General features: G+C 37.7%; 1 protein-coding gene across 3 annotated transcripts; it reads right to left on the bottom strand.

The window, feature by feature from the left end:
* Window positions 1-30882: 30882 nt before the first annotated feature.
* Window positions 30883-67653, bottom strand: PARP11 (poly(ADP-ribose) polymerase family member 11). Of its 3 annotated transcripts, XM_043968588.1 has the most exons (9): window positions 65979-66171; window positions 59550-59634; window positions 54465-54596; window positions 53821-53941; window positions 50772-50847; window positions 45648-45720; window positions 45426-45556; window positions 36516-36667; window positions 30883-33717 (listed from the first exon to the last, which is right to left on the bottom strand). In XM_043968588.1, exons 3-9 carry the CDS (start codon window positions 54591-54593, stop codon window positions 33401-33403), a joined length of 999 nt encoding a protein of 332 aa, XP_043824523.1. In that variant the 5' UTR covers window positions 54594-54596; window positions 59550-59634; window positions 65979-66171; the 3' UTR covers window positions 30883-33400. The 3 variants fall into 3 exon arrangements, with proteins under 3 accessions (XP_043824523.1, XP_043824521.1, XP_043824522.1); XM_043968586.1 differs by lacking the exons at window positions 59550-59634; window positions 65979-66171 and adding an exon at window positions 67064-67653; XM_043968587.1 differs by lacking the exon at window positions 59550-59634.
* Between the last annotated feature and the right edge of the window lie 4436 nt (window positions 67654-72089).

The following is a 72089-nucleotide window of genomic DNA, read 5'->3' as shown; positions in this document are numbered from 1 at the left end:
TAGCAAGTTGGCTAGAGAACCAGAGAACAGGCCAGGCAAGAGAAAAACCTGCCCTCCCTCTAACCAAAACACCTGGGACAGTGTAGTTTGGAAGTAGGGCCCCACTGTAAGAGGGAGTTAAAAGTCAAGTAAAAGACAGCAAGAAGGGGCGGCTAGGTGGCACAGTGGATAAAGCACCGGCCCTGGATTCAGGAGTACCTCAGTTCAAATCCGGCCTCAGACACTTGGCACTTACAAGCTGTGTGACCCTGGGCAAGTCACTTAACCCCCATTGCCCCGCAAAAAAAAAAAAAAAGACAGCAAGATGAGCAAGCTACAGGGAAGATCAAGGTGCACCCTTAGAAGAGGATAGCAACCTCAGGGCCCCTACATCCAAAGGTTCCAAGAAAAATATGAATTGGTTTCAGGCCATAGAAGCTCTCAAAAGCAACTTTGAAGAGAAAGTAGGAGAGATAGAAGGAAGATTTAGAGAGACAGAGGAAAGAATGGAAAGAGAAATAAGAGCAATGTAGGAGAGTCATGAGAAAAAAGTCAACAGCTTGAAAAGCCAAATAGAAAAAGAGATAAAAAAGCTCTCTGAAGAAAATTATTGCCTAAGAATTAGGATTGAACAAATGGAAGCTAGTGACTTTATGAGAAATCAAGACACAGTAAAGCAAATCCAAATGAATAGGGAAAAATGAAATATCTCCTTGGAAAAACAGCTGACCTGGAAAATAGATCTAGGAGAGAGAATTTGAAAATCATTGGATTACCTGAAAACCATGAGCAAAATGAGAGTTTAGACAGCATCTTCCAAGAAATTATCTAGGGAAATTGCCCTGATATTCTAGAAGCAGAAGATAAAATTGAAAGAAGACACTGATCACCTCCTGAAAGAGATCCCAAAAGGAAAACCTCCAGGAACATTATAGCCAAATTCCAGAGCTCCCAGGTCAAGGAGAAAATATTGCAAGCAGCTAAAAAAAAGGAATTCAAATACTGTGGAGCGACAATAAGGATAGCACAAGATCTAACAGCATCTACATTAAAGGACTGGAGGGCATGGAATATGATATTCCAGAGGGCAAAAGAACTGGGACTACAGCCAAGAATCATGTACCCAGCAAAACTGTGTATAATCTTTCAGGGGGAAAAATGGGACTTCAATGAAAGAGAGGACTTTCAGACATCTGTGATGAAAAGACCTGAACTGAATAGAAAATTTGACTTTCAAATACAAGGCCCTAGAGAAGTATAAAAAGGTAAACAAGAAGAAGAAATCATTAGGGATATTAAAAGATTAAACTGTTTACATTTCTACATGGGAAGATAATACTTCAACCTCATAAGAACTTTCTCAGTACTAGGGTAGCTGAAAGGAATATACTTAGACAGAGGATACAGGTCTGAACTGAATATAAAGGGATAATATCTATAAAGCATTTATTTTTTGTTTATCCTTATTCTCTGTGGGGTAGGCAGGGTGGGGTGGCTTATGTCTGGGGCCAGATTTGGGCTTGGGGCCTCCTGGGTCCAGGGCTTAGTCCACAGTGCCACCTAGCTAACCCATGATGACATCTTTAAAATAGGGTTGAGGGGTAGGAGGAATGCACTGGGGGAGAGGTGCACTGGGAAGGGGAGAGGTGGACTGGGGAGAGGTGGCTCACATGAAAGAAACAAGAAAAAAGCTTATGGAGGGGAGGTCAAGGGCAGGGGGAAGAGTGGAGGAGTGAGTGAACCTTACTATCATGAGAATTGACTCAAAGAGGGAATAACATACATACTCAAGTAGGTATAGTAATATATTTTTGCCCTTAGGGAGGGGAGGGAGATAAGGGGGTGGGGGGGAGAAGAGGGAAAGGATTGAAGGGCAGATTGGGGGAGGGAGCAGTAAAAAGCAAAACACTTTTGAGGAAGGTGAAGATGTTCTGCATAACTGTACATATATGACTTATATTGAATTGGTTAATTTCATAGGGAGGGTTGAGGAGGGAGAAAGAAAAATTAAGAACACAGAATTAGCTCAAAGACCTTAATCTCATCAGAGTGGGATCAAGGAGGGAATAACATACACACCCAATTTGGAGGAGTAATCTATTTAACCCTACAGGTGTGAGGAATAAAACTAAATGTGTGGAAGCCTATTTCTGTCTCAAGTGTAGGGAAAGCTAGCTAGGCTTTACTTATAAATTAGAAGCTTTAGCACCAGTCTTTAGACATTAAGCATATATTAAAGAGTAAAGAGAGAGCACATGGAGTTCAGAAAGATAGGGAAGCCTATCTACCCTAGAAGAGTTCAGGTTGGCCTCCTTCTTATCCCAAGTGTTCCTCCACCACCAGGTTGTTCAAGCAACATACTGAGAAAGAGAAAACAGCACTTCCTGCATCCCCCAGAAGAGGCAGTCCTTACACACTGCTTCGAGCTGATTGGTTAGCATCGCCCAAATTCACTAGTTCACCAGACTTGAGGGTGGTCTAGTGTTTATGTCATAGTCCACAACTTCTGAGAACACTCCCTCTTGGGAGTCACCCAGGTGTGGCTTTAATTGAATTAATAGTAAATGGGTTAATCAGTGAAGTCAATCACTCTCAGTCAATCTAATCAGTCCAAATCAATCTGGGGGCCTTTGGGCATTTAGCAAATCCCATTATTTTTTTAGACAGGGAAAGTAGAAGGGGAAGAGGATAAGGAAGGAAGAGTGAAAGAAGGGAGGGTAGAGTAGGGGAGAGGGCAGTCAGAAGTAAAACACTTTTGAGGAGGAATAGGATAAATATCATGGGAAGGGAATAGGATGGAGGGAAATAGTTATGATGATTGACTATAATGGCAAAATGTATGGTACTTACTTTGCTGGGCTATTGTGAAGAAAATTCTGCGTCAAGTTTAAGGTACTATATAAAAGTTATGATGAACAGGATACTATCAGAAAAACCTGGAAAGACCTACATGAACTGAAACAGAGTGAAATGTACTGTATACTAAATAACAGCAATAGTGTAAGATGATCTGCTGGGAAGCACATGGTTATTTTCAGCAAGGCAATGATCCAATATAACTCTGAAGGACTTATGAAATTTGCAATCCATCTACAGAAAAAGAACCGATGGTATCTGAAAATAGATTGAAGCATATTTTTTTGACAGTTCCTTAATCTGAAGTTTTTATTTTATCTGTTTTCTCTCACAACCTAGCTAATGTGGAGATGTTTTCCATGACTACTCATGTATAACATATTGAATTGCTTGAGTTCTTGGGGGTGGGCAGGGAGAGAGGAAGAGAAGTTGGAACACAAAGTTTTTAAAAATTGATGTCAAAATTTGTTTTTACATGTAATTTGGAAAATAAAAATTCTAAACAAGAAAAAAAAAAAGAAAAAAGAAAAGAGGCAGCCCTTTCATCCAGATGGATGTTGTGGGTATTGAGTCTAGTGTTTGTATTTATGTATGTGTGACTAGAGGCAGCTAGAAATTCAAACTGAGAATAGAATCCTGTTTGTTGATATGTACTTTCTCAAAAACCTGTTTCAGCAGAGAGGTTAGCATGGTGAAGGCTTAAACTCAAATACCTCATATTCTTTTTGTCATGTCATCCATGTTTAAAATGAAACTGGCCTTTTCCTGAAGTTACTATCACACACCTTTGAATATTTTCTGTTTGCTTGGTCTATTTATGTATTTCTCTGCTCTCAAAACCCTCATTAAAGCAATTGTGTGAACCCTTGTTAACCACTCTGATAAGATCTTTCCCTTCATTTCCCTGAACTGTTCTAGTTTGAGAATATAAGGATGAGATTAACACTCTTAGAATCAAGGGAGATAAGAACAACATCTCCCCAGAAAAATAGATTCCTGGTGTTACAGTGAGAAGAGAAAAGGCTACCAAAAGAAAAATAAGCTTGGAATGTTGGAAATTTTAATTGTATGCTCTGGAGTTTTGCAAATTAAAGTGAAGTGGGAATCAATTTAGTAATAACTTTTGAATTGGTATTTTGAACTTAGAAATTTGCTCTAAATTATGTGACTCCTACTGATTTTTATTTTTATTTATTTTTTTTTTAGTGAGGCAATTGGGGTTAAGTGACTTGCCCAGGGTCACACAGCTAATAAGTGTTAAGTATCTGAGGCCAGATTTGAACTCAGGTACTCCTGAATCCAGGACCGGTGCTCTATCCACTGCGCCACTTAGCTGCCCTTCCTACTGATTTTTATAATAGATTCAGATTTATTATTTCACAGCTAAGGAGCTCTCTACATGTAGCCCCCTTGTTCTTGTCCTATGCCTTTAATTTTTAGTTTTAGTTTAAATTAATTAATAACCTCTCACCTATTCTAAGCTATGTGGCCTCTTGGAAGGGAATTTCAACTAAATTTAAATCAAAATTGAACTAAAAACTTCTTCCTTTTGTCTATCTAGAATTCTGGCTAAATTTAAATTAAAATAAAAGATTTATTAAACTTTTCCCTTTCATCAGGCTAATGTGATTTTATTAGAGATACAAACCTTTCTCACCTTCTGATCTTTCCACCTTGAAAAGTAAGAAAGTTTACAAGAAGAGAGCAAGAATCCCAATCACATTTACAATAGGCCGTCCCAAAGTACTAAATTATATGTAAGGCTAGACCCCATTACTTTACTCATTCGTTAAAAATGTTCCTATAAAGGATAACCTAGTTGGTATAGTAATGAGATCACCTTGATATAGTGGGAAAATGGGGTACAGGTTGGGGTTGGGGATCTCTTCACCAATTTTAAATGTTGAATAACTACTCTTTCTATGAGAAGGTATTCAGTAGAAATTTAATAACTGCTAACTGCTAACAGAAGCAGTGTGGAAAGAAATTTTGTTTTAACTAAGAAGCAGCTAAAAGGCAAGATCTCTTCCTGCTTTTTAGGCTAAAAAACTTATATTGGAAAATAATCTTGAATACTAATAGTTTACAAATTCAAGTTTAATTGGATCCCAAAACTAAAGTTTGTATATTACATTCCATTTAAATCTGGGGAACTGTCTTGGCCCACTTAATAGCTGACATCAGGTAAATGTGTTTAAAACCGCAGAAAATAAGTTTTTGTTTGTTTGTTTGTTTAAATTATCTCTATAGCTTGGGAAAGTAAAGTCGTAAGTACCAGGATATGGTTGAAATGTAAAGGAAAGTTGAGTAGTCTGCGTAATGGTTTGAAATATTTAGAAAGAGGAAATAAAGGCTGGAGGGAAATATGGAAAAAAAGAGAAGTTTATGGTGTGAACCTGAAAATTAATGAAAACAATCAATATAACAAAATAAGCTCTTTAATTAGAGCAGGAGTTATAACTCATGATACCACCATAGCAAGTGCTAGGAGTACCCAAAAAGTGGGGCAGGGAACAGAGTTTATATACAGGACAAAGACATAGAGAGTGAAGGGACTTTCTTTGGGAGGATTAATTACCACATAGGTTTCACCCGCTAAGTTCTTTTACATAACAAGATGAGAGAGTAACAAGATTATCTTTGAGAAGGTTAAGTATCTCATAAATTCTTAAGGTAAGCTGTTTTACATAACAAGCAAAAGTACAAAAAGAAAGCTTGGGAATCTCTAGGAGGGAGAGTTTGGGAGATCTACTAAATAATCAGAGTATGGAATTGACAAAGTCTGGTCAGACCCAGACAATTCATTGGTTTAGGAATGAAACTAGATGAAGTCAGTCAATTCTCAGTCAATTGTGTTTGTCATTTCCTCCTCTTGGTCAAGAGGAATTCTGGAATTGTGTCTATTAGCAAAAAGAAGTGCCAAGAGAGTGATGTTTTGCTGGAACAAGAGTTATGCTGCAAAAGTTGACTTAATTTACAAAGGAGATTGATTTTATACACATTTACCAGTTTTACAAAGGAATTTGCTAATGGGAATAGACAATACTGAAAGAATAACAAGTAGGGAAGCTTTAGTAGCTGGTACAGGCACATGGGTTGCAGAAGTTTAAATGAATGTAAGCTGGGCAAGGAACACAGGATTCTCAGCTCACTTCCAGTGACCACATCCCTGCTGTCATCTGCTTCTTTTTCTGAGTTCCTGGGAGATCCATTTGGGGATTGGAGCCCCTTTTGGGGGGAGAGATGTATCCAGTTGTCAACTTCAAAGCAGAGGATTGATTTGGTCAGCAGGGCTTGGTAGGGCCCTTTCCACATGGGCCCAGTCTCTGAGCTCCAACTGCAAAATAGACTGATTCTGGATCGAGCCCCTAGAAAATGACTGAAAAATAAGAGAAAATCTAAAACAGTTTTGAGTGAATCCCAGCAATAGGATAGAAGGGAAACCTTGATGGTGAGGGGGAGAAAGGGAGAAAGGGAGAAAGGGAGAAAGGGAAAAAGGAAGGGCACAGGATGCCCAGTGATGATTTCAAAGGGTGAAAGAGAATATTTACCCAAAGGGTTGCCCTAAGGTTCAGAAGAACTAGGGGAAGGGCTTTTGGTCATGGCAGATCCAAATCCTCTGAATCTTAATTCTGTTGATACATTCTACCAAACCAGAGGATTGGAAGTACTTGGTTAGATCTGTTGCACTGGCTTCCCTACAAGGAAAAACCTCCACATACCTGGGAAAACATACAGACTAATACAAATGTATAACTTAGAGGAGGTCAGGAGCTGAAGGAAATCAATCTGCCAGACTTGAAAGGAGGAGGTCTTAAGGGCTTGCTGACATTCCATTTGGGACAGATTTCACATTGCAGATAAATGTCATGTGCAGCTTGTCTCTTTTTTCCCCACCAATATTTGCAATCCAAACTAAGCAGCATGTCAGGGCTCCTGTGACTTAAATACTGCAGGTATTCCATCATAGGATGACACAGAGTCAGGGGAGGACTGGGCATCCATGTGACCTATACCAGAGCCCAGAGTTTTTATCCTTTTCGCACCCTTCTAGTCTTAGCTTTTGTTAGATGGGACAGGACATGGTCTCTTGGACAGCAGCAAGCTCTGCTGTGTTTCAATGTTAATTTGAGGGCAGAAGAAAGACCGATACAGATTAGGGGCATCTGAGCATCCTGCTTGGCATGCAAGTCAGCAAGGGCATTACCTTAAGCATGGGGCGAGTCTCCATGGGAATGTCCTGGAACTTTAATAACAGCCACTGCTTCTGGCAACAAAAGGGAATCAAGCAATCCATGTACTTGTGCCCCACTCTCAATAGGAGTGCCAGAGAAAGTCAGGAACCCTTGATATTCCATAACATCCTGAAATCATGTGCTAGCCCAAAAGCATGCCTGCTGTCCATGTAAATGTTCACTAGTTTAGCTTTTGTTCATTCACAAGCTTGAGCCAGGGCTTCAAGTTTGGCCTGTTGTGCCCAAGAGGCCAAAGGAAGGGGTACTACCTCAATCACCTCCTCATTGGTGGTGATAACATACTGGTAGTTAATTTGCCAGAATCATTTTGGAGGCAGAATCCATCAGTGTACCAGGAATAATCTATGTTTTCTATTTCAGTTTCTTGGAGATCTTCTTGAGAGATTAAAGTCAACAATTTTACTACAATCATGATCCTGAGTATAGTGGGGGTTCCCATACTCTTTGTCAGGGAGGAAAGGGACTGGGTTGAGAGCCCTACACCTTATATTAGGTTTGGACAGTAGAGAGATCTCTAATCCTGCAAAGTGACCGGTGGAGACTGTTGGCTGATACTGTATCTCCTAAAAACTTAACCTGAGAACAAGCAAACTATAGCTTTTCTTTAGATACTTTATGTCCTTTATGAGTCAAGAAGGTGAGAAAAATGGAATCAGTTTTTGCAGACTGGAGATTTAGGGAGCAAAGGAGTAAATCGTCTACATACTGAAGGGTGGGGCCTAAAGGAAATTTAAGGTCAGTTAGGTCTACTTTCAAGTAGGAGGGACCTGAGGCAGAACAAGTATACTGCTGTATACCCTCCCAGGTAAAAGGCAAAAGAAACTGCTATTCACATCAAGGGGCACACTGAAAAAGGCTCTACACAAATCAACAGTGAAAAGAGGGAAATCATAGAGAATGGTCTTAGCTTGTGTTGGATGGGACAAGACATGGTCTCTTGGACAGCAGCAAGCTCTGCTATGTGTCAATGTTAATTTGAGGGCAGAAGAAAGACTGATACGGATTAGGGGCATCTGAGCATCCTGCTTGGCATGCAGGTCAGCAAGGGCATTACCTTAAGCATGGGGCGAGTCTCTATGGGAATGTCCTGGAACTTTAATAACAGCCACTGCTACTGTCAACAAAAGGGAATCAAGCAATCCATGTACTTGTGCCCCATTCTCAATAGGAGTGCCAGAGAAAGTCAGGAACCCTTGATATTCCATAACATCCTGAGGATATAAGGATTAGGGACAAGAGGTAATCTAGGAATCACGGAAGTATTTTCTGCTCAGAGGTCTTGGACAAGATTCCACCCATGACAGCAAGGCTTAGAAACAGGAGAGATCAGAGAATTACAAGGACTAGTGCAGGGGCCTAAAAGGCCAGAAGATAGGTAGTCTTTAATGAGAGGTCTGATCCCCTCAATTGCCTTTCTGGATTGGGGATATTGTTGTTTGTCCTTCGTTCTTGAAGAGAACCATGAAATTATGTTTTTAAAAATTATTTCTACTACTGTATTTTATAAATTAATTGCTATTATATATTAATGGCTATTGTACCTGCTTTGGCAGTAAGCATTTATTATTAATTAATATCATATATACCAGTAAAAAGTTGACCAAGGGGCACAAGTAGGAGAAAAGCCCCAGACCCATTTTGTCTCACAGTGAGACAGTGAGTGGTCTCAAGGAGAGTTCAGAAGCCCTACAAAACCTATACTACCCTAAAAGGATGAGCACACACCAAGTGACTGCAGTCTGAGCCAAGGGAGCAGGTCCAAGGAGCCAAAGGAGGGGAAACCTCACGTGGCCAAGGTTTTTATCCTCTATTGATAGAAGTGGGTACATTGATCAAAGCTAATTGGTTAGCATCATTCATTTCCACTGGTTGACATGACTTGAGGGTGGTCCAGATTCAAATGAACTGACCCTCCCTGAAGGGCAAAGGCAAGTCCAGTATTTATATGTGGTTTTATCCTATCAGTTCACTGTGCTAGACAAAAGAATCAATCTCCATTTCTTTTGATCCTTGGGCTTGTCCCAAACAAGATTAGCTGAAGTTCCTAGACTTTCAGGAGGGGGGGGGGGGGTGGGGAGGGAGAAGGACTGAAACTGATCTCTGGGTTCCCCCAAGAAATTAATTATTAATAATTATGTTCTCACAACATCAGGGTGATTTCATAACTTGCACTGAATTGGATTTAAGTGAGGGAGGTCTGTGCAAAGTTACCAGCCTCACTCTCTCCACCGGAGTCATCTAGGTCCAGTGGCAATATATATATATATATATATATATATATATATATATATATGTTTACATCAGGAGGACTGGAGGTGGCCTTGAATGTTTAAGGCAACTTGCCCAGGGTCTGAGGTGAGATTTGAACTCAGGTCCTCCTAACTTCATGGCCAGTATTCTATCCACTTCACCACCTAGCTGCCGTGAAGCTTGAGGAAGAGGTTTAGAGGGATAGGGATCCAACTGAATCTGGATTGGAGAGGCACTAAAAGCCTTTTCAATATCAGAAGACTTAACTGCCAAAAGGGAGGATGGGAATTCTTCAAGAGGTGAAGAGTAAATAAAGACAGGGGCTGTCAGGGTATAGGGGAAAACAAGGTGCATTTCAGGAAGAGAGAGGGAGAGCCGGATGTCATTTTGGAGAGATAACTCTATCGTATTCTGTATAACTGGAGAAAGTCACAGCCTAGAAGGTGGAGAGGTACATCTTTTAATATTTTCATCAGAAATTAATCATAACAGTAATCATACTTTGCAGGGAGGAAAATAAATTAAGATAGAAAATACTGCTCATTAAAAGGTTGTCTCTGATATAAGTCATACTTGGTATGAAAATGCAGTTTGCCTAAAATACCATAATAGTAACATTTAGTTTGAAAAGTAGGTGAATGCTATGGAAGTTTGTAATCCTGGCAATGAAACAATATAATATTAAGGGAAGAAAAAAGGTTAAAACAGCATAAACATGCTTTAACAAAAACACCAGATAATAATAAATTTCAGTTGAAAATCCTATTATGAAATAAAACTATTATGAAACAAAACATACTCAAGCACCTATCATTGAAAAAGTAGCAAATATACAAAGTCATCATAACATTTGAATGCTAGGAGCATGAAAACTTGAAATAACCATGAAGCTTACCAGTATGTAATTGGTCTGACTTTAGATTAATAAACTGCTTAAGAGAGTTATTGAGAAAAACTACCAAACACGACATGAAGGCTAAGAGGAATGGGTTTCCCTGGCCTATTAGGGAAGTCTCCAGTTTTCAGATTATTTAAAAAAATTTTTTTCTTGATATTTACACCAAGAGGCCAAATGATTTTGCCCAGAGTCATACATTCATTATGCTGAGGGAATATCCCAGAGAGGATACTTGAACCCAGGGGTTGCTTGACTTTGAGATCACTTCTTTGTGAATTCAGAGTAAAAAGATTATATCTATTGAATTTCTTAAAAAAGCAGTTTCAAGTACCTGATATCAGTCTTTTACCAGTTGAATCTATAACAATTTATAACCCAAAAGAATACTGGTCTGTAATTATCAAGTATCCACATTACAGATTCGTAAACTAAAGTAACTTGTTTTAAGATCATGCAATTAACAAATTTCCAGATCCATGAAATTTTGTGTGTGTGTGTGTGTGTAGTAATGTATTTTTATTCGTTTTGCTAAACATTATTTTAATTTGGTTCAGCCTCACTCTTTTTTTTTTCTTCTCAGCATTTTCTAATAGAATTTTATTTTTCAAAATATATGTAAAAACAGAATATTCAGGGAAATAATGAAAAAAAATTCACAGGAAGGTGGGTTAGCGGTACCAAACCTGGAGCTTTACTATAAAGCAGCAGTCATCAAAACTATCTGGTATTGGCTAAAAAATAGAGTGGTAGATCAATGGAATAGGCTAGGCTCAGGAAATGCAGTAGTAAATGACACTAGTAATGTAGTGTTTGATAAACCCAAAGACTCCAGCTTCTGGGATAGGAACTCAGTATTTGACAAAAACTGCTGGGAAAACTGGAAGATAGTATGGCAGAAATTAGGCATAGACCAACATCTTACACCTTATACTAAAATAAGGTCAAAATGGATACATGATTTAGACATAAGAGGTGATACCATAGGTAAATTAGGAGAGAAAGGAATAGTGTACCTATCAGATCTTTGGAAAGGAGAACAGTTTTTGACCAAACAAGAGATAGAGTATATTATAAAATGCAAAATGGATGATTTTGATTATATTAAATTAAAAAATTTTTTGTACAAACAGAAGCAATGCATCCAAAATTGGAAGGAAGGCAGAAAACTGGGAAACAATTTTTGAGGCCAGTACTTCTGATAAAGGCCTCATCTCTAAAATATGTAGGGAATTAAATCAAATTTATAAGAATCCAAGTCATTCCCCAATTGAGAAATGGTCAAAGGATATGAACAGGCAGTTTTCTGATGAAGAAACCAAAGCTATCTATTCCCATATGAAAAAATGCTCTAAATCTCTAATGATTAGAGAGATGCAAATTAAAACAACTCTGAGGTACCACCTGACACCTATCAGATTGGCTAAAATGACAAAAAAGGAAGATAATAAATGTTGGAGAGGCTGTGGGAAAATTGGAACACTAATGCATTGTTGGTGGAGCTGTGAGCTGATCCAACCATTCTGGAGAGCAATTTGGAATTATGCCCAAAGGGCGATAAAGCTGTGCATACCCTTTGACCCAGCAATCCCACTTTTAGGTCTTTTGCCCAAAGAAATCATGGAAGGGGGAAAGGGACCCACATGTACAAAAATATTTATAGCTCTTCTTTACGTGGTAGCAAGGAATTGGAAGTTGAGGGGGTGCCCATCAATTGGGGAATGGCTGGACAAGTTGTGGTATATGAATACAATGGAATACTATTGTGCTGTAAGAAATGATGAGCAGGAAGAGTTCAGAGAAACCTGGAGGGTCTTACGTGAGCTGATGATGAGTGAGATGAGCAGAACTAGAAGAACATTGTACACAGTATCATCAACATTGAGTGTTGACCTACTGTGATGGACTATATTCTTCTCACCAATGCAATGGTACAGAAGAGTTCCAGGGAACTCATGATAGAAGAGGATCTCCAAATCCAAGAAAAAAAAAAAAGAAAGAACTGTGGAGTATAGATGCTGATTGAACCATATTATTTCTTTTGTTTTGGGTGCTGTTGTTTTTTTTTTTCTATTTTGAGGTTTTGCATCACTGCTCTGATTTTTTCTCTTATAACAGGATTAATGCAGAAATAGGATTAATGTTATTATGTGTATATATATGTGTGTGTATATATCTATATCTATATGTATATGGATAGAGATATATAGACATAACCTATATCAGATTGCCTGCTGTCTAGGGGAGGGGGGAGGGAGGGAAGGGAGGGAGAAAAATCTGAAATTGTAAAGCATGTATAAACAAAAGTTGAGAGCTATCTTTACATGTAACGGAAAAAATAAAATACCTTATACATTAAAATATATATATATGTAAAAACAAATTTTAACATCAATTTTTTAAAAAAATTGTTCCAACTTCTCTTCCTCCTCCATTCCCACCCCCCACCCACTAGAACTCAAGCATTTCAAAATAAGTTATACATGAGTAGTCATGGAAAACATTCCCACATTAGCTAGGTTGTGAGAGAAAACAGTCAAAAAACTCCCAAAACTTCAGACTGAGGAATTGTCAAAGAGAAAAAAAATTTTTTTTTAAAAATGTGTTTCCAGGGGCAGCTAGGTGGCGCAGTGGACAGAGCACCAGCCCTGGAGCCAGGAGCACCCAAGCCCAAATCCGGCCCCAGACACCCAACACCCACCAGCTGCGTGACCCCGGGCAAGCTACCCAACCCCAATTGCCTCACCAAAAAAAAAAAAAAGAAAAAGAAAAAAAATGTGTTTCCATCTATTTTCAGATACTATCACTTCTTTCTCTGTAGATGGGTTGCCATTTTCATAAGTCCTTCAGGGTTATATTGGACCATTGCCTTGCCGAAAATAACCACATGCTTCCCAGCAGATCATCTTACACTATTGCTGTTATTTTGTATACAGTGCATTTCACTCTGCTTCAGTTCATGTAGGTCTTTCCAGGTTTTTCTAATAGTATCCTGTTCATAACCTAAATAAAGTACCTTAAACTTGACAAAGAATTTTCTTCATATTAGCCCAGCAAAGTCATCATAATAACTATTTCCCTCCATCCTATTCCCTTCCCATGATATTTACTCTATTTTCTATCTTCTTTTAAACTATTCCTCCTCAAAAGTGTTTTACTTCTGACTGTCCCCTCCCCTACTCTGCACTCCCTTTTTTTCCCCACCCTTCCTTCCTTATCCTCTTCCCCTCATACTATCCTATAGGGTTAAATAGATTACTCCTCCCAACTGGGTGTGAATGTTATTCCCTCCATGAGCCAGCTCTGATGAGTTTAAGGTCTTTGAGCTAATTCTATGTTCCAAATTTTCTTCTTCCCTCTCTCCTCAATCCTCCCTATGAAATCAAGCAATTCAATATGTCATACTTATGCTGTTATGCAGAACATCTTTACCTTCCTCGAAAGTATTTTGCTTTTTACTACTCTCTCCCTGAATCTGCCCTTCCCTCCCCCCACCCCCTTATCTCCCTCCCCTCCCTCAGGGCAAAAATATATTACTATACCCACTTGGGTATGTATGTTAGTCCTTCTTTGAGTCAATTCTGATGATATTAAGATTCACTCACTCCCCAATTCCTTCCCCCTCTTCCCCTCCCCTCCATAAGCTTTTTTCTTGTTTCCTTCATGTGAACAACCTCTCCCCAGACCATCTCTCCCCTTCCCCCTCCCCCAGTCTATTTCTCCTACACCTCAACCCTATTTTAAGGATGTCATTATGGGTTAGTTAGGTGGCACAGTGGACAATGCACCAGCCCTGGACCCAGGAGGCCCCAAGCCCAAATCCGGCCCCAGACATAAGACACCCCACAAAGAACAAAACATAACATCCCTTCGTATTCAGTTCAGACCTGTGTCCTCTGTTAAATCCTTACTGAGATAGTTCTTATGAGTTTGAAGTATTATCTTCCCATGTAGGAATATAAATAGTTTGATCTTTTAATATCCCTCATGAAGTCTTTTTCCTGTTTATCTTTTTATGCTTCTCCAGGGTCTTGTATTTGAAAGTCAAATTTTCTATTCAGTTCAGGTCTTTTCATAAAAAATGCCTGAAAGTCTTCTTTCTCCTTGAAATTCCATGTTTGCCTCTGAAAGATGATGCTTAGTTTTGCTGGGTACGTGATTTTTGGCTGTAGTCCCAGTTCCTTTGCCCTCTGGAATATCATATTCCATGCCCTCTGGTCCTTTAATGTAGAAGCTGCTAGATCTTGCTTTATCCTTATTGGAGCTCCACAGTATTTAAATTCCCTTTTTCTAGCTGCTTGCAATATTTTCTCCTTGACCTGGGAGTTCTGGAATTTTGCTATAATATTCCTGGAGGTTTTCCTTTTGGGATCTCTTTCAGGAGGTGAGCGGTGGATTCTTTCAATTTCTATTTTAGCTTCTGCTTCTGGAATATCAGGGCAATTTTCCCTCACAATCTCTTGGAGGATGGTGTCTAAGTTCTTGTTTTGGTCATGGTTTTCAGGTAGTCCAATGATTTTCAAATTCTCTCTCCTAGATTTATTTTCTAGGTCAGCTGTTTTTCCAAGGAGATATTTCACATTGCCCTCTATTTTTTCATTCAATTGGATTTGCTTTACTGTGTCTTGGTTTCTCATAAGGTCACTAGCTTACATTTGTTCAATCCTAATTCTTAGGCAATTATTTTCAGCAGACAGTTTTTTAATCTCCTTTTCCATTTGGCTTTTCAAACTGTTGACTTTTTTCTCATGACTCTCCTGCATTGCTCTCATTTCCCTTTCCATTCCTTCCTCTCTTTCTCTACATCTTTGTTCTATCTCTCCTACTTTCTCTTCAAAGTCCCTTTTGAGAGCTTCCATGGCCTGAGACCAGTTCATATTTTTCTTGGAAGCTTTGGATGTTGGAGCTTTGACCCTATTATTATCTTCTTCTTCTGAGGATGTATTGTGGTCTACCTTTCCCCCAAAGAAGTTTTCGATGGTCTTCTGCTTTCTCTGCCTACTCATCCTGGCTTACTGTTTCTTGGCTTTTTAATCCTTAAAGTGTAGTGCTGCTTCCAGGACACATTGTTCGTGCTACAGCGTGGCCCAGGGCTTCTTCTCAGCCTGCCTGGCTTGTTAGTAATCACAGCCGCTTTCTCTTTGACCCGGAAACAGAAGTCTAATTGAACTCTGATTCTCTATGGTCAGAATCTTGGTGTGTTTTTACCCCTCCCCCACTGGGCCACCACCACTTGATTCAGCCCACTGGTTCAGACCCAGGGCGCTTTGCTCCAACTCCAGTAGATACTGCCTCCACTTCACCCAGGCCTACCGCCGAACCCCCCTCACCAGTCCATGATCGTGATCAGAGCCTCAGAAGCTGCTGGTGCTGAAGACTCTGACATGCGCTGGAAGCAGTGTCCCTGGCTGGGTTCGGACTGCATGCTGAGCTGTTCAGCCTGATCAGTAGGTGATCAGAATTGCCCTCTTTTGTGGAGAAACAGTCTTACTCTGTTCTTACGTGCATTAGGCTGTTCTGGGTTTTGATTTTTACCGCATTATTTGGGCGTGAATGGACGGGTTTATCTGGAGCTTGTGGGAGTCACAGCCTCTCCTCCGCCATCTTGACTCCACCCCCCCCCATGAAATTTTTAAAACACTTTTGTCTTTATGCAATTATCATAATAAATCCTAACTTTAAAAAAACCCACACATTATTTGAAGACATTTTATTCCAAATAAAACTAGAATAAATTGAATTACAACTGCATCTATATTCCCAAATGGTATAATTCTCAATTTATCTAAGGCTCATTTATTAGCATTTCAATATGAGACCATTATTATCAGTAAACTCACTTTTACATGGTGATAAAAACTCTGGTGACTGAGAAGCCAGACAATCCCCCAGATTTAAATTAAACTTGATCTGTAACCCTTAATTTGGGGGCTTATAAAAAAAAACTGGATTTAAATGGAGATCAATTCCCAATTGAAGTTTTAACAAATTTCTTAAAAGTAGGTAAAAAAAGAAAATCAAATGGTAGTCACCCTTTAACTGCCTCTCTGGGTAAATTACCTTTCTGACGATTCTGAGTTGAGTGGCAGAGAAAATTGTATAACAGTGCAAGATAAGGCACTTAGCTTGGACAGCAAGGGCGAAGAAGACAAAACAACTTGTTTTTACTCAGGGACACACACACACAACTCAGAGAATATTTTAACACAAATTGCACTACACAAAGACAGACACAAAAACAGTAAACAGTAGTGGTAAAGATTCTTTTTTTTTTTTTTTTGGCAGGGCAATGGGGGTTGAGTGACTTGCCCAGGGTCACACAGCTAGTAAGTGTCAAGTGTCTGAGGCCGGATTTGAACTCAGGTATTCCTGAATCCAGGACCGGTGCTTTATCCTCTGCGTCATCTAGCTGCCCCCGGTAAAGATTCTTAAAATAATTTAGCTTGCACAAATTGAATTCTCTATATCCTCAAAGCCCAATTAATTTGAGCCAAAATAATTGGCTTTTTAAAAGGAGGAGCAGAGGTCAGAGATGGGGAGATGCCCTTAGGAAATTGTATCCCACTCAGGGCCCTCAATCTTGAGACCAGCAGAATCAAGAGTAAACTCAAAAAGGAGACCCCACTGGGCCATCAGTGTTGAGGGTCAGACTTAAATTCTACCAATTTCCCAAATACTTGCAATCATGGAGTCCACAATTTGAAAACAGAGCCTGGAAGCTGTCCTTTTGGGACCTGTCAGAGTAGCCACATATGGTCCATAAAAACAAACTACAGCCATCCTTTGTTAGGGGGACCTGTCAGAATGGACCCAAGTTATCAAGCCATCTGTGGACAGAACCAGACCACTCCTATCAAAGAACTTCAGGAATTTAATCAGTAAGACACCAGAGTTCTGGATTTGAGAGACCCACTCACCCAGACCGAGCCTCTGAATTTGAGTCAGAACTGGAGCACAAAGGATTCCTCTTGGCACCAAGCATCCAAAAAGTCAAAACAGGGGGACTGGCCAGGCAGGGAGTCTTCAAAGCTCAGTGGCACCAGCAAATGTCAACCTGAAAATTAATAAAAATAATCAATATAATAAAATTAAGGCCTTGGGGCAGAGGAGTTACGACTCCTGATACCACCATAGCAAATGCTAGGAGTACCCAAAGAGTGGGACTGGAAACAGAGTTTGTACAGGGCAAGCTGTTTTACATAACAAGCAAAAGTACAAAAAGAAAGCTTGGGAATCTTTGGAGGGGAGAGTATGAGAGATCTACAAAATAATTGGTGTCTGGAATTGACAAAGTCTGGTCAGCCCCAAGCAATTCATTGGTCTGGGAATGAAATTAGATAAAGTCAGTCAGTTTTCAATCAATTGTGCTCATTAGGGGACAAATGGGGGCCAAGCTCCCTCTTGTCCCTGGACAGTTACTCTGGATGGTCCATGTCCGTTTTAGATGGTCTAAGCACATTGAGAAGGTGTGGACAAGTTTGACTTCTGTGAGGATGAAAATGGTATAGCTTGATTTGGAAGCCAATACAGACTGTTAGGAGGGTTAGGAGAAATTTGATTAAGCAAGATATTCCCAAGTGTGATCATTAAAATCTTATATACTGTCACTTTACAAATCTTTGGCAGTGGTTTAGCTGGAAATAGTAAATCCGATAATATGAAATGCTTGGAATAAATAGCCCTTGTGCAAATAAAATACTAAATAATTTAAGTTATCAATTGAGGTTCCACAAAATACTATTTGGAAAATAGATCCAGCTGTGAATTCAAACTGATAAAGCTTTATGTGTATTTCTTAGTATTGCTAATGTTAAATTAATTACGTGTCTATATTGTGAAACTTAGTACCATCAACATAGTTAGAAAAATAGATTCTCTTTTAATTTGGATATTGTTGCTATACTATTAGTGTAAAGAGTATTTCATTTTATTTGGATTATAATAATGAAAAATATTTTTCTTTTTATCTGATGAAATGTTTGATATGGTTATGTTTGTTTCAACTCTTCTTCTGGTGATATGTTATGAATTCTATAATGATTAAAACTATGAGCTACAGAAGTGAAAATATCTACTACATTTAATTAGAATGAGGAAATCTATAGATCAGTTTTAGGTAAGTTCCACTTAAATTTGTTCAGAATGACTTTCTGTGTAAAGTAATTTAGAGGTTTATTGAGAAACCTTGCCTAGAATGGATTTTATGTTTCAAATCCATGTTTTATATGATATTGTGTAGATATATTCTTAGAATCACAACTTCTTTCTAACCTAGATGTTGCTACATTATGAGCTTAACTGTTAAAAAAAAGAAAAGAAAAAGAAAAGGTTTGCAAATTATTAATATTCTGAAGTACTTGCCTATAGTAAGGAAGAAGTTTTATCTAAAATTATTTTCCTAATCAAAGGAATACCCATCAATTGGGGAATGGCTAAACAAGCTGTGGTATATTATGATGGAATATTATTATGCTATAAGAAATGAAAAACAGGAACTGGAAAGACTTGTGTGAACTGATATATAGTGAAGTGAGCAGAACCAAGAGAACACTGTTTGTTTTTGCTGGGCAATGAGAGTTCAGTGACTTATCCATGGTCACATAGCTAATAAGTGTCAAGTATTTGAGGTCGAATTTGAACTCAGGTCTTCCTGAATGCAGGGCCAGTGTTTTATCCACTGTACCACCTATCCCCTCTCCAAGAGAACATTGTGCACAAGGACAGCAACATTGTTTGATGAAGAATTGTGAGTGACGTCACTATTCTCAGCAATACAATGATCCAAGATAATCCCAAAGGACTAATGATGAAACATACTATCTATCTCCAAAGAAAGAACTAATATTGATTGAACACAGACTGAAGCATGTTATTTTTGACTCTTTCATTTTTTCTTTTATTCAAGTTTTCTTATACAAACTGACTAATATGGTAGTGTTTTACATAATTGCACATGTATAACTCATATCTGATTGTTTACCACCTCAGGAAGGGGTGAGGGGAGGGAGGGAAGGAGGGATAAAATTTGGAACTCAAATCTACAAATAAAAATGTTTATTATTTTTAAAAAGGTAAAAAATAAATAAAAATAAAATTATTTTCCTATCATATCCATGGAAAATTATTAGTTATTAGGTGTTATGATAAAGCTAATCTAATTGGGTATATTTTTGACATTGCTTCACTTAGAAAACCAAATCTTTTCCATTGCAAACATTTCTTGATGAGAATGGGATGGTAATTGGGAATTTATTTATGGTAATTTGGAATTTATAGTCTAAGACTGTTGTGAATTATGAAGTTATATCAGGAACAGTCTATACTACATTTTACACCTACCCTAGTCTTACTAAAGGTTGAATAAGAGATAGAAATCTAGCAGTTTAAAGGTTTCATGAAAGTCTAATAACTGCCCTTTTTACATCAGGATAAAATTTAAGCTGTTTTTGAGAAAGAGAAATAGGCCTGATAGCCAGCCCTACTATGCTTAGTGAGACTTTGCTGTTTGAGGTGAAACCTTTTTGGGACCCTGAATCTTCTTTTTGAGTTTCATTCTTAGGTTTGTTTTGTCCTTGGGCCAACCTTAAATGAGACTTCAAGAAATATGCCAGCATCTCAGTGGGACTGACATCTGAGATCCAAGGCCATTCGATAGCTCTCTGTCCCTGGGAATAGTTAGGAGAATGACTTTAAGAAGACTAAGGTTGGACTCTCTTAATTTTCTCATACAAGACATCTGCCCACTTGGCTGCTTATAGTCACTCTATGCCTTGGGCATAGACCTTCAGGAACAGTATTCACGTATTAAATTCATGTCCCTGCTTCTTCCTATCACAGCAAATTTCTCTAAATAAGACAAGATAGGTTGTGATTTCTTCTATGACACTATTATAAATGGGAACTTATAGTCAATGCTTGTTATCATGGATATGTGACCCTTGAAAACTAAATCACCCAAAGCTATGATTACTGGACTTTGCTATTTAAGACCTTATGGGCCTGTAACTGATGTTTTGAGTCTGCTTCCAGGTGGGGTTGACATCCATGAACTGCAGGTAGAGTTCTCATGGGAAAGACTGGAAGAATGCATCTTGGCATGGGCTGAGGTTGGATTTTTCTGGACTCAATTTCCCCAGTATGAAGATATCCCACCATTTAAACCTGCCTCAATATAATTGGCTATCTATATGACTCAAGCATGGAACTGACATCAAGATAAAGGAAGATTTTCCCTTTACTATACAGCTATGTCCATATTCTTCTTTTATGGTAAATTTCTGTAATCATCAGATAATCAGTATGAATACAATATCAGCTCTTAATCTTATAGGCTAATACTCAACATATTTGAGCTACTATAATAAGATGCAGGTATAAGAGTTGAGCTATTTAGACTAGAATTTTAGTCCTTTCTATATTCTAATCAACTAATTAGGTAAGTGTTTAGCCTTGTCATTTATCTGTTACTAATTACATATTTCTGTATAAGGTCCTTAAATGTTTCAAAATATATAAAAATGATTGGGTATTGATGCACCAATTTATGGACCCAAGCTATATTCTACTAATTTTTAAGACTAGTTCAAAAACATCTTCAGTTTTATTTGAAGGAAAGGATTTTGGTGCAATCAATTTTCTTAAAGGAGAGTAATTTATGGAATGTTTTGTGTTACCTAAACGGGAAAAGTCAATTTTATTTGGGTTTACTATCTAATTTGTAATTATCGCCTGGATATTGAGTATGTCTGGACGTACAAGGACATTTTATTCTAAACAGCTTACTAAAGATACATTATTTTGAAATAGATTATTCAATGCATTTATCCATCCCATCCCAGAAACTTTTGTTAAAATTGAAGTTAGGGGCAGCTAGGTGGTGCAGTGGATAGAGCACCAGCCCTGGATTCAGGAGGACCTGAGTTCAAATCTGATCTCAGACACTTAACACTTACTAGCTGTGTGACCGTGGGCCAGTCACTTAACCCCAATTGCCCCGCAAAACACCCCCCCCCTCAAAATTGAAGTTAATCTGGCAACTTTTAAATGCATTCATTTTTACTTTAGAGATCATCTTCTTATTTTAAAAATGTTCTGTTGTTAGTTCTTTAGGAGAATCCTATCTTCCTGAGAGGGGAGTAAATAAATAACTAGATTTTGTTTTTGGTGAAAACTTAATAATAACAAGATCAGATAATTATATGATGTCAAATATAAGGATTGAGTTCAGAATTTTCTTATGTTTCAGTTTATATTTGAATTTCCCAAATATATCAACATGACAATTTGCTAACCCACATCATAAGGCAAATATAGGTGATAAACTGAAGTTTCTTCCTTTTCTGGAATTTGAATCAAAGTTGAAGAATGAAATAGATGAACACCAGAAGTTAAATGATGGAGAGTCTGTGCCAATTTAAAGGGCACCTTTTAGACTTAGCCTACATAACTATATAGGTAAATATAATAACAATAATAATAATAACATAATACATAACTAAGAAATGCATTCTACAAATCAGATCCCCATAAATTCTTTTTAGATTCTCCTTTCTGCCTGTTGTTGGCAGTGTCCAAATACCTGGCTAGATAAGAATACGAATGGCAAAGAGTATGAAAAATGTAAATTCTCTGGTCTAGTGGTTTTTAATCTGATGTTGCTATTAGGTTTGAGTCCTCACTACCTACCTGACTTGGATATTAACAAAGTAAACTTGAATTGTATTAAGGTCTATTCTGTAAGAAATTTTAATAGAAAAAAAGGAATATCTCCAGATGAACTGAACCAAAGAAGCCATTAGAAGCTTCTCTGAAAACTCACACACCAGAGGCTGGGTTCTCATGACCAGGCTTTGCTACCTCATATGCTAGCTCCTCCTCCTACCCTCGTAAGGGTATAAAAATCACCTCTAGTTTGGGAAATCCACTGGACATCCCCCAGGGTGGCAGGTTGGCTACCCTGTTATCTCAATTAAAGATGCTTTATTCCTCAACTCATGGCTTTGATTTATTTCAGGACTTGACACATGCAAGGAACCTCTGTGGTCTCTTCCAGTCTTAGATCTATATGACCTAGGGTGAAGAACAGAGAGAGGGAGGGGAAATCAGAAAAGGCAAGAATGAGCTAGATAATGCAACAGGAACTTACCAGGATTCTGAAATAATGAGATAGCTTTGTCTGCTGCTGTGCATTCTGAGATGCATTCTGCTTTAAGAAATAAAAAAGGAAAGGCTTGTGACATGGAAGTGGAAAAGTATAGGGACATGTGAAGGTAAATAGAGAGGAAGAGAGAGACAAAAAGAGTCATCTGGAATGAAACCAGCAGACTATAGATCTTTTACCAAGATTTTAATGATGAACATCAGCCAGATCCAATGCAAGAGGTGAATGCAGTAGAACCAAGAAAGAGGGAAGGAGCTCTACATACAGAGACCAGAGAGATTAGGATCAGAGGCTGCTTTGAGCTGAATTTCTCTAAGAAGCTAATGTGATGACAGACCAGATGCTTTGTATTGTAGGGTGTGGAGGCAAGTAGGTCTCGAAAAATCTGTGTGTGTGTGTGTGTGTGTGTGTGTGTGTGTGTGTGTGTGTATGTGTGTGTGTGTGTGATCAACAGTTATGCCCATTCTTGTGGAGTTGAGGGGAGGAGTTGAAGTTGCTTGGGGTTTGGATATTAAAATTTGTGGTGGTCAACAGGTGTACAACCATCACCAAAATGTGTTTCTTTTTATTACTTTAGTTAAACATTTATTCTAAATATGCAAAGAAGCTAAGTAATTTGGAACAGTGGTAAATAAGATGAAGGGGAACATTCTTGGTAGAATGGAGACATGGAATCATACAAATCATACAATTCCACTGAGTACACATAAATAAATATAAAATACACACATAAATAAACATTACATTGAGTATACCAACATGCTTCCAACAAAATTGAAGCACTGAGAGAGACAGCTGGCTCTCAAAGAGTCAGGAGATAACCACAGAATACCCTCTAATTTTGGGTGGTATGCATAGAAATGTAGGGATAAGCACTTGATTAATAGCACCTGATCCCCACTATTGAATAAGGTTATTCAATGGTCAAAGGACACTTTAGTTGTGGCACTGGAATGTGTAGTGTAACGGCTGGAATGACACCACCTGCTGGAGAGCCTCTGTAGGAAAGTTCTGCCCTGAGAAGAAGGAGTCTGAGGGCAAGCCATGTGGCTTTCCTTGGCATTAGGAAGTAACATTTGCTCATGGGTACTGTCAATCAAGGCTACCAGCCAATTAACTTGGAAAAGTGTGTGCATATAGATGGGATGTTGCCAGTTTCACAGGAGGCTTGTGAGATGAAGGAGGTGTGGCTCATGCTCTTTTGTAAGGACTCTTAAGGAGAGTGGAGCTAAAATGTGCTCTCCCTTTGATAGATAGATGAATCTAGGCCTCTTTCTCTCTCTCTTCACCAAATTCTTATTCTCCTTAATAAGTGCTTAAAAGTCTAACTCTTGGTAAAGCTTATAATTTATTGGCGACCACTCATTAGATATTTTAGACAGATTAGCTGGAATTTTACCCCCTTACAGTAGGGAATGATGAGGAAGAACTATCATTTTCTTGGAGTAGGCAGAAGTAGCAGAGGGACAACTTTACTTTCTTTCACTTCTTGAAAGCCTGAAGCAACAAAACTTAATGGGAATAGAGGAGAGAAGGGTCAGGTGCTTGGGTACTAAGGTGGGGGAAGGCACTTCAGTCTGTTAAACGAACATTTGGATACCAATTCCAAGTCATGTCTCTGTTCTGTTCACTGTTTTTAGCAATGACATGGATGACACAAGCTGACTTTTTTAAAAAAATCAGATTTGTGGAATGACAAAAAGCTGGGAGGGACAGCTAACATGTTGGATGATAGAAGTGGGACAGATTAGAAAACTGAGATGAATTGGATAAAATAAACGTTAAAAGGGAAATATGTAAAATCCTATATGTGAGGGGTTTTTAATCAACTAAAAAGCATAGGATAAGAAAAGGATGGGGAACTAGACTAAAACTCATGAAAAATATCTGGGGCTTTCAGTAGTGTAACAATATGTTTCAACAACATGACATAGCAGCATTGTAAATCAATATGATCTAAATTGCAGTAACAGACAGATAATATACAGAGTAAAATAGGTAATCTGGAGTTCTATGTTCAAGTCAGAGTGCCCAGAAGAGAATAATCCTATACTGAGGGAACCAAAGCATTTAATATGAAAATTAGTTGAATGAATTAGAGATGTTCAGTTTGAAAAGAGAAGACTTACATGACAACAACCTTCAAGTATTTGAAAGATTATGACATGGAAGAGGGTTGAAACTTGTTCTGTTTGTACCAACACCCCTTTACCCCCAGCCATGGAGGGCAATAGATATAAGTGGTAAAGGGGCACACCTGAACTCAGGATAAAGAAAGGCAAGAAATAATTATATCAATTATACATGTGTACTCATGTAAGACATATCAATATTAACTGTGTTGCAAAAGAAAACACATACACACAAAAAAAAACTTAAGAAAAACAAAGAAAGTTTTAAAAGTATGCCTCAATCTGCACTCAGAGTTCATCAGTTCTCCTTGGAGGTGGCTAGCATTTTTCATCATGGGTTCTTTGGAAATGTCTTGGATCCTTGTCTTGATCAGAGTTGCTAAGTCTTTCAGAGCTTATCATCTTTACAATATTACTGTTACTACGTACAATGTTCTCCTGCTTCTACTTACTTTACCTTGTATCAGTTCATATGAGACTTCCCAGGGATCTCTGAAGCCACCCTTGTGTTATTTACATCATAATTATATGCCACAATTTGTTCAGCTTGTTCCCCAGTTGATGGGTATCCCCTTGATTTCCAATTCTTTGCTACAACAAAAAGAGCTGTTGTAAATATTTTTGTACAAATAGGTCTTTCGGGGGCAGCTAGGTGGTGCAGTAGATAAAGCACCAGCCCTGGATTCAGGAGGACCTGAGTTCAAATCCAGCCTCAGACACTTGACATGTGTGACCCTGGGCAAGTCACTTAACCCTCATTGCCCCACCAAAAAAAAAATATATCTTTTTCCCATTTCTTTTATGTCTTTGGGATATAGACCCAGTAGTGGTATTGGTGGGTCAAAGAGTATACACAGTTTTATAGCCCTTTGGGCATAGTTCCAAATTGTTCTCTAGAATGGTTACACCAGATAACAACTTTAGCAACAATGCAGTAGTGTCCCTATTTTTCCACATCCCCTCCATCATTTATCATTAATCATTTTCCTTTTCTGTCATGTTAGCCAATCTGATGGATATGAGGTGATATGTCAGAGTTTTAAAATTTGTATTTCTCTAATCAATAGTGATTTAGAGAATTTTAGATGTTTTGATTTTAGAGAATTTAGAGACTCCTCTAATTTACTTATATAAACATTTTGTCTAAATCATTTATCCATTTTGACCTTATCTTTGTATATAGTGTGAAAAGTTAGTCTATACCTGTTGTTGTTGAGTGAAGTTTTAAGTCACTCTTTGTGAACCCATTTGGGGCTATCTTGGCAAACATACTGGATTGATTTTTCATTTCCTTTTCCAGGTCACTGGAAATTGAGCAAACAGGGTTAAGTGACTTGCCCAGGATCACACAGCTAGGAAATGTATGAGGCCAGATTTGAACTCAGGAAGATCAGTCTTCCTGACTCTAGCACTGGCACTCTATCCACTGAGCTACTTTGCTGTTTTATGACTAGTTTCTTCCAAATTTATTTCTCGTTTTCCCAGAATTTTTTGTCAAATGGTGAATTGTTACTCCAAAACTTGGATCTTTGAGTTTGTCAAGTACTACATTACTATTATCATTTACTAATGTATATTGTATACTTAATCTATTCCACTGACCCAAAACTCTATTTCTTAGCCACTACCAGACTGTTTTTATGATAATTAACTGTAATATAGTTTGAAATCTGATACTGCTAGACTTCCTTCACATATTTTTTATTGATTCCCTGGATATTCTAGACCATTTGTTCTTCCAGATGAATTTTGTTATTTTTTTTTAGTTCTAAATTCTCTGGTAGTTTGATTGATATGGCACTGAATAAGTAAATTAACTTAAGTAGAATTGCCATTTTTATTTTATTGGTTCATCTAACCCATGAGCAATTAATATTTCTTCAATTGTTTAAATCTGTCCTTATTTGTGTGAAAAATGTTTTGTAATTGTGTATACATAGTTCCTGGGTTTGTCTTGGCAGATAAATTCTTAAGCATTTTATATTGTCTATAGTTATTTTATTTTATTTTATTTATTCATCTATCTATCATCTATTTTTGGAGGGCAGTGAGGGTTAAGTGACTTTCCCAGGGTCACACAGCTAGTAAGTGTCAAGTGTCTGAGGCCAGATTTGAACTCAGGTCCTCCTGAATCCAGGGCTGGTGCTTTATCTACTGTGCCACCTAGCTGCCCCCATCTACAGTTATTTTAAATGGAATTTTTTTCTATCCCTTCATCTGAATTTTGTTGGTAGTATATTGAAATGCTGATGATTTATGGGGATTTATTTTATATCCTGCAACTTTGCTAAAGTTGATTGTTTCACCTAATTTTTCAGTTGATTCTCTCAGGTTCTTCAAGTATACCATCATATCATTTATGAAGAGTGATAGCTTTGTTTCCCTATTGCCTATTTTCATGCTTCCAACTTCTTTTTCTTATCTTATTGCTATAGCTAGCATTTCTAATAAAATATTGATAGTAGTGGTGATAATGAACATCCTTGCTTCAACCCTGATCTTACTATGAAGGCTTCAAGTTTAACCCTATTACAAATAATGTTCTTGGTCTTAGATAGATACTCCTTATTTTAAGAAAGGTCCATTGATTCCTATGATTTCTATCATTCCATATGTTGTATTTTGTGAAAAGCTTTTTCTTCATCTATTGGTATAATCATATGATTTTTGTTGTTTTTGTTATTGATATGGTTAGTTATGCTCATAGTTTTCCTAATATTGAACCTGCCTTGCATTCCTGGTAAAAATCCCACCTGATCATACTGTATGATTTCTGTGATATATTGCTATTATCTCCTTGCTAGTATTTTTGCATCTGTATTCATTAAGGAAATTAGCTTTCTTTCTCTCTTTTTGCTCCTCCTCATTTAGGCATCAACGACATATGTTTGTGATCAAAAAGAATTTGGTAGGATTCATTCTTTACCTATTTTTTTCCCAAATAGCTTTTATAGTATTGGGATTAACTGTTCCTTAAATATCTGATAGAATTCACTTATAAATCTATCTAGTCCTCAAGACTTTTTCTTAGGGAACTCATTTTTTGCTTGTTCAATTTCTTTATCTAAGATTGGATTATTTAAGTATTCTATTTTTTCTTCTGTTGATCTGAGCAGCTTATATTTTTAAAATATTTATCCATTTCATTATCAGTTGTACTGGCATATAATTGGGCAAAATAACTCCTAAATAATTTCATCTTCATGGTTTGTACATTAACCCTTTTTATACTGGTAAGTTGGTTTCTTTCTTTTAAATCAAATTAATCAATGGTTTATTTATTATTTTTTTTTAGTAAAACCAGCTTAGTTAGAGTTTTGTTTTGTTTTTAGTTTCAATTCTATTAATCTCCCCTTAGATTTTCAGGATTTTTATCTTGGTGTTTAATTTGGGATTTTTAATTTGTTCTTTTTTAGTGTTTTTTTTTAAGTTGCATGCTCAATTCATTAATCTGTTCTTTCTCTCTTTTATTGATGTACATGTTTAGAAATATAAAATTTCCCCTAAGTAGTGCTTTGGCTATATCCCCCAAATTTTGGAATGTTCTTTCATTGTTGTCATTCTTTTTAATTAGTTATTTCCATGATTTGTTCTTTGACCCACTCATTCTTTAGATTACATTTGTTTTACCATTAATTTTTATCCTATGCTTCCATGGCCCTTTACTGAATATAATTTTTATTGCATTGTGATCTGAAAAGGGAGTATTTAATATCTCTGCTTTTCTGCATTTTGTTGTAAGGTTTTTGTGGCATAATACATGGCCACTTTTTGTGAAAGTATCTTCCTCCAGAGGTCTATTATATCTAACATTTCTAAAATTTTATTCATCCCCTTAACTTTTTTATTTTTGGGGAAGATTTAGGTAGTTCTGAGAGAGTAAATTTGAGGTTGCCCACTAGTGTAGTTTTACTATGTATTTCTTCCTATAATTCAGCTAACTTTTCCTTTAAGAATTTGGATGCTGTGCCTTTGGTGAATAAATGTTTAGTACTGATTTTACTTTATTGTTCATGGTGCCCTTTAACAAGATATATGAGAAATGATTTATTTGGACCCCTACTCTATTCCAATTAGTATTAATCAGTTTTATATTTTACATAAATCACATAGTGATAATTAGATAAGATTGGTTGTCATAAGAGAATCTCATGGTAGACCTCAAACTTTAATCCAATGCTTACCACTTTGTTACCAGTTATAAAGCCCATTTGTGCAACCACTCCACCCTATTTTGCTCAGATTTCATGTCCAAGCCTAGAGTGGATAGCATGGTATGTAAAGTCCCCTAGTTTGTTTTTGCTATTTCTGTACTACCTATACCATCTCCTTTTGCCTAACATGAGGAACCTACCCATCTTATAATCATTTAGTCAGCAGAGATATCCCATGTTCTTCCTGACCCTTGATCACCATTTTTTGGCTGATAAATTAGTTTCAGTCCTTAAAACAAAGACTATCAACCAATGGCGTTTTGTATTTTGCTTTACTCCTTTTGATTGTCCTGGTATTGAACCCTATAAAAACAAAATCCTGGGAACTAGAGGCATCTCAGATCATGAGGAAGATCTGAGTCTACTTCATTAGAGGGAGATACGAACCATTTAATAAAGCCCTATTAGCTTGGAATTCTGCCTCAGTGATATTTTTCAGCAGATTGGACAATTTTTGAATCCACAGATGTAGTTTCCCTGTTTATCTCTTATAATTAGATCTATTTTTGCTTTTGCTTTGTCTGAGATCATGATTGCTACCCCTGCCTTTTTTACTTCAGTTGAAGCAAATTGATTCTGCTCCACCTCTTATTTTAATTATCTGTGTATCCTTCTGTTTCCAATGTGTTTCTTATGAATAACATATAGTTAGATTCTTGTTTCTAATATATTCTGCTATCTGATTCCATGTTAGGGGTGAGTATATCCCATTCACATTCATAATTATGATTATTAACTGTGCATTTCCCTCCATTCTATCCTATCATTCCCTCTCACTTTTTATCTTGTCCCTCTAAAATCTGTTTTGTTTCTGACCATTGCCTTCCTTTATCCAGCCTCCCCTTTTTTGCCCCCATTCCCTTTCTCTTATCTCTTTTCCTTCTGTTTGATAAGATATATTTCTATAGTCAACTGAGTGTGTATATTCATTTTCCCCTCTTTGAACCAATTCTGATGAAAGTGAGGATCAAGCATTGCTTGCTTCCCAACCATTTCCCCTTCTACCATAAAAGCTCTTCCTTGTGTGCGTCTTATATGTGAAATAATTTTCTTCTTTCTTCCTCCATTCCCCCTTCACCCAAGGTAGCCTTCTTTCTTGCCCATCCATTTAAAAAAATCATCTCAACATGATCAACTCATTCCCATGCCCCCTGTCTATGGCAAGTCCTTCTAACTTATTGAATCCCTTGTGATTTCTCTTTCATGTTTACCTTTTTATACTTCTCTTGAGTCTTGTATTTGAAATTCAAATTTTCTATTCTGCTCTGTTCTCTTCATCAGGAATGCTAAAAAAAAAAGTCCTCTATTTCATTAAATATCCATTTTTTTCCTTGAAGGATTATAATCAGTTTTACTAAGTAGGTTATTCTTCATTGTAATCTTAGTTCCTTTGCCTTCCAGAACATTACATTCCATGCTCTCTGCTACTTAAATATAAAATCTGCTAAATCTTGTGTGATCCTGACTGTAAATCCATGATACCTGAATGGTTTCTTTCCATCTGCTGCTAAGTACTGTTTGGTAATCACCCTTAGTTCAAATATCAGACAAATTTGAAAATATGCCACATCTAGTAAAAGTCAAGGGAGCATATTATCCCTTAACAGCTAGCTAAACAGGAAAAGGGGCTTAGACATTATTTCAATGAATAAGAAAAAAATGCCCCATACTCCTGGAAATGCCACATCTCTTTGTGTCTTATTTTTCTCAGCTATGAAAAAAGGATTCCCCCACTGCAGTCCAATTTTGATTCCTCATCATGGCATAGAGGTGATAAATGTGAAACAGTCCTGCAAAGATCTCAAAAATAAGTGCTATACACATAGTAGGTATGTACAGAGGGTTATCTGAATATTCCCACCATCTGATCCTATGTTACAACCTCAAGCAGGAAGTAGGATATATATAGTAGGTTGAGAGCTCCCCTGAGACAGTCAATGGTGGCTGGAACTAACCGGCCTGGATCCGCTTGGGGATTTTCAATAAAGAGAAAGGTTTTCTGCATAAGTTATTAGAGATTAGCTCAACCAAATGAACCAAATGGACAACATATTGCATGGTGAAGAGAGGGACAATACATCCATAGTCACAAATTCAGGACACACACATAACAAGAACAACTAAAGAATGCTTCAATAAATGCGTGTAAAACCACTTTATTTAGTCTATCAAAAATGTCTCCAAATTCCTTACTAGCAACATCTACATTCTGAACATGAAATGTGCTCATTTTTTGAAATCTGCTCATTTCATTACCGAAAGCTTCATCAAATGATGTTTTCCTACACACTCTTTTGCTTTCTATCTCATCACATTCCAAGAAGGAAAAATTACAAAAAACAGGAATTCACACCATTCAACTAATTACATTTAAAATATTCTGTTAACTTAGGACAATCTTTTCTTCACTAAAAGGACAGTAAATGAATGAGTCCAGGCATCACATTACTTATCAAATGTGGATGATAATTCCCAATTCAACTTTCTGAAGAATAAAACCAAGAACTAACATTTGTAAAAGCCTCTAATTCTGTCCTCAGGTTTAATTGGGTCTGTTCACAACTACAAACATGAAAACTATCATGTGCTATGACATAATCTTGCTATTAAGCTTATCCTGTTATGGATAGCATGCTTTGAGGAATGTAGTTTGTTTGTAGTGAGGGTTGAGTATTTATTGGGAAATATTTATCATGTCAAAACAAAATGTATCAATGAAAAAGTTAATAGCAGTGCATTCTCAGCAAATTTAGGCAAGATACAGCATATCTTTTCTTACCTTCTTTTGAAAAGGCTACTGTATGTCAGTCAACTGGTTAAGCTCAGAGTTACTATACACTGCTTTGTTGGGACCCCACTTTGGGCTCACAGCCTGGATTTGAACACAGTTTTGGAAAAGGAGACCTCAACCTTCCACCTTATTTATTCCATTATGATGGTCATGGAAACAATGGAAAAAACATTCATCCTGAGGTTGAAAGACATATCTTGCTGGAGAGAGGAAAATGAGAAAAGTTTTCAAGGACAAATAACTGCTCATTTCGCAAAACAATCTTACCCTGAATTCCTAATGTCAGTAATATTGTTTCTCCCTTTCTTCAACTAGCCATCACCTTGTCACCTCAGAATGACTGCCCAGTGATCTCTGGATTCATTTGTAGTTCATTTCCTCAATGTTTCCCCCTATCACAATTAACTTTACTCACTAATTACCTTAGCTCACTTCATCTATACAGGCTGATTGGTGTAGACGTTTGAGGCAAGGCTTTGCTGCACTGAGCAAGCATTTCAAAGTAGGTACTATACATAGTATTTCTTTTAGGGGTGCTTACACATGCAGTCAGTTATTAGAAAAACTTAGGAAAAATATGACTCCTGAAGATCAGTCAACAAGAATAACCTTGTTCTTCACACATTTCATTTCTAACTACTTTACCAGCCTATACTATGATATAGAGAGAGACCATAGGATATTAGACCAGATCTTGCTGGGAAGTTAGTTTTAACCTCAGGCTGAAAATGTCTAATGATGCTAATGTAGAAACAACAACCCCTCAAAGTGTACATATAAGCTGAGAAAAGTTTCCAAGGAAAAGTTTGGCACCAGCTCTTCCTTATAATAAAATATCAAAATAGATGGAATGTAGAAAAGGCCTCCATAAAATGGATTTGTGAATTGTACCTAAGTTTTCAAAAGATTGTCCACTGCTACTTACAAGTACATAGCAAACCTTCCAAAGTGCTACAAACTTTGTATTAATACAACATGGAGACACACAGAATCGAAATGTAACTAAGTTACGTAAATCACAAGGGAATAGTAGGAAAGAGATATAAATCTCAAGTTCACAGAAGACACTCCAAGAAACAAACAGGGAAAAGGGGGTTCAGAGCAATAAATTAAAAAGTCACACTTTTCAGAACAGGATATACACCTTGTGCAGCAGGATTTGGTGCAGACAGCCCCTGAGGAGCTGTGAATGGACTGTAGGCTCAGTGGCCTACAGCCTTTGTCAATTCAGCTGGAGAAGAGAACACTGAATGATGGAAGCAAGTCTGGGCCTTGCAGCATGCTTTCCCAAGGAAATTTGAAACAGTAGTGCACTGTACCTGGGCTTTGTCTTATCACCTCTTGAGATAGCACTGCAGCTATTTCTCATCCGTTTAATCTACAAGAGTTTGAAATTTCACTCTCCAGAAAGCACACAAAGCAGCACAACATGAGAGTTACATCAAAAAGGGTAAATTCTTACAAAAGTTTGGAAATTACAGCACAGTACATTTATGCCAAGATCTGTATTTCTCCCAAAGACTTAAGGTAGGAATTCTTTAGCCTTTAAATTGGAAAAACCACATTCTGTTAACAGACAAGTAAACTTTCAAAACTTTTGAATGCTTATATTAAGTGAGGCTGTTATTTCAGCTCTGAATAAGCTTCTTTGCTACCTTATTTCTTAAAAGGCAATGGTATCATTTATTTCCTAACTAATCCTTTGAAAGAAATACATAAGGCCCAGTGCGTTTTTAAGGTAGAAGCCACTCATCACATCTGTTTCAAAAGTTGGTCAGAATACTAAACACTTAGGGACTGTAACAGATATATCTATTCCTTTTACAAAGAGGCAGAAACCATCCATAATTACCACTCAGACAACAGATCAGTGGAATTCTATTAAATACTCAGGATAGATCTGATTGGCATCAAAAACGACAAAGATCTTTGGGTTCCAGGTATTATCTACACAGCTGTCATATAAATTCACAAAGCTCCCATCTTTGGAAGGAGGGCGCATGTATTTGGAGTCTCCATTTATGTAATCTCCAATTAACACTCGCGCAAGAAACATGGATTTGTATGTTCTGAATAAGTGTCGCTGCTGCAAGTTGACCCCATGGATCTGGAAAGTAGACCCGTGCTTCATGTCGTCTTTGCAAAAGCGACTGGAGTATGCAGCATCTCTGGCAAAATAGGTCCCTTGAGGGAAAAGGACAAAAAAGTCATCATTATTCCAGAGACTGATTGAACATAAGGGAAAAACATTCTGATTTTCAAGGGAGTAAAATGAACAGTGAAACAGACTGAGGTTAGGTGTTGAATCTCATTATTTACAGATCTTTCAGAAAAGGACATGTAGCCATGTGCCACAGATGAAAATAATACCTCATATTTATCTAAGCACTCTAAGGTTTGCAAAGCTCTACACTAGCATTAGCTCATGGATCCCCACAGCAGCCACATTAGGGAGCTTGTGCAATTGTTATTATTACCATTTCATAAATGAGGCAACTATGGCTTGAGGGGCCGGGGGTGGAATCATTCTCTTGGAGTCATGATGCTGTGAAGTGTTGGAATCAAAATCCAAAGCTGCGTCTCTACTGACCCTAAGTTTCTCACTTCTCCTGTTCTCCCCAGGCTATACCTTTTAGCAACTGCTGGGGATCCTTCAACCCGAGGCACTCCACTGCTGGGCTATGCACAGAGTGGACCAATATAAAGGGTTTGGAGCCAGAGGACTCCCAAGCCACTACTAGCTATGTAGCAGGAGCTATTGTAGAGACTTGTTCGCTCGTGTTCATGCAGGCAACCCTCCTCTACAGCTACACTGACAAGTGGTTATCCATCTACTGTTTAAAGGGGAAGCATTCACTTTCTCAACTATGCTTCTGGACATCCTGGATTATTAGGGATATTTCTCCTTATATTCAATTTAAATCAGTGTCTTTCAATAAGCCTACCATGTACAAGGCACAGTCCTAGACACTGGGGATAAAAAAACCAGAAACAACAAAAAGTCCTTTGCCCCCAAGAATCTTACATTCCACTAGAGCAACACATAAAAACAAGGAAAAGGTACTTTGAGAAGAGAGAAAGCACTACAAACTAGGGGGATCAAAAAGAGTTTCCCATAAGAGGTAGCCCTTGAACTGATTCATAAAAGCTTGTTGATGTTGTTGTTCAGTCATGACCAATTCTTTGGGGTGCCATTTGGCTTTTTTTTTTTGCAAGGCAATGAGGGTTAAGTGACTTGCTGAGGGTCACACAGCTAGTAGGTGTCAAATGTCTGAGGCCAGATTTGAACTCAGGCCCTCCTGAATTCAGGGCTGGTGCTTTACCCACTGCACCATCTAGCTGCCCCCATTTGGCATTTTCTTGGCATTTTTCTGGAGTGGTTTACCATATCCTTCTCCAGCTCATTTGACAGGTGAGAAAACTGAAGCAAATCATGTTAAGCGACTTGCCCAGGATCACATGACTAGTAAGTGTCTAAAGCCAGATTTGAACTCAAGTCTTCTTGACTCCAGAGCTAGCACTCTATCCACTATATCACTTACCTGCTCCATAAAGAAAGCTAAGGATTCTTAAAATCAAAGAGAAAGAAGGAGTGAAGTCCAGTCATTGAGATTAACCTTTGTAAAAACATGGAGGCAATGGGTAGAATACAAGTTTAGAAATAGCAAGTAGGCCAATTGGGCTAGAACACAGGAGTAGAAGAGTCTTAAATAAGCCTGAAAAAGTCATCTGGAGCCTGACTGTGCAGGACTTTAAAGACAAGTGATGAAATTTGGTTCTGGAAGCATTCTGGACATGGTCAGTATGCCTCCCTCCACATTCATCTACTGCTCCTGGTTCTGTCCTTTCTGCTCTCTCTTCTTCATGATAACCCTTCAAATACTTGAGGACAGCAACATTCTCCTTCCCATTCTCCCTAAATCTCATCCAAAGGAAATATTCTCACATCTTTCAACTAAGCCTCACACGATCAGCTCTCTGATCCTCTTTTCACTCTTCTGGAAACATATTGACTTGTTTTTAAAATGTGATGCCCAGAACTGAAAACAACACTCCAAATGTGGTCTGCACAAGGAAGAAGACAGTCGAAGACAGCCTCCTTTGCTCTAAACAGAATGACTCTCTAAATGTACCCTAGAGTAGCATGGGGGTCTGGGGGACGCAGACCACTAGAACTCACAATCTTTCACACACACACAAAGATATATCACATAGTTAGAATTAAGAAATAAAAGACCAGAAATGTTGTTGTCAAGTCCTTACTTTTTTCTCATCTCTTTTTGACTTACTTGCATACCTGGAAGAAGCCAGACTTTCAGAACCAAATGAAAGGGAAGGGATGATTCTTTTCTGACATTTATCCTTGTTCCTCACCACCCTGCAAATCATTTGTTTTGTTCCATGCTCTCTTCCTATTACATTTACATTTATGCTTATGTGGAATACAAATGCTTTGTTTGCCTTGTACAATTGTGTAGTTTTGTTATATACTTTATATAAAATGTTGTCTGTTTTAGCATAGAAGCTAACAGATAGGGACTGTGTCTATTTGCACTGTGCTGGGTATGATATGAGATCATGTAGTACTTGACCAATAAATCCTTTTTAGTGACTATTTTCAACAAAATGACTGAGATCAGAATAGTTTCTGAATCAGGTAAGGGAGTACAAGTTTTACTTCTAATTCATATATGGAGCAAGTAACTTCTGTATACCTCAGTAATGTTTCAAAGGATATACCACAGGCTTCTGGGTAGAATCAGGAGCTCAAAGCAGTTACTTTGAGCTCAATGATAATCAAAACCCTGAATAAAAATAGAAAGAGCTGACATTTATATAGCATTTTAAAGTAGGTGAAGTGCTTATATACCTTGCTTTGCTTGATCTTAAAACAAAACACTTGATTACAATGTAAAATAGAAAGAGATTCTTTCCCTTGTAGGATTCAAAATGTAACTGGAATCTTGATAATTAGATAATACCTTTCCCGAAAACAGCAGCGTGGATACCATTTATCCGCCAATCAAAGTTATGAATGCAGATTGCTTCCACAAATTCACTGCTGGTGCCATGGAATAGCATTTGTTCATTAATCTTAGGCACACCCCTCTTCTTCTTGAGCTGAGCCTTTTTCCTAAAAGTGTAAAACAAGCAAAAAAGAGCCCACCAAATAGAAACATAACATAGATAAGAGTTAAGTGATTTTTCTTAACAAGCAAAATTTAACAGAAAAGTATGAAGGAAATGAAACTGAAGACCCTATTTTTAATACAACTGATAAATGGATCGTGGAAAAGAGAAAAGGACACACATGTACAAAAATATTTATAGCTTCTCTTTTTGTGGTAGCAAAGAATTGGAAATTGAGGGGATACCCATCAACTGGGGAATGGCTGAACAAGTTGTGGTACATGAATGTAATGGAATACTATTGTGCTATAAGAAATGATCAGCAGATGGATTTCAGAAAAACCTGGAAAAACTTACATAGATTGATGCTGAGTGAAATGAGCAGAACCAGGAGGACATTGTACACAATATCAACAATATTTTGTGATGATCAACTGTGATGGATTTGGCTCTTCTTAGCAATGATCTAAGACAATGCCAAAAGACTTATGGTGGAAAATGCTCTCCCCATTCAGAAAAAGAACTATGAAGTCTGAATGCAGATTGAAGCATACTATTTTCACTTATGTTGTTGCTTTTTTGTTCTTGTTCTTATTAATTTTTTCTTTCTTTTTGTTCTGATTAATGTGGAAATATGTTTAACTTGATTGTAATGTATAACCTATATCAAATTGCTTACTGGGTTTGGGAGCGGGGAGGGAACAGAAGGTGGGAGAAAAATTTGGAACTCAAAAATATCTTTACATATAATTGAGAAAAATTAAAATAAATAAATAATTTTAAAAAATGAAATGGATATACTTCTCTTAGACACATTAAAAAATCACATAAAAACTATATACCCCTGCATGCTCCTAAGATTGAATATTTCATACAGAAAACTGGTTACTGCTCAATCATATAAAGCAACTGTCTGACTTACATTTTGGTTTATTACATCCATCAACTATGCTGGGAATATATACAAATATAATAATTTTAAATTAAATAATACTTTAATTGTCAATCCTCATTAGGTCAGAGTTCAGTATGGCTGTGGTTTTTTTTTTAAATAAAAAAGCTATACATTATGATTCTATGAATTAAGGATCATAGAATTTTGTGGGAAGTCTTCTAGAGCAGAAGTGCCAAACATGTAGCCTACAAACATTCTTGAGTGCAGCCTGAATCAGATGGAAACTATAATTGGGAATATTTAACAAATCAAATAGCAACATAAAAACATAGAAAACATTACATGATTTTAAAACTAAGTCAAGGGGGACAGCTAGATGGCGCAGTGGTTAAAGCGCTGGCCCTGGATTCAGGAGTACCTGAGTTCAAATCCAGCATCAGACACTTAACACTTACTAGCTGTGTGACCCTGGGCAAGTCACTTAACCCCCATTGCCCCGCCAAAAAAAAAAAAAAAAACTAAGTCAATATGTGGTCGGCAGAAATGCCTACATATGGATTAGTGGTCCCACACTTATCTGAGGTTGGCCCCACTGCTCTAGAACAAACTCATTGCCAAAACTTTTGCCTTTTGTTTTTTCATCACATTTGTTTATGAATATATCCCTCTCTGTATCTCCTATCCAAGAAATCAATGAAAAGGAAAAGGAAAAAAAAAAGTTCAGCAAAACCAACTAACACACCTACTGCAGCTGACATTATATTCAATATTCTATATCAATGGTGTCGAACTTCAATAGAAATGGGAATCTCTAACCTATATATAAATGTCATGGGGTGCAGAGCACCCCAGAAGTTCTCTGGGGCACATCAAGGAATCTTCTCCTTGAGAAACTAAACCAGAGGACAGATAACGCCTAGAGAGATAAGCTGAACCAAATCAGACTGAGCTAGCTTAAGATTCCTACCCTTCTTTCTGGTCTCCCTTACCCTGGGGAGATAAATTTGGGTATGGCTGTGGCCTTTGTGTCCTGAAGAGAGGTCTGTAGCCACCCCTCACCCAATTCCTCTAGCCACTACCAGTGGGGGATGGTCCTCCACTCCTTACCCAATTCGCCCAGCTACCACCAGTGGGGGATGGTCCTCCCTTACTAAAGGAACTTTCCACAGTAAAATGGTGACCTCTCCCCCCATCAGTCTTCTATAAAAGTACCTTCCAGTCTCCTGTTCCAGGAGATTTGGTATCTCGGAGCCATGTGCTTCATGCCTATCTCCCCATGAGAAGTCCAAGGATTTCTTTCATGGTTTCCCTCCCTCCACCCTTCCCTTCCCTTGCTCCTAAATAAACTACCACCTTATTCTAACTACTTTTGTGTGTAAGAGGGTGTAATTCTTTAAAGAGGAATTCCCAAGAACCCCAACCCCTACCCAAACCTGTACCCCATTTCCCCCATTACATAAAGATCACTGCAGGTGCATATTGACTTATAAAATCACATATTAATATTACCTATGTTTTACTGGATTTTATTTACTTTAAAATTTTTTCCCAATTACATTTTAATCTGGTTCAGATCAGACTCAGGAATGTTGTATGCTGCATGTGGACTGTAGGCTTCGTGTCTGACACCTCTGTTCTAAATCAATGAAGGGAGGAACATGTGTTTTCTCATTTCTTCTCTAGGGCCAAGTGTGGTCATCTCTGTAGTTTAATTTTATTGTTCTTTCTGTTTAGAATGTTTTGGTAGATAAATATATTGTTTGCCTGGTTCTTCTTACTTTACTTTATAGTAGTTTATATAAATCTTCCTATCTTTTAATTCTTCATATTTATAATTTATTTAATTACATTAATGTACTATAATGTGTCTAGCCAATCCTCATTGAATAGGCATCTATTTTATTTCTAGTACTTAGCTATTATGAGAATTTCTGCTATGAATATTAACAAATATGACGCCTTTCATTTAGTCTTTGGCCTCCTTGATATCTACACCTAACAGCAGGGCCTCTGGATCAAAGGGTATGGTCATTTTAATTACTTTTTTTCTGAATAATTCCATAGATCCAACAGTATATTAGTATGCCTGTCTTCCCACAGCCCTTCTAACACTTATTATCATCTTTTGCTATATCTGCCAATTTTGGGAGTATGAAACCTCAGAGTTGTTTTGATCAGTATTCCTTGTATTATTAGCAATTTTGAGCAATGCTTCATATGGTGGTTAATAATCTGTATTTTTCTTTAAAGAACTACTTGCTTATATGTTGTTGTTTTTTTAATCTTCAATGGCAGCCCCCTAACATGGTCATTGTCTCTGCTTGAATAGTTCAGTGTAGGAAACTCAGTTTTGCAGACCATCATACTTGTCAGGAAGTCCTTCTTTACATGGAGTCAAAATCTGCCTCATTTCTAATTCCAATGTGTATAGAAAAAGAAAGAAGGACTTGAGGCCAATAAGGAGAAAGGAATTGTGTAGGTGATTGGACAGGGTTTGGAATAGTCAAATAAATTAGAGATTGGATTTCAAGAGGCTGAGGAAAATTTGAAAGGAAACAATCCCTAAGGCCAGGAAGGAAATTAGGAAGAAAGGATGGAGGGCTGGAGGGAAGGAAGAAATAAATATTTATTAAGTACTTACTTTGTGCATGGCACCTTTAAGCACTACAGTCCCTACCCTCAAGTAGCTTAGGGGCAAGACACATACAAAAGGGAGTGGATAAGGGTTGGGGGATGGGAGAGGGGAAATGAAAGTATGTGGGAATGGTTTTGGAATTCAGGAAGAGGGCCAAGAAAAAGAAGGCAAGCCAGCCTCAGCCTCTCCACAAAACCAAAGCTCCCAGAGGAACTCAACTAATGGGAGAAGGGGAACAGTCCTTCTAGAAGGATATTCCAGAGAAAGTGAATAAGGGGGTAGCAGGCTGTTTCAGAGTGAAAAAGCCCCAAAGTTCCTGGATGAGCTAGCAGGAAAGGGAGCATAGTTTTGAATATGGTTTTAACCAGATGCTTAGGGTATAAACGCCAAGTATGAAAAAAGAAAAACAAACAAACAAAGCTGAACATTTCAAACTGTGTGCTCAGTGAGGAAAATCATTCAGGGACTTGCATCAAGTGTATGATTTTTATATTCCTGCCACAGTGGAGTGACTATTATCTGTTGTTCCAAAGGTAAGCTGATCTCTCCCCTGAAAGAAGAAGGTAAGGTTTTGAAGAATGCCTCTCCCACACTCCAGATTGTAAGGAATAATGAAGGATTCTAAAAGAAAAAGAGAAGCTTCCATGAAGACAATCAAAGTATATGAGATGGAGAGGAGATTTGGTCCATGCTTGAAGATTGGAGAGTAGAAAAATGTTGCATAGAGAAGAAAAGGGAAGGAAAAGATAGTAATACAATTAGAGTTTAAAAACAGGGTATTCTTGAAGAGAGCTGAATGTTTTTTCTGAGGAAGAAACTATCAGGTTAGAGGTTCTCTATCCAGAGGGGCTCATGAAACAGCTAGATGTCACCGTGATAAAAACATAAAGACCTGTTGTTCTGGGCATGAATTCAGGACATCGCAAAGAATGCCTGAAGACTTATCAAAACTGACCTATGATCCTGAATATTCTTTTTCAAAAGAAAAAGGACACATAAAAAGGGGTGGGACAGCACTATACATTAAGTACACAGAGTCACGTGAAAAAAATCCAGGAGCTAGAGAGGGGAAGCATGGCAGAGGCCACCCATGGAGGGAGAAACAGAAGTAATTAGAAAATGCTTCAGAGCACCTAGACAAAAAGGAGGAAACGGAGAAGTTGATTTGACTTGACTTGAATTAGGGAAACAAGGAAGGGAAGACAGAAGGGACAAAAGCATTTATGTGGCACCTACCAGATGCCAGGTACTGCGCGAAGAGCTTTTACAAGTATTTATCTCATTTGATCCTCACAACATCCCTGGGAAGTAGTTGCTATTGTTGTCGCCATTTTACAGTTGAAGAAACTAAGGCAGGAAGAGAGGAAGTGATTTGCCCAGGGTTATCTCCTTGGTAAGTATCTGAGGCCAGATTTAGGCTCAAGACTTCCTGACTCAGGCCCCACCATTTGACTTTAATGTCCAATGGCTTCTAGAATTCACTTTTTCCCTTTCTTTGAAAGTCGGGGAGTGACTCTCCTGCCTTCGGGTATTGCTTGGTTTGCTAATCAACTCTAAACAGTTGCAGTACCAAGGAACAGATTGTTGGATAGTCAAAGACAAGTTCCTCACCCCTCATGCTTCTGTTTTTGACTTATGCTACGCACTTACCTCACTCTCATTTATGTGATTATCATATCTATATATTAGATTATGGAGTGCTTGAGGGCTTTTTCATCTTTGTCTTCCCAGGGTCTGACACAGAGCCTTGACAGCAACGTGTATTGCAAAGATGGGATTTGTCAGGAGAGGACCTGACACTGAACCTCCATTCTCACTCCACACTGGCCACTGGGCAAGTTACTTAATTCTCTGGGCCTCAAATTCCTCTATCATCAAATAGGGAGAGGGACTAGATAACTTGGAGTTTCCCCTTTAGCTCTACATCTATGGTCTTAGTGTCATGGGGACATATGTACCGAATAATGCCATTCCCAATGTGGAAGAGATGCTTATAGGAGATCTGGGATAGCTACTAATGGAAGTGCTTTGGAGACATTGTGGAGCACACATAGACTTTCTGTAACTGGTTCTGGTGCTGTTGGGGAGGAAGAATTCATAAAGGCCTTGGTTAGTCTTGGCCATTTTCTTTTTGTTTGACCTCTTTTATTCAGTTGACTTCTTCCTGCTAACTGAGAGCCTTGGAGAGAGTCAATTTAGTCTAGTGGTGAAGTCCACATCCAGAATACAAGGGGTAGACAAGTAAATAGGAGGGGAGGAATTATATGGCTTTTTTCTACTTGTTTGGCTGTGAAAAGAGATAGCTTGATGGGATGCCAAGGTCAAATGAATGGTTGGTTTTTTTTGTTTTTGTTTTTGCTTTGACTTTTTTTAAACAATAGGGGATGAGCTGGGTATACATTGGCAGCTGGGTAAGGGGGTAAGTCGATAAGCCTCTCGAAGGTGCTGTTACTTTTCTTATTTGCACCCCCAATACATAGCATGATGCCTTCGACATAGCAGATGCTTAGTCAATGTGCACTCAATTGTTGAATCATTCTCAAAAGTCTTTTGATGTGTACTTATATAAAAGGGACCCTGAGCATATCAGAGGATATGCCAGTGAAATAGAAGCTATGATGGGTTCTACCAAAGTGAAAAGATTGTGATCAAGGGCTATGAAATAAAAACACATTTGCTACCTCAGAATCTGCCTAAGTATGGAGAAGCTTTTTATCACATGTTTGGCTTCAAGATGATGACTTTTGTTTTAGCCATGGTGATCATAAAACACACAAAAAATATAAAATGGCTCTGGTCAGAGCAGATGTTTAATAAATGTTTGCTAAATTTGAATTAAGGAATAATTAGCTCATCTAACATAAGCCTTTAGTTTATCCACAGAGAATACAAAGTAAAATGGGGAAGAAGCTTTGAAATCTATCATTTGGAAAGAGAATCACATAATCGAAAGTTGGATAAACCTGAAAAACTGAAGGCTACTGGTACAGTCAGTTATTGTCACCTCAAAAAAAGGGAAATAGAACAAAAACAAATTGAAAAGTGACTTATGGGGCAGCTAAGTAGCACAGTGGATAAAGCATCGGCCCTGGATTCAGGAGTACCTGAGTTCAAATTCGGCCTCAGACACTCGACACTCACTAGCTGTGTGACCCTGAGCAAGTCACTTAACCCCCATTGCCTCACCAAAAAAAAAAAAAAAAAGTGACTTATTTCACATAACTGCTGTTGCAATAAAACTTGCATCAATTCAGGTCACTTTAGACATATGGAAATTTGCTTGTGCAGCTACCAAACAGAAGCAAACCCATATGTAAGTTCTTACAAGTCAAATCCCATTGCAAAAATACTAGTACTAAGAAAGCTTTGTCATTAACAACCCCCCAAATCCCAATTTTTTACATTTTAGACGTTAGTATGAAAATAATAAAATGAACCAGATTATTTGAATGGCAAGTAGCAAGGGATATGACAGCCCTGTTGATGTATTTGAAAGTTTTCATGTGAAGGGAAGATAATAAGACTTGTTCTGTTTGGTTCCAGAAGGCAGAACCAAGAGCAGTGAGTGGAAGCTACAGAGAAACAAATTTAGGTTAGATAAAGCTTCCTAACAATTAAAGTTGTCCCTAAGAGGGTGGACTGCTTTGAGAAGTGGTAAGTTCCTTTTCCTGGGAGGTTTTCAAGCAGAGACTGGATGACCCCTTACCAGGGGGGCCATAACTGGTATTCCTTACATGCATGAGTAGGACTACATGGCTACTAAGATTCCTTCCAATTCTCAAATGTTATGACTACAGCATCTAGTTCAGACTTCTCATTTACAAATGAGGAAACTGAAGCCTAGAAATTCATGCATGACGTTACTGTCACTAAATTTCCAGTCCTTCGTTCTTTTCAAGATGAATGTTAATCACTTATTCCTTGGAGGAGTTTGCAATATTTGATGTCTATTCTTACCTGAAAAAAGAATACTGAGAAAACTACAGAGCCAGTTTCACTACACTAAAGGTAATTAATTGAGATCTGATACCTTCAAATTTCTAAGTCTCAAAACATTTCTGTCCTTCAGTAACCAGAAATCAGTCTATTTCCCTTACCCAAATGCAAATCTTAGTTAAATAACTAATAGGAAATTATTTAGAGTTTTCTCCAAAAGAAAATGAAAATTTCCAACAAAAAAATTCATCTCCCCAATTTTTAAAATTTCACACAGAAAATTGATTCAAACGCTCAGTTAACTGACTGTTCTCAACAATTTGGAATTATACCCCCCCAAAATTATATTTATTCTACCACTAGGTTTATAGCCCAAGGTTACTGATAGCAAGAAAATACTACCTGTATAAAAATATTCATAGTATCACTATTTTTAGTAGTCCCAAACTGGAAATAAATTAGTCACCCAATGGCTAGGGAATAGTTGAACAAATTGTGACATGAAAGTACTGTGCCATTACGAATGACTATAAATTCGAAGAAATATGGGAACACTTGTATGAAGTGATGCATAATGAAGAAAGCAGAACCAAATAAACAAGACAAGCATTGATTACCATTATTAAATGAATTCGCTAAATACAATTCAGAGTGAATTTAGTAGATAACATTGGCACCAACTTACTAAAGATATACACCTTTCTCTGCTTTTAAAAGTAACTCTAAAAGTACAAGGCTGCATGTACCATCAATCAGTTGCAATCACTCCTTTCTGCTCTCTATACTACTGTCACTACAGAAGGTTTATGAGTTTGCTCGGCTTAGTTATGAATTTAGTTTGTCTTCTGTGTTGAAGCAAAATATAGTGATAAAAACATCTGAGCCAAATTCATGTCGACAAAGCTACAATGATCCTCAAATTCTTTTTTTCAATATCAAATTTCAGATAGGATGGATTTGTTTTTAATTACATTAACTCCATCTGCAAAGGCGAAAGTGCTTATTAGAGTTTTAAATATCACGTCATGCAATAGCAAGCAGTTTTCTATAGTTCACCTAATTAGAAAAAGAACTTTTATTCATCGTTAGGTCAATACAAACCTGAGCACCAAGCAACAAGGACAAAACAAGAAGAGGATGGCAAGGCTACAGTCACATAACAGGATTTCTTTTTTTTTTTCTTTTTTTGCTGTTTTAAAAAATGAAATGCATTTTAAACACTTGTGTATGCATACCCTTAATACATGTAGTCAATTATTATGCTCAGGAGAAGATTCACCTAAGAAATCATCTCACCTGCAAAAAAACTCCCACAAGTCAAGGTTCTGAATCCTCTGAATTCTTTTAATTCGGTTGCTGTCCACGGTTTTCCCAAAGAGATTGGCAACTTCGTTGTATTCATTCGTTTGCTTGTGCAAAGGAATAAGCTGGAAAAGAGGTTTGCATAATTTCAGTGCAGTATTTTCATTCTTTGACAAGTTCTGTTGTGCAGATTCAGCACTAAAATTCTGCTCTTACCTGATAGGGTTCTTCAGTGTTCACATTCTCCCAATGGGATGGTACAGGAATAGCCTCATTCTCACAGATATAACTTCAAGCACAACGACAAAACAAAACAAAACAAAACGCCACACATTAGAAACTGATTGTAACTATCTGCCAGCTTTCTTCTGGCACTAAATCCTCAAGTTCTGGGTTTTAGAGAAACCTGAAGCCCCAGAGTAGGAATTTGGTGGAAGGTTTTCAAAGCCAACTAGCAAGTTACAATTCAATTCAACAAATATTTATTATACACCTACTATGTGTAGAGCATTGTGCCTGGCATTAGGGAAACAGAGACAAAAGCAAAATTATCTCTGCCTTGAAGGAGTTTGCAATCTGTTTTAAACCAATATATCTGGTTATAACTTGCCCGGGTGTTAGCAAATTCTCAGGTTGTTCTGCTACAGAAATGGATTACAAGGAAAGAGAAAGACAAATGTAGCTAAGAGTCTTCTCTCTTTAAAAAGCCTCCAGGGTTCCCCTTTGTCAGCTTAATAAAATCTGAGGCCTTGGCTAGCATTCAAAGCTTGTCATAACCCAACATCACCCTATCATCCCAGCCTTATCTGCCACTACTGATTTCTTCATTACTCATTTCTCTTATTCTGTCAAAATGAGACTATAGGCCATTACCCAAATATATCTTGTGGTTTCAACTTCTACACTATTCAGCTCTCCACCTGGAATAGCTTCTTCTCCTTACCCACCTTCACCTACTAAAATCCTATTCATATCTTCTAGGCCCAATTCACATTCCACCTCTTCCATGAATTCTTTGCTGATCATCTCAACCAGAAGTAATTTTCTGAACCTCCAAATCGCTTTGCATTAATAACTGTAACAATTTTAAAAGCCCAAAATGTTATATATATATATATATATATATATATTTCTTATCTTTTCTGCTTAGATAATAAGGTCTACTAGATATTAAGAGACAATTATTGTCTCTTATTTATCACTGTATCCCCTATAGCAATAGGCAAGAGTGATTTGCATATCGTATATCATTCAAATATTTGTTGAAAGATGGAAAAAACATGGAAAATCTACAAAATCCTCTATTTTACTCTAAGAATAAGAATAATCAGATTCTAATTTTAAACTTTCATGCTCTATAACAGAGATTCTTAATCTTTTTTGTGTCATGGATCCCTTTGGCAAGTCTGGTGAAGACGATGGTCCCCTTTCTGAGAATGATGTTTTTAAATGCATAAAATAAAATACATACACATACATACAGATAGATAGATAATAGAGAGATAGACAGACACAAACATATGTATATTTTTTAAAAGCAAGTTCACAACCCCCAGGTTAAGAATCCCTCTTCTATAGCATTCTAAAGTCATCATACATCCCTTTTTCCTTACTACCCAACCTATTACTCTCCATTCCAATCCTACCTTTGTATTTTTCTCAAATTGTCCTTAATGAAACAGAAAAAATATGTGACTCCATTTAGAAGCTTTCCATAAACCAAATGTACTATTTGCATATGTATTAAATTGATTTTTTTATTCTTAGTTCACATTTTACTCCAGATTATAAGCTCTTTGAAGAAAGATTAACATTCTATATTCCATATAATTTCTATAATCACCACTATATTGTCATGTATCTGGAAGGATCCTCAATAACATTTAATAAGCAATTATAGTAAAATATAAACAAAAATCATAGAAAGCTGTATAAAAAACAACTTGCAATCTTTCCAAAATTTCTCTTTAGAAATAGCATTTAGCCATATGTCAAGACAAGCTCTAAATGTATACATGACTTAATTATAAATGATCTCATCCTAAACAAATTAGGAAAGTAAGAAAGCATTTACCTTTTGGATCCAAGGATAGGGGAACAGTTCATGATCAAATAAGGGACATAAAAGATCCCAAAAGATAAATTGGATAATTTTGATTAAGTAAAATTTAAAAGGTTTTGCACAACCAAAACCAATGCAACTAAGGTTAGTAGGAAACTAGTTAGCTAAGGGGGAAAAATCTTTATAGCAAGTTTCTGACAACAGTTTTACTTCCAAGACATAAAAGAAATTGATTCAAATTTACAAGGACTATTGCTATATTCAAGGGAAGAAATCTCAGCTACCAATAACCATATGAAAAAAATGTTCCAAATTACTAATAATTAGAGATATGAAAATTAAAGCAGTTCTACAATCATACCTCACACTAATCAGATTGGCAAAGTTGACAAAAATGTAAATGACAAATGTTGGAGAGGCTATAGAAAAGCAGGCACATGAATTCACTGTCCATTCTAGGAAGGAATTTGGAAGTCCAAAAAGTTACTAACCTACACATACCATGAAATCCACTTATACCACAATAACTAGTCTCCAAAGAGATCAAAGAAAAAAAAAGTCCAATATGTATAAAATACTTACAGCCATTCTTTTTGTGGTGGCAAAAGACTAAAAAGTAAAAAACAAAAACAAAAAAACCCTAAAGGGTCAACTGGAGAATGGCTGAACAAATTATGACATAAAAATATAATGGAATAGTAGTATACTGTAAGAAATGATGAATGGGATGGTATTAGGAAAGTCTAATAAACCTTATATGAACTGATAATGGGTGAAGTAAGCAGAATCAGGAGAACAATTTATCCTCAAATAACAGCACTGTAAGAACGAACAACTTTGAAAGATTGAAGAACTCTGATCAACACAAAGACCAACCAGAATTCCAGAGAACTGATGGTACCAACTTCCTGACAGAGAGGGGATGGACTAAATAGGCAAAATGTGACGTATATTTTTTTAAAATGTGACATATTTTTGAACATGACCAATGTGAGAAATTGTTTTGTTTGACTATGCATATTTATTACAAGGGTTTCGTTTTTCTATTTTCTCTTTTTAAAATTTTCTCCAGTGGTGAGGTGTGAGGGAAAGAACATAAATGTTTATCATTTGAAAAAAATAACAGAGAGAAAAAATAGCACATAGCTTTTTTTTTTACAGATCATTCTCTAATATGATATTCAGTTTAATTTTAAATGACCTGGAAAGACAAGGGGTTTCAACACTTGCTTGATGAGTCATTATCCTATTTGATGTAAATAACCAAAAATATTTATTTTCCTTCTCTAGGATTTGTTATCCTCTTTTTTGGAGTCCAGAAAAGATCTCTCTAAGAAAAATTAGGCAAAAAGGAAAATGTTTCTGAAATGCAACACCTTAAAACAGGAATCTGTGCTTCTGCTATACCACAAGGAAAATTATTTGACTAACTTGGCATATTTCCTGGAACTCCTTCAGTATTTTTATTTTTGTCCTTAAGTAAATGGAGTTCAAAGTAACACAGACAATTCATGTAAGGGTTCAGATGGATGAGAGATAGGAGAGTATTGTGGAAGGATCATTTCAATTCTAGGTTCAAACCTTGGAAAGTCCTATTGTTTTTCCTCATCTTTGAAATCTTGATAATAATATTTGCTTTAGGTAAAACAGTGCTATTGTTGTTAGGAGCAAATGAAATAATGAAAGACATTTTGTAACTAGAAAGCATTATGTAAGTGTGAGGTATTGTTAAAGGTTTCAAAAGGTCCCTTCTAGCCCCATTCCTGAAACTCACCTCACAAGCTTAACATGATTATCAAAGTAGTTTTTAAGGACCATAAAATCTGTTCCAGAATTTTTTTAATGCAGAAAAGATAAGAATTATAGGAAAGATGAACAATGCTAGAGCATATTATGATCTTATTTCATATGTGATGGGTACACTGTTGTTGTTTTCCTTCATTTGGGTCTGACTTTCCTAACCACATTTGGTTTTCTTGACAAAGACACTACAGTGCTTTGTTGTTTCCTTCTCCAGCTTATTTTGCAGTTGAGAAAACAGAGGCAAACAGGGTCAAGTGACTTGCCTAGGGTGAGACTTCTAGCAAGTGCCTGGGGTCAAATCTGAATTTAGGTCTTTCTGACTCCAGCACTCGTAATGGATACACTGAGTCACTACTTATCATTAAACAAGGTGCTATAATGTGTTTTATTGAGTTTAATTAAAAAGAGAGGTGGTGGAAGGACTTACATGAACTGATGCTGAGTGAGATGAGCAGAACCAGGAGAATATTGTTCACAGTATCAACAACATTGTGTGTTGATCAACTGTGATAGACTTGACTCTTCTCACCAAAGGATTCATGATGGAAAACGCTCTCCAAATCCAGAAAAAAAAGAACTATGGAATCTGGATACAGACTGAACCATACTATTTCTATTTTTTATTGTTTTTCTTTTTTGAGGTTTTTCCTTTTTGCTCTGATTCTTCTTTCACAGCATGACTAATGCAGAAATATGTTTAATGTGATTGTGCATATTTAACCTATATCAGATTGCTTGCTGTCTTGTGGAGGGGAGAGGGAGGGAGAAAATTGTGAAACTAGAAATCTTATAAAAACAAATGTTGAAAACTATCTCTACATGTAACTGGAAAATAATAAAATACTTTTAAAGTTTTAAAAAAGAGCGAGGTGGTAGGAAAAGTATTTTTCCATTAACCCCCCCTACAAACTATACAGTAGTTCCCCCTTACCCATAGTTTAGCTTTCCCCAGATAACGGTGGTCAAGCACAGGACGAGTGGGGACCAGGGACAGGCATGCCTAACCTAGCACCCACAGACAGAAGCGAGACTGAGGCGAATGGGCGCGGAGAGGCAAGCCGCAACAAAGATCTTTCTGCTGCAGCAGTCCCTGCTGTTGCAGTGGGTACGCGGGGGTCCGGCAGCGGAGGTCCGGCAGCGGAGGTCCGCAGAGGCGGCAGCGGTGGACTGCTCGTGAGTTCTGGTTTTACTAGGAGGGCTCTTTGGGGGGGGGGGGATTCCTTTTTTTTTTTTTCAGGTTTTAATTTTTTTGTTTGTTCATTCATTCACTTATTTGTTTGTTTGTTTAATTGGTGGGGAGCTGTGGAGGAAAGCCGCTGAGCACTGCCGCCAGGGCTAGGGACAGTAAAGTTAACATAAGATGTTAAAAGTTAAAGAGAGGACTGGCAGTAAAAGTTCAGTACTATTCCCCCAGATAAGAAGGGGGAGGAGACGGGAAGGGGGAACTACTGTATTCTGATTCTCTTTATTCTTACCTGAATGCTGTGATGGAAAAGGGGGCTCGTTTTATGGAGCGCTGTTTTCCAGTCGTCAGATTCATTTGCTTCATTACTGAATTACAGAAACGAAAAAGAAAATCAAACAAATGCAAACCTGTAAAATATTTCCACAAAGACATTTAAGCATTATATCTCAACCAGGAATGATGGTGCTTTGAGAATAGTTTGGAGTACTTTGGGGAGGGGGGAGGGTGCAGAGACCTTCATCTCATGCCTATTAATTATCTCATAAAATGATTCTTCAAAGGATTGTATCTTCATTGCTTAGATTAGGCTCATATAATAGAGGTTAATTTCACATAGTACCTGTGATACTAGGTCCTTCATTTTTTGCATCACATTTAAGATACAAAAGTGTCTCGAAGATATAAAAGCCCTAACTTTCGGGAAATTTAGAGCAATAATATGAGAATGTAATCACAGTGCCAAATCTTCTTGTCTGTATGAAAACAATTTCATTCAATGCCCTAAAAAGTTTTGCTAAAGAATAAAAGATGTCAGAGAGAGAACTATGGAGTCTGAAGATCGAGGCATACTATTGTCACTTTTTTGTTGTTTTTTGTTTTTTTCTTTTCTCGAGGTTTTCCCCTTTTGTTCTGATTTGTCTTTCACAATACGACCAATGTGGAAATATGTTTAACATGATTGTAATGTATAACATTAAAAAGATACAAGACAGAGGCAGGGCAGTAGATTAAAGCACTGGCCTTGGATCTAGGAGTACCTGAGTTCAAATCCAGCTTCAGACACTTGACACTAGCTGTGTGACCCTGGGCAAGTCACTTAACCCTCATTGCCCCGCCCCCCCCAAAAGATACAAGACTCATGGAATTTGCTCCCTCTTCCATATATTTTAAGTTAAAACCAAAGAAGTAACAGAACATGGCTTTGGCCATAAAAATTATACAAAGACTTTTAAATTTTAAAAAGGTGGGGGAGGCTGTATTTCTTCCTCTCCCATCCCCCATGTCTGCAAGGTATGGTCTCTAAGTCTTTCTCTACATAACAACCAAAGCTGAGAAGTGAATCTGAGACACTGTAAGATCTTGGCCAATACACATGCTGCACGGAATTACTCAGTAGTTCCAAGAGAAAGTGGCCCATATGTCTGGACAAATACAATGTAATGCAAAATGGAAAGAACCCTGAATGTGGAATTAAAAGACTGGGATTAGAATACCAGCTCTATACTTACCAGTCACGAGACTTTAAGCAAATTACCTCATCTCTCTGGACCATCAATAAAATAGGGAGGAATGTTGAGTTCAATGAACACTAAAGTCATTTCCAATTCTAAATCTTATAAATCAGTTGTGAAGTATTAAATAAAAAAGGTACCTTCTTTCTCCCTGAATTCTCCCTGTGCCAATTATATTGGCAACATTATTACATAGGTGGCAAGTAAGATTATACTTATATGTGTCTCTAATTCTGTATGCCTTTTATCTATTTCCTATAATTCTCAGTCAGGTTTATAGAAGAGAATTTCAGTAAGCTAGTAAGTAGCAGGAGGCAAGGGGTAGATGATTGTGAAATGTTTACTCATGGTGTTTATTTATATGCCCTTTAAAAAATAGAGAGTTGATGGTACTTTTATCATTATATAGGATCCCTCCTCTTTGATAGATATATTCTACTGAATTGGAATTGATGAGATGAATGGTAATATATGGCTTACTATAATTTCTGAGGAATGGTATCTATATAAGTCATACTGTGTCAGTACTGACCCACAAAAGAATCCATACAGAAGATTAATTCTACCTGACATCTTCCTGCTGAATATTCAGCAGAAAAACAATCCACAGACAATTTTGGCAACCAACTACTTGTTTATTTTTCCTAAAGGTATCAACAATTTATGGAGAGCTCTGAGTAGAAAATGTATCTTGGTAAAGTGGGCTATTAGAAAAGGAAGTAGTAAAAATACTTCAATGTAATGACAACTTTTAAGGTATTTATCTGTTTCAAGTCTCTCAGTTCTAACTATTCCTCTCCCAAATTTTATTACTGATACCACCATGAAACACTACTAAGTTGGCCATATAAGTCGCTACTTACAATAACAGGTAAAGAAAACTGAGATGCATAATAATCAAAATGTATTCTTGTTTTTAAAAGCTTCCAATTATTACATTATTTTGCTCTAGGAAGAAAACAGCTGGCTGGAGCTAGAAACTTACAATAATAGCAATCAACTCTAATCGAATCTTCACACTATACCTGATAATGTATATGTGTCATGAATGAAATCAAAAACATAAATGATTTCTAGATTAGCTAGTAAATGTGTGAGAGTCACAGGAAAAAGATAGTGGTAAAAACTAAAATTAATTACAGTATAGTCTTGCAGTAAATTCCAGAGAGCTATATTTGATTTGGTTTGATACTATGTTATTGACAAGTCACTTAAAACCTCTCATTTCTTCTTTACAACAAGGATAAAGATAAATTTGCTCCTGATTTTACTGTTGCTCCTGAAGGATGCTGGGAGGATGAGTGAAAGAGTGGTGCTACATGAACTCAAGGTATATTACAATCTGTATACATATTATCTATTTATATATGACAATGTCTTCATACTGTGCTTTGAGAGGCAGATTTTAAATCAATAAGATTTCAACTTAAGAGAAGGAAGAATGGCCTAGCAATTAGAGTTGTACAAACTGGAATAAATTGCTTTGGGAGGCAGTGTGTTCCCTGATACTGGAGGAAATAGAATAGATGATCACATGTCAGGGATATTAAACAGGGTATTCATTCTTTAGTTTAGTGTTTGGAGTAGGTAACCTTGGAAGTCTCTTGCAATTCTTGGATTCTATGATTCTATCCATCATCAAGAAATTAAATAGCCGTTAAGTAGGTATTATTAAATACTACAGTTTTTCTTCATATTTTGCATATTACCATAAACATTTCACTATTTTGCAATTAGACTAGCTAATTTTGAAAATCCTTACTGTTGTGGACTTAACCTCATCAACATGAATGCTGTAGAAACACAATTATTAGGTAGGAAACATACCTGAAAAGTCTAACTTGTAGCTGTATTTGGAAGTAGTAAAAGAGATAGAACCAATGGGGTTTTCTTTGAAGCTTTTTTCAATGTCTTCACTGCTAACTGAACACTGAATGTTGGTGTCCGGCTTCAAAACAAACCAGAAAGTTGTATTTTACTAGATGAACAAAGCAATAGTTTGGTGAAAGAGACACTAATATGATCTCAGAGATAAGCAAATAATAAAGATGGATCATCTATTCTTGCACTCCATATTTCAGGAGTGTGGCAAATATAACAAAAAAAAAAATCACTTGGTCTGTCTTTTTTAGTTTCAAGGAAAGAACCCTAACTTTGTCCAGCATTTTACAGTCTTTAAAGTCACTTTATAAGGTGGTTCAAACTAGTTATATTAAGGTATGAAAAATTTCACCCACCCATAAAATCTAAACCTGTAGAGCTTCAAATTTGTCAACACTATATTATTATTATTCTCAAAACACAAATTCCAAAAGAAATAGTATAAGCATTCATCAAATTGATTTTTGGTAAATTACTCTATTCCATTAATTTATTAATTTCTTTCAGATAATGCACTCATACTAATTTTCCTGGAAGTCTTTCAATATCTATTCTAAAACCCTTCTGCTAAACAAAAGGAGGGGAGATACCTGAAACATATGCCACTTCCCACATTCTGCCAAGTAAAACCAGCCCCACTGAGTATCTGATGTGTCCATCTCATTCATTGCATTGTTGCTTGGCTTGGAACAGAATTCTTCTGTTGCTCTGTGAAACATTGCCTGAAATGTCAAAGAGAAAGGGAGAGAGAGATTTCATTAATGACCAGCGATTTGAAAAATGTCATGTCAAGACAATTTTTTTCTTTGCAATGAATTTCATTTCAAGGGTCTTTCCCACTAAGGCTCTCACATCTACCTATTTAGTCTAACTAAAACAAAAAATTCAAAATGTCAGATTTCATTGTTATAATATTTAGTAATCAGGTAAATGAATTTATCATATACCAATAACAGAAATGGTATACTTGCCAGAAATTTTCCATTTTAACATGTGCTTTTATGCTTTCCCAAAAGAATCCAGAGTTATAAATTAAGACCAAATACATCTGAGCAATGAAAAAAAAAGTAGTGCCCATCATCATTTTTCAAATGAAATTTTCTCTATAAAAATCCAAGTGCTTATAATTCAGGAAAGGAGAAGGGAAGCAGAAATTTTGGAGGAGCTTTCTTCCTATTTTAAAATTGAAGACAATTAAAATATTGTAAGAGAAAAATAATCACAACTATCAAGGGCTAAGGGATTTAAGATTTGGATCCATTTAGCTCCGTGTTTAAGGAGACATTATTTATCACAGCCAATATTTTAAATTCCAAGACTGATTATTCAGGATGGCTAGTAACCTTTTAGGGCTTTCCTATATCTGCTTTCTTTTCTTTTTAAAATTTGTTTTGTTTTGGTTTATTTTTTTATATTTTTTTAAATTATTAAAAATTTATTTTTAAATTTTGTTATCTGCTTTCTTTTCTACTAGAGTTCATATTTTTAGTGATCTTATGGTTCGTAAGGACAAAGAAGGGAATGGAACAGAATGGAATGAAAAAGGAGAGGAGAGGAGTAAAGGAAATGGAATAAAGTTGAATCTACATTTTGTTCAATATGCAAAATGACCACAGGACTCTTTGCAAATTTAGAGTTTGGTTTCTTGGTGCTCTCTCTCTATCCATTGGCACAAATAATGGAGAAGTATAGCTATCCAATTGTTTTCCTAGAACACTCAGCCTAAGTTCTAAGCCTCAGGGTGATATTTTGGGAAGAACAGTGGGGTGTTTTGTTGTTGTTGTTGTTTTGTTTTTGTTTTGCAGGGCAAGGAGGGTTAAATGACTTGCCCAGGGTCACACAGCTAGTAAGTGTCAAGTGTCTGAGGCCAGATTTGAAAACGATAGTGTTTTAACAGTTTTCTTGCTCATTTTGGTACCCTCAAGAAAAGAAAGGCTACAGGGTACCTGATTGCTGTCTTTAAATATCTGATGCGCTACTGCATAAAAGGTTTATGTGGTATAGCTCCAAATGGCAAGATGTAGATCAGTAGAAATTGAAGGTGGAATGTTAAAGGCAAAGAGATTTAAGCTCAATATAAAGCTAATAACTGTTTTAACAATTAGGACTATCCAACAGTGAAACATGCTGTCTCAAAATGAAGCTGAATAACCATTCATTAAAAATGCTGGAGCAAATGGGCCTAGATGATCTTTAAGGTTCCTCCCTTAAGTTTCTTGGATTCCATGAAATACCCTCAGACATGGTCCAAAAGTTACTCATCTTATACTGAAATTTATTTTGCAGTAGGTTGTGAAATAAAGATACCATCTTATTTAGCATTACTATTGAAAGTTTGCCAAATGCTTTTGTTACTTTTATATTAGGTTTTGTGCCAAAGTGCAAGAATGTAATACTTCTTAACTTAATTATGAGAAAATCAATAAACAAGATAATAAAATACCAAGACTGATTATTCAGTCTTGAATAATCAGAATTTGCCACACATACATATGTTACATGTACATATATTTGTAATTATTGACAGTCTCTTTACCCATATATTGTCCATACTCCACAAATGCTCTGTGCTTTAAATACAAATATCAACAATCTCCTGAAAAACATGTTCAGAGAAATGAAAATTTTTAAAAAGGAATACCATTTGGTTCCCCAATTTACAAACAGTAGAAAGTGCTAAAATTCAATACTGGTATTGTGATGGAAAAATTAGCCTACTAATACATTGTTAGTGGTTTGCTTTTTCTAAAAATATGGTATTATACAATAAGAATTATAAAAATCCTCACACTCTTTGAACTAGTTAGGTGGTACAATGGATAGAGTACTGGGGCCTAGAGTCATGAAGACATGAGTTCAATTGCAGCCTCAGGCACTTACTAGCTTCAGGACGCTGGGCAGGGCATTTAACCTTTGTTTGTCTCAGTTTCTTTAAGGGTAAAATAGGAAATATAATAATAGCACCTATCTTGAAGAGTTGTTGTAGGATGGAATGAGATATTTGGAAAGTACTTAGCACAGTGCCTGCTACATATAATAATATATAATAAATTATTCCTGCTTCTCCTCCCAATGATTCCAATACTATAACCTATCATTAGTAATGTTATATTCATAACATATATTCCATATAGCATTATATGATGTATAACATTATAAATACAACATATAATATTTATATAAATTTATAATAATTATATTTATACCCTAGAGATAGGAGAAAAGACAAAGGAAAACTATTTCTAGTAGCATTAATTATAATAGCAAAATGATGAAAATAGTCTATATGTCCAACTATTATGGTAAGTATATTAACACTTTATTGCATCAAAAGAAGTGATGAAATATTCAAAATGCTCACATATTATCTGTGATTCCATCACTGTAACCACAGTGTTCTTTCCAACAATGCAGATCACAAGTCATTCATGCCTACCCATTCTGTGGGAATTTTGCCTGTGCCTTACCTAAAGTTCACTACATCCAATGTACTGGTGGGAGTGGGGGGTGGGGGCAAGAAATGGTGCTTTTTAAGTTCTCTTATGATAGCAAGGATGCAAACAGAGCATGAGGGCTGTTAGTGAATCATCATTACTCTCCTAACACTATGACCAGCTCATTTTCTTTTTCACTTATGCATTTTACATAAGGCATCTTTTAGTCTTTGTTCATACTGTGTGTTACAGTTTGTTCATGTCCACCACACACTCTTACACTCTTCTGATTTTCATTCAGAAAGTCTTTTTCTTCATTAAAAGCATAAACTAACTTTCTTAGACTAATTCCATCGATACTACTTTTAAAATTTTATTTTATTTTTATTTGTGGAATTAAACAAACATTTCCATAACACAGTATAATTTTTTTTTTAAATGACGGCACATGGAACTGGAACTCTATGTCCAACTTGCTATTCTTTTAAAATATATAACAAATTTATTATGTAAATTTCCTTTTCTTTCTTCATCCCAACCTAGAGATGGGCATCATTAGACACAAATAGGTATATGTAAAATGATTCTGTATATACTTCTATTTATCAGTTCTTTCTCTGGATGCAAATAGTGTCTTTCTATTAATTATTAAAATGGAGATCTAATTAATATTTTCAAAGCCTTTAAATTCTGACTCTACTTACTTAAGGTTTTTTATATGCAGTGAATAAAATTAACTTTAAAAAACCACTAGGTTTGAATATAATTTCAATTGTCAGTATAGTTATACAAAGAGCTAATACCCATCTTCGTATTAAGTTTACCTGCCCAATATTCTCTTTCCTACAAATAGTAAAAACATGGTAAGCAAAATGAAAGGATTAGACAGCAAAGTAGCTTGGATAAGATGTCATGCTATTGTAAATCTCTTATTAATTCATTAGGCAGAAATATCTATGGAAATTCTGAGGCACAGGAAAAGAAATGAGTGATGTTCATCGCCTCATTATCTGTACATGTTGGTAAACTAATATTTGTATGCTTGTTTTTTAAGATGTACAGAGAAAGGACACGTGTTTTAAAATGTTGCTAAATATTAGCTTTTTATGCATTTTTACAATCAAACATTAAGCACAGAACCATCTTGGTTTCCTGACATCTTTCAGTCAATTGTGTGATAATACTGTTCATAAAAGCCTGTATCTTTTCTTCAAAAACTCTCATGACAAGCAACCTTGTTATTTGTGGAGATTACTCACAAATACTTTATAAATATGAGATATATAGGTATTGGTGTCCTTTTAGTTGCCTTAAAAAACAAAAAAAGCTCCAAGATGTTTGCCAAGCCTTTGATAACTTCCCTACTCTCAGAAACCTTGAAAATAAATCTCTCAATACCCTCAAATTTGTGTTGACTCTAGGGTAGGCCTTCTCTGCTTACATTTGTTCTCTCATACACCTATTTTTTCCCACTTTTGATTCTTCAGTGACACTTCCACTTTTTTCCACAAGCACATGCAGGTTTGTGATGTTAAGAGTCCAAATATAAGCTCCATTGTCCTTGATAGCAAAATTTGTTATTTTTAAAAATCCTTACAGATTTTTCTATCATTTAACTATTTATTAGGATGTAACAATAATAATAAGGAGCAACAACAATAATAATAACTAGCATTTATTTAGGACTTTAAAGCTTGCATTGCATTGCATTTTATCTTATTTGATCTTGCCAAGCTTTATCTAAATTGATTTTTTCCTAAAAACGATTCTTGATGGAGTTGGGTCTTTTGGGGGTAGGGGGCAGGAGGGAATTGCAGTACTGATCATAATCATTTGCCGTCTTTCTCCTTCCAACTTCACATGTGTGTTTGCACTCTTAAGATACTGCTTGTTGCTCTTGGATACTGTCACTGTTACTGTCCCCTTGTGATGACAACTGATTTACATCGTTCAAACTTCTTATGAAATTGTTACAATCATTAGCAATATCCTTTCCTTCAGGATCCATATTTCAAAGTCAATAAATTGCTTAAATGGGTCAGGTTTGTTTTTTTTAATTGCAAATCATTTTCTCCCCATGTCTATTCTTTCTTCTAGCTTTAATTTTGACCTTTGCTCTAACAAGTCTGTTGTCTCACTGTACATAGAAAGCTGATTCAGGAATAATTCTCACAGCAGAAAAGACTAATTTTCTGTCTTTTAAAATATAATTTCTTTTTTGTGACATTATTCAGTACTCACCACATCTAGTACCTTCAGAATTTTTTCTCAAAGAAATTATTCATGATGGATCCTTTGACCCATAGATCTCACTTCTAGGCACATACTGCAAGGAAGTCAAAGACAAAAAAGTCCTATATACATAAAAATATTTGTACCGGCACTTTTTGTGATAGCAAAGAATTAGAAACAGAGTATATGTTCACTGATTTAGAAATGGCTAAATAAACTGTGGTACATTGATGTAATAAAATATTACTGTCATAAGAAATTATGAATATGAAGAATTTAAAAACCTTTGGAAGACATCTATGAGCTAATACAGAATAAAGTAAGCAGCACATGAAAACAATAGGATGTAAACTTGAGTGTAGGGACTGTTTCATTCTTTGTGCTTCTATCCATTTAACACATTGGCACAGAAAGGTGCAGAATAAATGCTTGCTGAATGACAGAATCAATAAATGAAGTATGCAGATAAAATGTTTCTACTTTTATGTTTTCTTTTTTGTCTTTTCACTTTTGTTCTTGTTTATATATATGAATATTTAATTCTCAGTGATCTCGATTAATTGAAGGGCTAACACAAATCAGCATTTCTATTTGGTTTTGGAATATGTTACAGTCATCCCTCCACATTTATGGGTTTCACATATATGGTTTTGGTTATTTACCAGTTAGCCATAGATAATTAAATGGGAATTTTTGGAGACTTGCAGTGTACTGTGGAAAATTACAGACAATAGGAATATATAAAGAAAAAATGGTCATAATTGCATACATACTGTATATTATCAGTCTACCTTATAATTTACTACCATACATACATACATAAATTTATTATAAACAATTTTTGTTAAAAGTTTCAGTACCAATAAGCACTTTCTTTGGGACCACATCTTCTTGGTCTCTCTACCATCTAGACTCAGACACGTAATTTTCTCCACTGTGATCTTTTGTATCTTGCACTTTTCCTAGAAGGAAAGACCTGAAGCCGACTGCCCTGCTATACCCTATACATATGCAAGATACTAATCTGTCATAGAAAGGATAATGTTTTTTTATTGGTGCAGTGTGTTGTTTTACTTGTTTTGTGTGCTAAATAAACATGATAAGAATGATTAAAATAAAGGTTTTGGGTAGGGTCTAGGGTTATTTTTGGTTTTTCACATTCGTGGGATCCTGTGCCCCAACCTTGGGAATGTTGAAGTACGTGTGTGTATGTATGTTTTGGGGTAGTGCTGGTTTGGGGTTTTTTGTTCCCTATTTTTTTAAATAGTAAATGTTATCTTAGGCTTGGGCTAATATTAACATCAAGTTTCCTTCCTTCTTGAAGCAGAAGAGGGGAAACAGCCTAGCAAGTATGTCACATAATACGTTAAAGGCAGCTTAAGGTTAAAGTTTTGCCATGGGATAATACAAATGTGGATAACTGAATGAATAATATAAAATCTAATATTTCTTTAGAATATACATATGATTTTTAGGAAGAAAACTAGGTCTTCCACAGATCATTAAACATGGTATTATTCAGATTTTACAATAGAGCTGAAATTGATTATATACCTGGAGATGGAGCGCCACCATTAATAGAGTACTTGTCCTACAATCAACAGACAGCAAAAATAATATTCCAGTTTATCTGGAGGAAATTAAGGCAGATTTCTCACATGGATCTTTAAAGGTAGTGGGACAAGTGCGGGCGGGGTCAGGGAAGGCGGCGGTGATCCGCCGCTTCTTCCCCATGCTGTGCCTTCTCCAAACTTTGTGGCTCCCCTTCCCCGTGATGTATGGAAGCTATACTGTACTATGGGTATTAATAAAAGTGATGGCCGCATATGCCAGTGCCAGCAGAGCCATAAGCTCAAAAGTGGGCTGGTGAGACGGGCACAGAGGCTGTCCAGCGTAAAGCTCAACGTGCTGCCTCTGGCTCCAGGATCCGCGGGGTCTGTGAGTAGTCGCCGGGTCCGCGAGTCGCAGGGTCCGCGTTGTCGCGGGGTCCGCGATCCACGGCTCCGCCACAGTCCACAGGCTCTGCAAGGGTCCGCTGTTCCTGGGCTCTGAAATGCGCTCACCTCCCCACACGTCTGATAAGAGGGCAAGGGGCTTTACAGGATCTGCTCACTTCCAGGGACGAGTCTTAAAAGTGGGCTACTGGCTCCAGGGGATTCGCTCAAGCTCCCAGGGTAAGTTTTACAAGACAGTTTTGAATGCCCAAATGTAGCACAGGTCCCTGAAGCAGGCAGGGAGTGTTCACTCTGCCTCCGAAAGCACGGTAGGATCCATCTAATATCGGCTGCTAATTAATGGCTACCGATTCCCATCTCTAGGCTATACCCAGGGTACTGGGAGCAGCCAGGTACGCCAAAACTAACTTCTAGCTATCAATACAACAGAAAAGGAAAATGACAAGTGTTCGAGGGGATATAAGAAAACTGGAACACTAAAGCATTGTTGGTGGAGTTGTAAAACTGAGCCAACCATTCTGGAGATCAATTTGGAACTATTCGGAAAGGGCTATAAAACTCTGCATGCTCTTTGACCCAGCAATACCACTACTGGGTCTGTATCCCAAAGGACCATTTTATACAAAAATATTTCTAGCCGCTCTTTTTGTGGTGGCTAAGGATTGGAAATTGAGGGGATGGCCATAATTTGGGGAATGGCTGAACAAGTTTTGGTATTTGTAATGGGAATGTCATCGTACTATAAGAAATGAGGAGCAGGATTATTTCTGAAAAACCTGGAAAGACTTACATGAATTTATGGAGAATGAGTGAAGTGAACAAAAGCAGGAAAACATTGTACACGGTAAAAGCAATATTGTATTTTTGACAATAACTGTGAATGGCTTAACTATTCGCAGCAACGCAGTGATCAAAAACAATCCCAAATAACTCATGATGAAAAAACACCATTCACCTCCAGAGAAAGAACATTGTCTGAATACAGACTGAAGCACACTATATTTTTTCCACTATTTTGGGGGGTGGTAGGGTTTTAACAAAATGACTAATATGGAGATGTTTTGCATAATTTCACATGTATATGGGATTGGGGAGAGGGGAGAGAATTTGGAACTCAAAACTTTTTTGGGGGGGGAACTCAAAACTTAAAAAACGAATGTTAAAAAAATGGTTTTTTTAAATGTACTTGGGGGAAATTAAAGACATTAAAAAAAAAAACAACAATGATCTATCATCAAAGAGCTAGGGAAAGAGGGCAGCTAGGTGGCATAGTGGATAGAGAACGGGCCCTGGAGTCAGGAGGACCTGAGTTCAAATTCGGCCTCATACACTTAAAACTTACTAGCTGTGTGACCCTGGGCAAATCACTTAACCCCAATTGCCTCACCCCCCAAAAAAAAAGAGCTAGGGAAAGAGATCAGACCCACATATGCTAGGAGCAACAGTGCCATAGAGAAACCAAAACGAGGCACCATTTGTGCTTCAGGATTAGTAGGAGAATGCCTGGCAGAGACGAACTGAATGCAGGATCTTACTAGCCTTCCACTTAATTTGCAAGAAGAAGAAAGAGTAACACTTGTTCCTCTGGCGACTTTCACAATGGTTCATATGAATTCCTTATTTTGAATTTTCTAAAAGTTTGGGTTCTTTCACCTTTTCTTCCATTCCCACCATACATACATTATGTAAGAAATAGACAATTTTGCAGTTCCGATTTGCATTGCAATTAGTTAGAATCAACAGTAGGTTACTAAATAATAATAATTTTTTTTAAAACATTGAGACCTGAAACAGTGTGTGTAGGAAATTCTGCTTACACTGCTGCAAACTATAGTTTACTGCCCTGGTAACCTGCCCAAATTTTAAAAAATTTTCTTTTGAGTACACTGAAAACCACCCAAATTGTCATTCTTTGCATCTTTTCCATATTCTCTAATTTAATGATTTTTTTGTTTGCACGAGTTAATGTCACCTTCATGTTCTACTTGGTAGTTTGATATCTCCCACTTAGGGCCACATGATAGAGACCCTGCTTTAAAAATAATGGCTTTTATTTTGTTTGTGTGTGACTATTTCCATGATTGTTCATGCTTTGAAGCCAATTTAAAATGCATGAGTTGTAAAGAAGACTATCAGCCTTCCAGAAAATTAAGATCTGAGATAATTATTTTTCAGATGAAGATTCTAGAGTTCAGGTTTTGAGTTTGCTATAGAGCGATTTTTTAAAAAATATGGATAAATGACTAAAACTGTTATATGCATCTTTGTATTTATTAGTTGATATGATAAAGCTTATTTTCATTAACAATTTTTATCCAAAAACCAGTATTAGGACAGTGAGAAAATAACCAAAAGATATAAAGGATATTCACTGGTAGTTTTTGTTAAATAATACTGAAATATAAAAATTATCTATAGAAAATTCAGATTTGGGGAGGGAAAAAAACTCTCACAATATTAAAATCAGTATAGCAGAGATTATGGAGATAAAATTAGGTCTGATTAAAGGCCAAAGCATGTTGTTATCAGAGGAGGAAGGGTTTCCAGTGGAAGTTCTACATACTGTTGACAATAACAGTTAACAAAAGTATATAATTTAAACATAAATAAGAATGCCAGGTTGATATATTGTGACTATTGAAACAACTGAACATATGATTAGAGCATCTACTGAGGTTTATCCTAATGGGCAAAATAACTGATAAAAATGGCATGCTCTTAACAAAAGAAGGTTTAATATAACAGAACTATAAGTGCATAGATAAATTGTTTTTAAAAAATACTAAATAACATACTGGGATCGAGTCATAACGACAAATCAATAAATCTTGTCCAACACTGCAGATATTCTGCTATTTGGTAAAGCTAACAACAAGGAGGTGGAACTTCTTGATGCAGTTATCTCACTTTAATAGAAATATCACATAACCCAGGTTGTGTGTGTGTGAGGAAGTATAATAGGTTCTATCAGAGAAGCTAATGATAGTGTGTAAACAGAGTATCAAAGTAAATACACATCAGTTGGACTTTTTTTTAAACTAGCGATGCCTTGTCATTTCACTATAAACTCAGAAAAGCAGGACATAACTTTATTCATGCCGTTAGATTTCTATGCCAATAACAGATTACTGCATTTTTTAGCCTATGAAAGGAAACCTGTTTTTTAAAAAATATATAGCATTTAAAATAACTGTAAAAATAAAAGAAAATTCTAGAAAAAATGCAGAAGATACAAGGCATATAAACAAAATCAAGAGGACCGGAGGAGGGTACTTGTAAATAGTACTTTTCAGGTCTTCAATGACATATGAAACGAAAAAGCCTAGAAATATTTCATCTAAAAGCTGAAAGACAAACAGCTTCTCTTTCTCCCATCATCTCTCCCAAGTGATTGGAGAATTCTGTTGCAAAATGAAATTTTTGCCTTAAGACAAATTCATAGCCTTTCTTCACTACCAAATAAAAGTCTTGCGACGTCTGAGGGGTAATATCTTCTTTACGGGTCCAAGGCCGGTTGGATAGACCTGGGTTCTTAAATCCTAATTTTTCTACTTAATGTGTAACCTTGGGTAAATCCCTTAGCACAGTACCTGGCGCAGTAGGCACCTAATGACTTCATCCCTGGAAGCCAGTTTCCTCCTTTGTAAAGGGAGAGTGTTGGACCTCTTAAGGTTCCTTCTGGCTTTCCCTTAGGGCCTAGCGTGCTATGGTCTTGGGGGTCATGAAGAATCGGCCACGACTGAATGAACGAACAAGAACAACGTGAGCCTTAGGTGAGCTGGGTGGAGGGGGAGGGGAGAAGGAGATAGGGAATGCAGCTGTGGAAGGAACAAGGGAGCCTGAAATCTAGCCGTGGGAGGGGGATTGCAAATCCAGCCGTCAGAGGAGGGGGACTGCGAATTCGGCTGAGAGAGGAACAAGGGGGATTGTAAATCCACCTGTAGGAAAGGGGTCCCTTCTTCAGGGTGGGGAGAAAAAAGAAGTAAAATCGCCAATTTAGAGAGGGAAGGGGCCTTTAAAGGCCACCTATTACACCGCCTCACTTGACACACGAGAAAATGGAAGGCCAGAAAGATGACACGTCTCGCCCCCCGTCGCCCGCTAAGAAATGGCAGATTCGGGACCTGATACCCAATTTTCTTTTCAGGGTCCGAGCCCTGAGGGGTTGGGGGAGCGGGGACAACAAAGGGAGAAAGAAGTCCCTCTGCGGCAGATCGCCACTGGAGAAGGAGGAGCCCGAGCCCGGCCCCCCCAACCCCCGCACTGACCCCGACGCTGCGGGGCCAGAGGGACAAGGACAGCGACAGCGCTTGGCGGGGCGCGGCAGGCGAAGCTCCGGGGGCGCGGGCCCTTCGCACGCGGAACCCGAGGCCCGGGCCCGGGCCCGGGAAGGGGGGGGGGCGGGAATTCGAAGGCTCCCCCGCCCCTCTCGCACCCAGTCACAGCGCCGCCCCGCCCCGCCCTGCCCCGCCCTGCCACTCACCGGATTCGCCTCCCACATGATGGAGGACGGAGCGGGAGAGCCGCCCCCGGGGGGAGCGGGATAGGGACGCCGGCGGCGGCTTTCCGGAGGGCCCTCGGAGGGATCGATGGGCGGTTTGTCGGGGGTAACCCACCCCCGCCCCTGCCGCCAACCCCGGCGGCAACGGCAGCCACTTTCGCCTACCGGCCACACTTCCGACTTCCGGCCACCCCGGAGCCACGCCCCCCTCCACTCACCCACCCGCCTGCCGGGGGCGGCCGCGGGGCGGGGCGGGAGAGGGAGGTGACCCGGGGAGCCTCCTCACCCCAGCCGCCCCGCCCCGCCCGGCCCGGCCGCCAGCCCGGCCTCTGCAGGCACCTCCTACCCTCCAGAAGGGTAGTAACCCCTGCCCTCAGGCAGCTTAGGACGGGCCGGGGGAGGTGTAGGCCGTGATCCCCAAAGGCCGCCCCGAGGCCGCCGCCTTCGATAAGAATAATTTCGGCCGGGGGTGGGGTGGGGAAGGCGCCTCAATAAAGGTCCCCTCGTCTTTCCCTTCTCCAGAGGAATCTCAACCCGTCCAGTAAAAAGCCCATCTCCAACCCCACGGTCTCCGGGGACCCTTCCCGGGTCGGAGAAGACCTTCCTATCCGGGCCTCCCAGCCCTGGGGGATCGGGAATCTCCCGCCCCGCCTCCGGCCCCCCCTCTCCCGCGTCCCTTCTGCGGGATCCTCAGGTCAGATCCTCTCACGACCCAAGAGATCCGCTACCACGGATGGGATTTGAGGCTCTCAGGCTTTAGATTTTTAGGATCGGGGTCTGCAGTCGGAAGGACCCCCTCCGAGGCCATCAAACCAGTGCAACCCCTCGTTTGTACAGAGGAAATTTGGGGGTCGTTCGGGCATCCCCCCTGCTACCTCCCCGCCGCCATCCCCGTTTATGGGGAATTTTGCAGTCAGGGAGCCCCCTGATCCAGCCAGCCAGGAAGGCTGACGGCTCCCTTCGCGACGTCCCTGAGGAAAGTTAGGAGCAGGCAAACAAAAGCCTGGGAATCCTAGGATGACAACCCTTCGTTTCCCCGAAATCTGCCCGTCCCCGGGGTCACTTACTGTCCCAAGTGGGAGGGCCGCCGGTTTTCCCGTGGAAGGCGCTTCAGCCGGCTCCGATCTGGGTCTCTTGCTACCTGCTGCCTGGAGCAGGGAAGTGTGGTGGCGCCTTTCTCTCTCCCGTTCCCTCCCTTTCCCTCTCCCCACCCCCCTTCTTCTTCCTGTCATTCCTCAGGTCCTTTTCGAATAGCTTACGCGATCCGATCCCCCCCAGGTTCTCCAACCAGACAGGCAAATCTATAGGCTTCTTCGATCTTTCTAGGCTGTTTCCTGGGTTTTCATTGGATCGCCTCTGCCCACCGACCTTCTTCACGTCTTTAATCTCAACAAGTCACCATCCCCACTCATCGCCATGACTATCCCTTTGGGGATGCTGACATTTTATTTTCCCAGTTATGTGGGGAAAGGAGGGGGGAAAGGGAGATGTCATAGTGTGTATTGCGGTTATTTGTGGGTTTTTTCCCTCCCTTCCTTTTATGCTGCAATGTCCAAGAAAGGCAGGGTTCATGTCTCCTCTGATTTTTAGGTAATTCCTAATATCTAGCAACTGTTCTCTATACAAAACAAGCATTTAATATTTGTTGAATTAAATTGAGGGGGTGATTTCCCCCTCCCCTTAGACCTATCTAACACGTACTTCAGAGCTAACAAAAAATTTATATTCTCCTCTGCTAAATTGACATTTAAGGGGGAGGGGGGGAGTAAACAGATTTTTTTTTTTTTATCACAGCCATGTAAAGGGATATTTGTGGACTTCATGTTGCCACAATACTTGAGGTCAAGAGAGAGACTTATTTGGGGGGGAAATCTTTGAATTACATGTTCCAGGTGGTTGTGTGTTAGAATGCCAAAAACACCCAACACAGAGCCTGATTGGATTAAGGCTCACTTTAAATATACTGAATTCAAAACAAATCAGAGTCTCATAAAGAAGGCTCATATTATTTTATCTTCAAATTACTGTTAAAAGGATGAGTTTTTGTGTCATGGAGCAGTTTGAGATTGTTGGAAATGCTGCAGAATTTGCCAGATGTAATATAACCCTCTCCAACAGAATTTTGTGTTGAGCCCATTGTCTTACTATATCGCCTATCCAAGATATATGTGCTAATAGTCTAATTCAATGGGCTGCTCATCTAAATGCATGTCACAGATTGAAAAATAGGCATTCTTCTTCCTTTTGGTTTTCCAAATAAAGACAGCTTATCTCTTTTGAACAATTGTAAATCTTAAGATTCTGGAATACTAGTATTTGATTCTATCTGCATGTCACCTACAGATAGGATCGTCTGGGGGACTTCACCATATATAGGGAATATCTGTTCATTTGAATTCTGCATAGGTCATAAGCACTTTTAGGAACCATTTCCTTATTTAATGCCTCACTTGATGCTGATATCAGGATCATTGAATAAAATTTTCTCTGTACTTACATCAAGGAAGTTTATACCATGAGATTATATACATGACAGATACCTTGTTGAAACAGCACCTTTAAGGGTGTGTTTTGGTCTATTAAGTCGGATGCTTTTTTAAAAAAATGAATAAGATCACATGACCAGCAGAATGACAGAGTAGTTATGTTTACCAAACATAGCAACCTGAAAGCTCAGAAAAAAATAAGTATGTGCCAGATAAAGAATAATTTCAATCGAAGCCACAAAATCAGAAGGCATAACCCTGCATAAGGTAAAATAAACATTAAAAAAATAAGCAATTAAAATGTCAAATAATTTTAGAGACCTTAACACTTAAGAATTACCCATCATCATCTCCACTCTGAACTCAGGTCTACCCATGAACAAAAGAAAGGTAGAAAGGTAGGTGAGCTGTGGATTGGGGAGGGGGTGGGGGACGAGAGATAGTTTTGCATTGAATTTTTCAATTTCTCTCTCTCTCTCTCTCTCTCTCTCTCTCTCTCTCTCTCTCTCTCTCTCTCTCTCTCTCTCTCTCTCCCTCTCTCTCTCTCTCCCCCTCCCTCCCTCTCTCCCTCTCTCCCCCTCCCCCCGATAAGATCTGTTATACAAGATGTAAAGGGAATTAACAGATATAAAAGACCAAAAGCAGTTTTCCAATGGATATGTTCAAAGGATATGTATAGTTAAAAGAATAGAAAAATATGAAAAACCATAAGAAAGGTTGCTTCAAATCATTAACAATAAGAAATTCAAATTAAAGCAAACAAGTTTTATTTCATACATAGCAAATTTGGGAAGATGACAAATGATGAAAAGGATCAGTGTTGGAAAGGTTGCAGAAACAGAAATATTAATACTATTGGTAGAAAATAATTAAGCTGTCTCTATCCACTGCAAACTGCCACCTATGAGGCAGTTGGACACACTAGGGGAGTGACAGAAGGCAGCATGTGCTGGGCAAGTCAGGCCACCACCACCTCCTCTTGGACCTCAGTGGAGATGGTTTGGGACCCTGAACCCAAGAGCCTTGGCAAGAGCAGTGTTCCCACACTACAAGCTCCACTCCCAGTCTGACCCCCACAACCATCACTGAGGGGAGCAATCATTGTGGAGAAAGGTCACACTTCTTCACCACAACCAACACCAACTACTAACTGCCACATACAAGCAAGTATTCTCAAGAGCCCTGGAAATAGCAGCATTCAGACCACCTGTCATTCTAGTTCAGCCCCTGCAGCTATTATTGGGGTGGCAGTTCCTGTAGAGAAAGGGTGATGATGTTTTGCATGATCATATATGTATAACCCATATCAGATTGTTTGCCGCCTCAGGAAGGGAGGAGGGGAGGGAGGGAAAGAGGGATAGAGATTGGAACAGAAAAATATAAATAAAAATGTTTAACCTGAAAAAAAGGAAAGGGTCCCCACCAGCTCATTACCAACTGACACCTACAAGTAATGCAGATCAGTTTAGCTATAAAGCATCAGGGAACCCTGGGAAAGAGATGGGAGGTAACATTTGTAAGGCAAGTTGAGGTGTCACCACTACCTCAGCTTGATGTTGTTCAACCTTTGAGTCCTGTCCAGTTCTCCATGATCCCATGGACCATAGCATGCCAAGCCCTTCTTTCCTCCACTGGCTTGAAGTATATCCAAGTTCAAGTTCATGTTTGTTGTTTCTTATTTTCCAGTTGCATGTAAAGATAGTTTTCAATGTCTGTTTTTATAAGATTGAATTCCAAATTTTTCTCCCTCCCCCCTCCCCAAGACAGAAAATAATCAGATATAAGTTATATATGTACAATCACATTAAACATATTTCTGTATTAGTCGTGTTGTGAAAGAAGAATCAGAACAAAAGGGAAAAACTTCAAAAAAGAAAAAAAAAAGTAGAAACAGTATGGTTCCATCTGCATTCAGATTCCACAGTTCTATTTTCTGGCTATGGAGAACTTTCTCCATCATGAGTCCTTTGTATTCCTTTCAAATATACAACAAAATTTCTTTTTTCTTTCTCCACCCCCCATGGCTATCGTTAGACACAAATAGTGGTGTGTGTGTGAATATGTATATGTATATATATATGTGTGTGTGTGTGTGTGTGTGTGTGTGTATACATATATGTGTAAAATTTTCTATACATAGTTTTACTTATAAGTTCTTTCTCTGGATGCAGATAGCATCTTCCTTCATATGTCCTTTATTTGGGTATTTATAATAGTCAAAATAATGTGTTTGCTTAGTCATTCTTAAAACAATCTTGCTGTTACTGTATATAATGTTCTTTTGTTTCTGCTCATTTCCCCTTAATTACTTTGTTCAAGTCTTTCCATTTTTTTCGAAAATTATTTAGCTAATTTCTTATAGCACCATTTATCACAACTTCTTCAACCATTCCCCAATTGATGGACATCCCTCCAATTTTCAGTTCTTTGCCACCACAAAGAGAGCTATTATAAACATTTTTTTAACATATACTCTTTTCCTTTTCCCCTAATTATCTTTGGAAATAGACCAAGTAGTGGTATTGCTGAGCCAAAGGGTATAGGTATAATAACTCTTTGGGCATAATTCCAGAATGCTCTCCAAAATGGTTGGATCAGTTCATAATTCCCCCAACAATGAATTAGTGTCCCAATTTTTCTACATCTCAAACATTTGTCATTTCTATCCTTCTATCATTTTAGCCAATCTGGTAGATTCATTGTTTCCATGATACTATCTATTCATCTTATCCTCTGGCATCCCTTTTTCCTTTTGCCTTCCATCTTTCCCAACACGAGGGTCTATTCCAATGAGTCCCATTTTCTCAGGCAAAGTATTTAAGCTTCAGTATTTGACCTTCCATTGAATAGCCTAAATTAATTTCTTTAAGTATTGACTGATTTGAGAGTCCAAGGGACTCTCAAAATTTTCCAATACCACAGGTTAAAAGTATTGATTCTGGAGCTTTCAGGTTTCCTTATAGTCCAACTCTCACAGCCATACATTGCTACTGGAAAAACCATGCCTCGACTACATTCTCCCTTCAGACCTCACATAGACCAGGACCATGAATGGGAAAAGCTTTGGTCATAGCAGTGCTTCCAGCCTAGGTCCTACAACCATCATCTGGGGATGATTCCAATGTGTTTGAAACCTGGCATCTATTTCTCTGGGTTCCTTAGCTACTGCTACTAAAGTAGCTAGGTGGCTAAGTGGATAGAGCACTGGGCTTGGAATCAGGAAGACTTATCTTCATGAGTTCAAATCCAGCCTCAGCCACTTACTAGTTGTGTGAACCTGGGTGAGTCAGTGTCTTTATCTGTAAAATGAGCTAGAAAAGGAAATGGCAAACCTCACCAGTATCTTTGCCAAGAAAACCCCAAATGAAATCACAAGAATTTGATATGACCTAAGTGACTGAGTTCTTACCACCAAAGTCCTTGACCCTATCAAGTGGTTCAACATCAGACACTCAGATGATTTTATCAGTGGAAATGACATTAAAGAAAAGGCTTCTTTGTCCCTCAACTCTACTAGCTGAAACCTTCCATACATATTGCCTCTCCCCTTAGAATGTGAGCTACTTTAGAGAAGGGATGTCTTGCATTTTTATTTGTATCCCCAGTG

This window comes from Dromiciops gliroides, chromosome 5, assembly GCF_019393635.1.
Source record: "Dromiciops gliroides isolate mDroGli1 chromosome 5, mDroGli1.pri, whole genome shotgun sequence".
NCBI lineage: Eukaryota > Metazoa > Chordata > Mammalia > Microbiotheria > Microbiotheriidae > Dromiciops > Dromiciops gliroides.
The sequence above is the reverse complement of the archived record's forward strand: the minus strand, read 5'-3'. Positions and strand labels throughout refer to the sequence as shown.

Coding starts and splice junctions, on each gene's coding strand:
- PARP11 (XM_043968586.1), bottom strand. CDS start 67,228: ATGACAGGAAGAAGAAGGGGGGTGGGGAGAGGGAAAGGGAGGGAACGG. Junction 36,668..45,425: donor TTGTGGGAGTTTTTTTGCAG/GTGAGATGATTT, acceptor TTACACTTTTAG/GAAAAAGGCTCAGCTCAAGA. Junction 33,718..36,515: donor CGCTGCTGTTTTCGGGAAAG/GTATTATCTAAT, acceptor TTTTCCCTCAAG/GGACCTATTTTGCCAGAGAT.